Source organism: Phoenix dactylifera, chromosome 13 (assembly GCF_051530095.1).
Source record: "Phoenix dactylifera cultivar Ajwa chromosome 13, Ajwa_hap1_PhDact_Kaust_v1.1, whole genome shotgun sequence".
NCBI lineage: Eukaryota > Viridiplantae > Streptophyta > Magnoliopsida > Arecales > Arecaceae > Phoenix > Phoenix dactylifera.
Window position 1 is genome coordinate 23,044,714 of NC_143202.1, and position 70,705 is coordinate 23,115,418.

General features: G+C 39.0%; 5 protein-coding genes and 1 non-coding gene across 11 annotated transcripts; 4 read left to right on the forward strand and 2 right to left on the reverse strand.

Moving 5' to 3' along the window:
• Positions 1-7,502: 7,502 nt before the first annotated feature.
• Positions 7,503-14,339, forward strand: LOC103708539 (U-box domain-containing protein 45-like). 2 transcript variants are annotated; one of them, XM_008793502.5, is made up of 6 exons: positions 7,503-7,771; positions 8,503-8,579; positions 9,129-9,314; positions 9,594-9,701; positions 11,002-12,176; positions 13,308-14,339. In XM_008793502.5, the coding sequence occupies exons 2-6, from the start codon at positions 8,529-8,531 to the stop codon at positions 14,143-14,145; spliced, it is 2,358 nt and encodes a 785-aa protein (XP_008791724.2). In that variant the 5' UTR covers positions 7,503-7,771; positions 8,503-8,528; the 3' UTR covers positions 14,146-14,339. The 2 variants fall into 2 exon arrangements, with proteins under 2 accessions (XP_008791724.2, XP_017698671.2); XM_017843182.4 differs by lacking the exon at positions 9,594-9,701 and having other exon boundaries at positions 7,507-7,771.
• A 48-nt stretch (positions 14,340-14,387) lies between these two features.
• Positions 14,388-14,460, forward strand: TRNAK-CUU (transfer RNA lysine (anticodon CUU)). The gene has a single exon. It is a non-coding gene; the product is annotated as a tRNA-Lys (tRNA).
• Positions 14,461-18,452: 3,992 nt separating this feature from the next.
• Positions 18,453-21,153, forward strand: LOC103708540 (proteasome subunit beta type-5-like). The gene is made up of 8 exons (XM_008793504.6): positions 18,453-18,550; positions 18,638-18,764; positions 18,910-19,039; positions 19,951-20,057; positions 20,160-20,294; positions 20,385-20,488; positions 20,571-20,671; positions 20,899-21,153. Exons 2-8 carry the CDS (start codon positions 18,651-18,653, stop codon positions 21,024-21,026), a joined length of 819 nt encoding a protein of 272 aa, XP_008791726.2. The 5' UTR covers positions 18,453-18,550; positions 18,638-18,650; the 3' UTR covers positions 21,027-21,153.
• Positions 21,154-24,115: 2,962 nt separating this feature from the next.
• Positions 24,116-30,900, reverse strand: LOC103708541 (transcription factor bHLH128). Of its 2 annotated transcripts, none has more exons than XM_008793506.5 (6): positions 30,413-30,898; positions 26,380-26,720; positions 26,069-26,182; positions 25,885-25,950; positions 25,520-25,588; positions 24,116-24,855 (listed from the first exon to the last, which is right to left on the reverse strand). In XM_008793506.5, the coding sequence occupies exons 1-6, from the start codon at positions 30,828-30,830 to the stop codon at positions 24,799-24,801; spliced, it is 1,065 nt and encodes a 354-aa protein (XP_008791728.2). In that variant the 5' UTR covers positions 30,831-30,898; the 3' UTR covers positions 24,116-24,798. The 2 variants fall into 2 exon arrangements, with proteins under 2 accessions (XP_008791728.2, XP_088566022.1); XM_088709896.2 differs by having other exon boundaries at positions 24,783-24,919; positions 30,413-30,900.
• Positions 30,901-39,527: 8,627 nt separating this feature from the next.
• On the forward strand, positions 39,528-43,789 carry CLV2 (Leucine-rich repeat (LRR) family protein). 2 transcript variants are annotated; one of them, XM_088709743.2, is made up of 2 exons: positions 39,528-41,982; positions 43,179-43,789. In XM_088709743.2, the coding sequence occupies exon 1, from the start codon at positions 39,603-39,605 to the stop codon at positions 41,925-41,927; it is 2,325 nt and encodes a 774-aa protein (XP_088565869.1). In that variant the 5' UTR covers positions 39,528-39,602; the 3' UTR covers positions 41,928-41,982; positions 43,179-43,789. The 2 variants fall into 2 exon arrangements, with proteins under 2 accessions (XP_088565869.1, XP_038986804.2); XM_039130876.3 differs by lacking the exon at positions 43,179-43,789 and adding an exon at positions 43,077-43,164.
• Positions 43,790-44,771: 982 nt separating this feature from the next.
• On the reverse strand, positions 44,772-57,192 carry FHY1 (Haloacid dehalogenase-like hydrolase (HAD) superfamily protein). Of its 3 annotated transcripts, none has more exons than XM_008793509.4 (7): positions 56,897-57,192; positions 50,615-50,690; positions 48,297-48,348; positions 46,517-46,631; positions 46,374-46,444; positions 45,364-45,451; positions 44,772-45,045 (listed from the first exon to the last, which is right to left on the reverse strand). In XM_008793509.4, exons 1-7 carry the CDS (start codon positions 57,094-57,096, stop codon positions 44,922-44,924), a joined length of 726 nt encoding a protein of 241 aa, XP_008791731.2. In that variant the 5' UTR covers positions 57,097-57,192; the 3' UTR covers positions 44,772-44,921. The 3 variants fall into 3 exon arrangements, with proteins under 3 accessions (XP_008791731.2, XP_008791732.2, XP_088565870.1); XM_008793510.4 differs by having other exon boundaries at positions 45,364-45,537; XM_088709744.1 differs by lacking the exons at positions 44,772-45,045; positions 45,364-45,451; positions 46,374-46,444; positions 46,517-46,631 and adding an exon at positions 46,669-47,095.
• Between the last annotated feature and the right edge of the window lie 13,513 nt (positions 57,193-70,705).

Consider the following 70,705-nt stretch of genomic DNA (forward strand, 5'->3'; position numbering starts at 1 on the left):
TTGGATTCACTACTTGCCATGGCCAATTTCTTCAATCCCTCTCAATCATCAATCTCATATCATTCATAGTCCCCCATCAGGTGTACTCTAGTGTCCTCATAATCCTAGGCGATGCCTTTGTTATGTGATATTCATGAAAGATGCAACTTGATTACAGCTAAAAATCTAATAAAGGAATCCATATAAACTGATACTTCGGTGCCAGAGGCGGAGCTGAGAACGGGCTAGACGGAGTTGTGTTATGTCTGGCATGCCCTACAGGGGCGACACATTCTTCTGAAAGGTGATTATGCGACGGTTATTGGGTGGATTCTGCAGGCTACTGGGTGGGTCGGCGACAACCACCCATTAGTGAGAGATATTCGGGCCATGGGTGCCGACGGTCTGGTACATCAGACGAGACATGTGTTCAGAGAGGCCAACGGGGCAGCAAACTGGGTTGCTTCTTTTGTTATTAACCACTCATAGGATCACTTTTGGGAGGGAGACTCGGAGCATCGTACTGCTTTCCGTGATGTTTTATTTTTTGCTTTTATTAGCTGTATCCATACACATTATGTATGATACTTCCATTTTCAGCTTAAAAAAAAAAAGGAATATGTTATATATGATCCATCCAAACTAAATTTTTGGAGAAAACGGTGCAATTGCACCATCAATTCATTTATTAGTTTATGAGTCAAAGGGAAATAGGAAGAAAGAAAGAAAGAAAGGTAAATCTATGCTTGTGTTGCCTATATACTTTTCCTCCAAGATTTGAAAGATTACTTAGAAGAAACCTTGACCTGCCCTTGCATGACCTAATTTGGAGGTCACTATTGCAGGTCATAGGATTGTTTTAAAAAAGGATGCTAACAGGCAATGGGAAGCTCTTTTTTTGTCTTCTGAAAAACATAAGGTATGGTTCCAGGATCTCTTCTTGGTAATGGTTCGTCTACTTATACTGTGAAACTCCTTGGATTCCTTACATTCTTATTAGTCCCAACTCCCAAGCTAACTTTTCTTAATATCAAAACGAATAGCTTTTTTCTGAAATGATCCATGCAAACTAGTTCGATAAAATCTAACTATATCTTTTTTTAGTTTCTTTATATCAAACTTCCACCTTCACATAGATGGTGGTGACCTTGCGGTTGTCCTATCAAATTTCATTAGATTTTTTTTTTTTTCACTAGCTTTCGAGACATGGCACACCTTGACATTTTTGTTTCTATTACGTCAATAAGGTTTTGTTCTTACCTAGAAAGCAAGATGCTGGTTTTTGGGCTTCATTGGGCTGCCCTTGATGGCCTATCCTGACCAAGATCATCTAACATTTAAATTGAGAGAGGAAATAGTTAGAAAAAACTACTAGGTGGTTTCTCTCTCTCTCCCTTTCTTATCTGCACACTATTCACGTCCAAACTCCTCTCTTAGAAAAAATATTTCATTGTTTTAGAGAGAGAAACCTAAAGGAACAACTTTCTTTCATCCTTTCTTTCTTGCGCCATAAGCATCATTTTGAAATGAAGGATATGGGGAAAGCACGTTATGTAATTAGTGTTAAAATTTATAAGGATCGTTCAAAAAAGCTTTTTACATCCACGCAGGAGACTTATATTAAAAAATTTCTTGAACGGTTTAACATGCAAGACTGCACCCCATAGACACTCCTATAGCTCACCAGCCAATAATGAAGCATTGCACATCCTTGAATCAAAGGAGGATGGTTATAATCCCACATTTAAGGCACATTACGGGAACATTACAACTCATCCTGCATAATTCGGCAGTTACTGCATGTCTAATGGCTATTGTGTGCCTGATTTTATGAATAACTATTCTACACCCTCACTCATGTATATACTAGGCTCGAGAGATCTCCATGCATGCTTTTTCTCTTATTTGATTCCACTGATTGCCTTTCTCTTAAACCTCTCCTGTTTCACCAACACTTAACCTAACTTAAATATCAGAGGGTCTCCTACCAGATCAAATCCGACAACCTCCAGTATTTTTTCTTTTGCTCGTAGGTCGGATTCTCCATCCTGAGTAGAACTTCCAATTCGAGCAGAATAATCCAACCAATCTGCATCAAATCGGACTTCGATGATGCTATCTTTGTTAGGTCGAATTTTGGCGACAACAATATGTTTGTTTTGCTGGCAAAGGATGATATAATGTTGAAGGCATTAATGATGCAACGCACATCGTGTGGACCCATGGAGGATCATGAACTTATTTGGAGTCCCATACACAAAGCAGGCCAACGGCGTTCTATCCATTTCAAGACTAAATTATATAGAAAAGAAAAAAAGAAAGAAAAATATGATTGATGCTCCTTACCTCCACGGGAGCTAAGGTATCCACCTATTTCCAATCTCCTCATCCTAAGTACTTATAAAATCTCGTGCAAGCCTTTTCTCGGGTCATGTACATGTTCTACTTCTACACCTTTTAGGGTGCGTTTTGTCCATGGTTATATGAAAACTCCGTTAATTCACCCAGAATCATCCTCTGTAGAAAAGAATAGTATGATGATTTATATAGCATGCTATTTTGTATACGTAAACTGTAAGAACCCGTGCGGACGTATGTTTAATCACATTAGTTATTTGTTGGATAGCTCTTGGGTACTTATATAGGATCAAGGAACCGAAATAATATCTTCCAGCTAGCTATTTTGGATGAGGTCCTGAGTTGTGACATATGGTATCAGAGCGGATCCGGCCCATAACTTATATGGACTAGAGGACACTGCAGCACAGATCCATTGGGGCTGACTACGGGCCGATCGTGGTATTTATGAGTATATTTGAATGGATTTGAACCCTTAGCCTGACAAGAACGTCAGAGCTGATCTTGGGTACTTATACAAGATCAAAGAACTGAAATAATACCTTCCAACTAGCCATTTTGGATCGATGATGTCCTGAGTTGTGATATAAACAATGCTCAAAACCCCTCCCTCTCTTCTATGGAAACACACACGTCCACCCATGCAAACACGAAGAAAAAAAACTATTACTTAATTTGAGAAATAATTCCCTTATTTAACACTGGGTTTGATGATGACACACTGTGTACCCCAATCTCTCACTAGACCCCACAATGATTTTGCAAAATCAGACTGGACCCAATGAGGCATTATCGAAATCAGTCTAGGCCTGACCTAAGTCTCATTAAACCCAACCTTAAAAGGATCCCAGGGTTCTAAGTCCAAGTAATAATTTTGCATTTATATCAAATTTATTCTCTTGGAGCTGCTAGGAGTCATCATATTAGATCCCATCCTTACATGTCACTCTCCACCAGGTGACACTCACATCTCTAATATCTACATCACCATCTTCTATCCAATGCATAAGAAGCAGCCATTCTTTTACTATATTAGGATAGTACTTTATAAAGAGAGAATTGACACTATCACTCGCAAACATTTTGATAAATCTTATGATGTGTTATAAGGGATTATTTTTTTTTTTTTTGCAATCTTTGCCAATTTATGGCTCCAAAACTTCCATTGGTGAAAGAGAGGCGAGGGTGGAGATAAGCCGAATTTGAGCCAAAATAGGCTTAGCTCAAGCTCAGCCCATTTTATAATCAAGCTTGAACTACAGCTTGTTTAAAAGATCCAATAAAATTACGAGAGCTCAAAATTACTTGAAACTTCTATTTATATAGTTTAGAGTAATAATCTTGATTATATCTCAACCTGAGAGTTAGACTACATCTCATGTTATATAATTATATAAATAATCATAAATGTAACAATATATCATTTTATATTTATCTTTTAAATTAATTTTAGCGGAAATTAAGCAAGCTAAACCTGTCTCTAGTTCTGCTTAATTTTCTAATAAAGTGTGCTAAATCTGGCCAAAAATTCGAGTTTAACTTGGGACCAGCATGCCCATTTGTCACCGAGAGAGAGCATTGCTTTTTCAAAGCAGTGACACGAATTTCTTGCCTCTGGTGTTCTTCAATTCCTTGTCCCCATCAATTGAAGTCGGCAGGAGCTGGTCCACCTGAATTCCTTAATCCCTTGTCCCTTTCAATTGAAGTCGGCAGCCGCTGGCCCACCTGAATTCCTCCTGCTTTTCCCCAGGAGAAGCGAGAATCTCGCTTGGGGCACGTGATATTACTTTGTAGAAAAGTTCGCTTGTGATCATTATTTGCCCGGGGGTCCAAAAAAAAAGAAAAAAAGAGATGGCCATTGTCTCGAGGCTTCATTTGTCCATTACTATTTTATTTGAGGTTAGTGACTCTAATGGCTTTTATCTGTCATTATAAAGAGACAGTAAAAGTCATGGATGGAAAGAAAAGTTATTGTTAGCTAAACCACTATTAATCAGATGAAAATATTTTTAATTATGAACCAAACATAATTTTAAAATATGTTTTGGTAAATAGTGCAGATGATAAATGAGATTTGTTATTTTCATTTACAAGGCCATTATAGTAAAATATTTATTAGATAGCAATTGTTGATTGAATACTGCCTGTATTATTTCAATGATAGGAGTTTTCTATTATTTTTAATTCTCATTTATGTTTTATATTTTTTACTCATCTAAAAACAGGACTTTTCAACCAATCCCTTCTCTTTTTTTGTGGTATCATAAAAAAGGAGAAAAAAAACGATATATCTTGTGCGTTTGGGACTATGATCATTTATAGCAAGCAAATGGGGACTATGATATTTACTGCAACAAGAGTTCTCGATCATAATGACAAAAAGAGCATATATGGTGTATAGAAGATAATATTTATACCAATCTTAATATTAACATTTAGCTCGTGCTATGATTATATCTCTCAAAAAGTCTTTGCAGGTGTTTCTTTGAACATGCTTGCCATCAAAATCAAACAAGTTTCATGTTCTCATGCATGTTTAGAGGTTGCATTTTGCACATGATAACTTCTAGAAAATCCGATTTGTATGCCCAATTTCAAAAATCCTCTATATATATGTATGTGTATATATGTATGTATGTATATGTATATGTATATATTTCACATGCTATGTGCATTTGCTCTAGGAAAGGAGGGACATGGGAGGCGATAAAGGAACTAGTATATCTGAACAATATAGCTTTCACTTAACATTAATCATGATCATCTCAAAATTCTTCGAGTTTATTTTCATCACTAGCTCTAAATAAAATTGATATGGAAGAAGGTGAAAAATCCTAGCCCAATAGCTGAGATTTATGACCCATGATATCAATCGAAGCATCTTTTGTCATGCTCATATTATATGGAGCAGAGCCTCACTAGACAAACACAATAGCCAACCTTGATCTTGCTAGATTAAATTTGTAATTTGATTCTATTGGAACAATTCTCTCTCTAATACATTGCTCTACTTAACATTGCTTTCAAATAGATAACTGTCATTTAAATAAAGCTTCTTTAATATTTTTTTCTTTTTTGCATGTGAGTAGTATTAGCTAGATGTCAATTTTTTTTTTATACAAATAAAGCTAATCCAATACTATTTGAAAGGTAATATTGTCATTTTTTACATCAATACATTTCTGCCTCTAGTTACTAAGTAAGTATCAATTTCAAATCTTCTCAAACATGTCAGTCCAAGTCATTATTCCGTCATTGGTTACCCATAGATAGGATTCCCCTAGTATCCGTCTCTTTTCAATAAGAGAAAATTCATCTTACTAAGAGCTCATTTGAAAATTTCTTTGAGATTCAGCTGGATTTTTTATAGGATGAATTACACAATGTATTTAAGTAAAGCTTATATCAATCCAATCTCTCTCCAGTCCAAATTCTATGAAAACAAAAAAAAATAATAAATTTTTTCTTAATCTTCTCATAAATAAAATTTAGACTAAAATTAGGATGTGATTTTAGAAGAAAATGGGCTGAGCAAGCTAACCGATCCGATGTTTATAAAAAATTCTGCCTGATTCATCTGAATTTTCTAAACAAGCCCTAAAATATATTTAATGTGACCGCCGGCACAAACCGGCCCATGCCAAAGTCGGCGATGACTGCCTCAAATCCCGGGAGATAATGCCGGCGAATGCCACCAACTAACCGTCATCGAAACGATGAAACAACCCGTATCAACCTCGCTGGACCAATCACAACCGTCAGATCAATGAACTTCTCCAACCATTCAATCCCATCCGTCCAATTAACAACTATTTTCCGTTGAATCCTTATCCTTGACCCATCCGTAAAACAAGCCACGGGAACCGCATCGCTGGATCCGCGGGATTTATGAGATAACAGTCGGTCCAAGGATAAAATAACGGTTTTAGATCCTTCCGTCATTGTAAGAAATAACGGCCCTTATTTAGTCTTAGTGATGATGCAAACAATCTTTAATTTTCCTATTTTCAAAACCTTTTAGGGGTACCCTACTGATGACAACATTAAGAGAATAGGGTCCCATTGCAACTGGCTCTCAAAAAGCAGTTTGAGTATGTTTTTAGAAAGGTAAATGAAGCCGCGGACTGGTCAGAGCAGCATAGGAAGGTATCTCTTTTACGAGACGGGTATTTGGTGGCATATGCCACGAGAGGGGCTCTTCAGTGGTGATTGATTGGGTATGGGAAGCGGACAGATATAGTGATGGTCGCCCTTTTATCCGTGATACTCGCAAACTGATTCAGGAGCTGAGCTCTTTTCAGGCATTACATGTCTTCCGGAAGGCGAACAGTGCCATAGACTGGATCGCCTTTTTTATTGCCCGACACTTCGGGAAGATCATCTGGACATCCACGGAAGACATTTCCCCTCCTTCGTACTCTTTACTTTTCCTTAATTTGGCAGGATGTACTCACGTTGGAACTATATAAAATGTCATTTTTATCAAAAAAAAAAGCCGCGGACTAGGCGGCCTTGTATGTGGCCAACCATTTTGAAGATACCCTGTGGATTGGGAAAGAAGAGTTGTCTAGAACGCTCCGAAATTTATTATTTTCTGACTTTATTAAATATATCAGATTGTATGAATTATTCGCTTAAAAAATTAAAAAAAAGAATTAGCCTCTTTTAAACCAAAAAATAAAAATAAAAATAAAAATATTTTGAAATAAAATAATTTAGAAAATAATTATTTATTATTATTATTATTATCATAACTATCTTTAATTATACTAACATTATAAGTTTCTATACAATATTCTATATTTATATATTTATTTTTTATATTTGTATAATAATCCAAAATAAATATGAAAGATTACGGAAATCAAGTTTGCAACAAGTTTTCGAGCGTCCAGGTCGCGGGATTAGTTACATAAATACAGAGAAATGATCATTAAAATGCAAATATAGGAGATTATAGAAATTAATTTGCAGGGAAAAATCCTAAATAGGTTTCGGACAAAGTCTGTTATAACGGAATAATGCCGTTAAGGAGAAGCTTGCAAAATAGACGGTCGAGATTTCTGATTATGATGTTACTCGAGTTCGGATGGTTAATTATTTTTTATCCAATATGGTTAAGATATACTATTTCTATAAAAGGAATATTTTATTCGAATTATTTTAATCGCTGCTATAAATGACATCCGGAGAATCTCTTTTCGTACCCTTCGATCTCACTCCTCTCCCTCCCTCCCCCTCTCTCCCTCCCTCTCTTTGTTGGCTCTGAGAACATAGCGTGGCCTCGTCTCGCCTGGGCTTCGGATTCGAAGAAACCCTACTTTGGCGGAGTGGAGGGGATGAGATCTCGATGTTCGGGAGCGAGAGCTCTCTCTTGATCTCTTTACCGGCTTGAGGACGAAGCCTCCTTGGCAGAATTTCTGGATTTTTTTTGGTATTTTTCTGATTTGAATCGGATTAGGGGATAACGAAACTCGGATTCGCGAGTTTTTTTTTTTGAGGATTTGGGGAATTTGTTTCCCTGTGGCTATCTTGATGTTAATGTTTTTCGAGGTTTGAAATGCAATTTCAATTAATTTTTATGTTTTGATAATAATTAATGTTGCATTGGATGGAAAAAAGTTAGAATTTTTGATTTGATTTTCTCCCTATTTCTTCTTTTCTCGATATATTTCTAATATTCATTTTTACTTTTTTTTTTTTTGATGAAGTCTTACAAATGTTGAGCCCAAATACCTAATACATTTTCGTCCATCTGGGATCTAGTTTTAAATTTTAAATAATTATTTTTTTAAAATGTGTTGCTTTTATTGAAGAATGGATTATTGGAACCCATTTCTTTCTCTCTCTTTTTTTTTTTTTTTAATTTTTGATTTCGGACGTAAGTTTTTTTTTCAATGCTGGATGAATTTTCGTCTTGGTAACTAAAGCGAACATTTTGTTTTCCTCCGAGGTTTTTTTCCTTATATTGTCGGGATTTTAGTTGCGGTGAATGTGTATCGGGGAATGCATTTTATGTTGAATGCTTTCGGCTATTAGTTGATGTTTATTTCCTTCTTCGCAGTTCATTGAGTTTGGAAAAGAATTACTGCATAACCTTATGATTGTTGTTGTTGTTGTTCTTTAATGAGCCTCGCGGTTTTGAGCTTCTAATTTTCTTTGTAGGTAATTAGGTTTGATTGAAGGGAGTTATGGATTCTGTCGAGGTTGAAGAGAATCTGTTTGCACCTGGTGATGCAAAGGTATTCTCACCAAGCTGATTTGCATAACCAAATTAAATGGAAGGCTTCAATTTCTCTCAAAATTGATCGATAAAAGGAATTTTTTATCATTGCATCTTTTCGTTGTAACTGGTTAGGCTGTGAATATAATTGTAATGAACTCCAGATATGAATATTTCGTCATTGATCACATACTACCCATCAATAAGTTCCCCTTGTACCGTTTATTCTTTTCCTTGTAGGTAATATTCTTATATGAATTTAGTAAAAGTCTTGTTATGAGTAGTGTTGCTTATTAACAATTCCTTGCAAAATTTTATTTTTGAATAAGCTCGTACCATTGTACCAAAAAAAAAAAAAGCTTGTACTTTTTTCCAAGTCCTTTCTTGAAAACAAATGGTAAATGTACAGTGTTGCCTCAAGGGTTTTTCTGATACTACTTCTGATATTACTGGATGGTTACATGGGCCTTGGGAAAAAATATAAGACAAATCATTTGTTAATTCGACTTTTATTGCAGAGTGGGTATTAAGATTAAGTGGTTGAGAAAATTTTGCTGTTTGTATTCAGTTGCATGGAGGCATGTGTAAACAACTTTCTGCAATTGTTTATAAAGTTTTGGGGATCTTTCCACTCTTGGAGGATGCAAGACCGAGAAGCAAGCCTGGTTTACAGGCACTATGTTCATTGCATGTAGCTCTCAACAAGGCTAAGAGCCTTCTTCTGCATTGCTCAGACTGCAGCAAGATTTACTTGGTGAGTCTATTCTATTTTGCCAATTGACTATGTGGTCATCTAATGCTTTAGTTTTTCTTGACGAAATGGAGGCATTTAGGATTTTTTTTCCTTTATTTTCTAGCTTATAACAAATAGATGGTGGTTATGCTTCGAAAAAAATTGACAAATATGACAAAGCTGTCATGTTTGGTGCATAAATTAGCTTCATGTGCTGTAATGGCTAGAATGGTTTAGAGGCTAATTTATGCTCCATCTTGATGCTGCATCTTATGCCTATTTCTCGTTCTCAATTATTAGGCTATAACTGGGGATTCCATTCTTATGAAATTTGAGAAGACAAGATGTGCTCTCCAAGAAAGTCTTCGGCGTGTTGAAGACATAGTTCCGCAAGCCATTGGTTGTCAGGTAAGTTACAGAGATTGAACTAGCAAAGGACATGCTGTGATGTGGGACATTGCTTTCAAAGACTATAAAACCTTCCTGTATCTGTTTCATGTGTGCACCAATTTTTTGATAATCATATGTTTGCTCTTTCACGCCATGATCTCCTTTGTGCAAATTACTATGACATATATAACCTCAAACTTTTCTATGCAAACTTAACCTTAAACATCACCTGTCTGGGAAATAGCGTTCTTCCCAAAACAATGTTGCAAAAAAATGAAGGAAATTACTGTTTTCCTTGCATACATCTTAACTTCTTAAGGCCATTCTAATGATAACTTTTAGATTCGATTACATGATCAGCATGTAGATTGGTCAGTTCAGATTTGAGGCCTAGCTCCTGGATCTTAGGAAAAAAATCAAGTCATCCAGAGGCTAGGTAAAATCAGGAACCTGTCATAAGCGCTGATGCTGGAGACCTACATGTGAAATGTCCTTGGTTATTTGTATCATATTAAAGTTCTTCATGGTTAAACAGTTGTAAGACAGTAATGATGATGTGTGGAAGCCTGTATCGATAAATTGCTTTATATGCTAATGGCACAGCGCTAGCTACAAATTACACACACATTACATATGATCAAATTAATGATCAAACCTTTATAACTTAGCTATTTAATTGAACCTTGTTGAATGTGGCTTTTTATTGCCTTTTTTAACATCTGATGACATTTTTGATCTATATAGTTGCTACCAGGCTATAAGCTTCATGAAGTATCTTTTGGTAAATACTAGCTGAATACAGTTTGCCAGTTAAAAAAAATCAAAGTTCTACCTGACCTAATCTAGAAATTTTGATAGGTCATGAGCTCATTTTTCCTCTTTAACGTTGAGCTTTTATAGATTTTGCTTCCCATCTCCTTGCATACGATAAACGATCACATCCCGTATAATCTATAACCAATTCCAAACAAACCGGAGAGTTGTCTCCCATTCAGTCAAAGATAACTGAGTCCAGGTTCACATTTTGCCTACATCTATTGAAGGGGTATACTTTCCATCATCTCTTCGGTTTCTCTTATAACTGATTTTCCTGAACCAGTTTTTGCAAATCAGCCTACAGCTTTTTCTAGATGGATATGAACAGATGTAGGGCTACCTTTTATTATGATGTGGTGTTGTGCATCCTCTTGCCTTCTGTAGTTCTCATAATATATGCTCAGGTAGTTGATTGCTTTGAATATCCATCTATTGTATCTATCTTTGACTAAGTTTACGTTTCTTGTTTACTGAAGATTATATTTTCGCATATTCTTGTCAGATCATGGAGATTGTTGCTCAGCTGGAGGGCACTGTTTTTACTTTGGATCCATCAGAGAAGCAAGTAGGTGAGGAAGTAATTACATTGCTTCAGAAGGAAAAACAATTTAATGGCGATTCCAACGATGGCATTGAACTTGAAGTTTTCCACCAAGCTGCTTTAAAGCTGGGCATTACATCCTCTAGAGCAGCTCTTACTGAGAGAAGAGCTCTCAAGAAGCTGATTGAAAAAGCCTGTGCTGAGGAAGACAATAGGAAGGAATCCATTGTGGCTTACTTATTGCATCTTATGAGAAAATATTCCAAGCTTTTCAGAAGTGTGACGCCAGATGATACCGACTCTCAACAATCTGCTCCATGTTCACCTACTATCCTAGGCTCTCTTGATGGTGTCAATGGGAACAACCAAGCTTTTGAGAGGCAGCTAACAAAGCTCAGTTCTTTTGATTTTAAGCATAATTGGGTGAAATCAGGAAACATGCCAATACCGCCTGAGGAGTTCAGATGCCCGATCTCCTTACAGCTCATGTATGATCCGGTCATTATTTCATCTGGGCAGACATATGAGCGTATCTGCATCGAGAATTGGTTTAATGGTGGGCATGGTACTTGCCCCAAAACCCAGCAGCAGCTCTCCCATCTCTCTTTAACTCCAAACTATTGTGTCAAAGGCCTGATTGCTAGTTGGTGCGAACAGAATGGTGTTCCAATTCCAGATGGTCCGCCAGAATCTCTTGATCTCAACTATTGGAGGCTGGCTTTGTCAGACCAAGATGCTATGAATTCCAGATCTACAGGGACCATTGACTCCTGCCAGACGAAGTGTGTTAAGGTTGTTCCATTGGAGGAGAATGCTGCAATAGAGAAACTCAAAGTGGATGAGAGGGGCAGTTTGGAAAATGGCCCATTTGAGGACCATGAAATGGATGAGCTTGAAAGATATGAAAGTTTGCGAGCAGTGCTCAATGAGGGTAATGATATTGGAAAACAACACAAAGCTGTGGAGCAGATAAGGTTCCTATTGAAGGATGATGAGGAGGCAAGGATCTATATGGGTGTGAATGGCTTTGTCGAGGCACTTGTCCAGTTTTTGAAGTCAGCTATCTGTGAAGGAGATGCCAGAGCTCAGGAGGTCGGAGCATTGGCGCTTTTCAACCTTGCTGTCAACAATAACAGGTGTGAGAGCCATCATTTCTTAAGTTCTCTTTATTTTGTAGGTGAGATACCTCCATTTGATTTGCTAGATAATGAATGAGTAAAGCTCTAGGTAGCCTTACATGTATACCAGTAATTTCATCATTTGCTCCATGCCATCGATGCACCTTTCTCGTGCATTTATTGATACCATGATTGCTTCACTTTTTAGTGCATTGATGGTATAGGGCAAATGACAGAAATACCTTCTTGTATATAAGGTTCTTGTATGATGCATGGGGGGTATTTCTGTCATTTGCCAGTTGGAGCAACTACAAGTTGCTCCAGTAAGACCATTGTGTTGTTGCCTACATATGTATGCATGCATGCATGCATAACTCCCCTATATGGGTTAGGCTAGAATTCTTCTGAGAGCATTTGGCCTCAAATGCTTCCTAATGGAAATCAATTTTGGATCTCTCAGGGTGGATATCCACAGTATTGATGATCATTTAAGATGTATGGAATATTTATAAATCATAAATCATGTATTTTTTAGGACTTTAACAAATATATCGGATGGATGCAAAATGGATAATTTTAACATTATGACCCCATTTCTTGTTTTGTTCTACAGTCTAGATTCATACAAATTAGCTAAAATTTGATTCATGTAAATTTAAAAATATTTAGATCGGTCCAACAGTTTGGATTTACAAACTATGTAGCCTATAATGCACTTCTGTTTGCTCACTATATTGCTACCATCCACTTTACCCTCATTTGATGCAAAGGCAAGAGACTTCTAAAATAAATGTTATTTAGTTTCTAGTTATTTGGACATCATGGATCATGATTAATGGTGTGGATTTTTTTCTATTATTTAAAAAATATATCATTGATTTCCATTAGGAAGCATTTAGGGTCAAATACTTTTAGAAGCATTCTCTCTCTCTCTCTCTCTCTCTCTCTCTCTCTCTATATATATATATATATATATATATATATATATATATATATGCATACCAGAGGATTTGATATAATCAACCCTACCTGTTTTTGCTGGATTTTTGCAAGTTATTATATTTAAATAATTAGTCTCAGATCTCCTGCCATCCTTTTTTTTTCTTCCCTTGCATTCTTATTGCTGTGCCACATATGGGGGGATCTCAGGAACAAAACAATGTTGCTATCTGCTGGGGCGGCACCCCTGCTTGAGGAGATGATTCAGAACTCTGAGACTTGGGAGGCGTCTGCTGCTCTCTACCTCAATCTCTCCTGCCTCGATGAGGCCAAACCTGTCATTGGGTCAAGCCAAGCTGTCCCTTTTCTGATCCAGCTCCTAGAGGCCAACAATTCTCGAAGCCATTCCTGCAAGCATGATGCCCTCTACACCCTATTCAACTTGTCTGCTCACCCCCCAAACATCCCTCACCTCCTAACCTCAGGCATAATCGAACAGCTCCAATCTTTCCTTGCAGCTCCTGCAGGACCCTCAGGCTACACTTGGGCGGAGAAGGCCCTTGCCATCTTCATAAACCTAGCAGCATCAAACACTGCAGCAAGGAAACATATCATATCAACCCCAGGTTTGATCGGTTCGATCGCTGCGGTGTTGGACAATGGCGAGCCCGCCGAGCAGGAGCAGGCAGTGTCATGCCTCCTAATTCTGTGCAGCAACAGCGAGGAGTGGAGCTACCTGGTGCTGCAAGAGGGAGTGATACCAGCTTTAGTGCTAGTGACGGCAAATGGGACGCCGAGGGGGAAGGAGAAAGCACAGAAGCTTCTCAAGCTGTTTCGAGAGCAGCGGCAGCGCGAGGTGTCCCCTGCTCGGACTCAGCTGCATGAGGTGGTGACTGTTGTGGTTGGCGGTTGTGCGGATGGTGGAGGTTACAAGGATGTATCCAAAGCGACATCATATTGTAAATCAAGATCCAAGAGGTTTGGGAGGGCATGGACATCAATGACATCAATGTGGAAGTACAAGAACCGGTCTCGGCATCAATACTAGAATGTATCTCAATGCCTATGTAAATTGCTGATGTAATTTTAGTATGTTTCTTTCTCTTTTTTTATGAAAGTTTCCCTCCCTCCTGTGGAATTTTTCTTGCCTTCAGGGAGGAAGGCGACCCAAATGTACAGGCCTTCCAAAATGAAGTTTCTTCAAAGCGTTTTCGGTTTTGTATGGTGTTGGGGTCTTCTATATCTATCTATCTCTATATATATTTCGTATATTTGATCGACTTATAACTTGCCCGTCTAGCTCAGTCGGTAGAGCGCAAGGCTCTTAACCTTGTGGTCGTGGGTTCGAGCCCCACGGTGGGCGTGTTTGATTAGGATTATTTTTTTTTTCATTTTTCAAAATAATAAAAGGTTGTCGCCTCTGCTATTCTGAAATTATAAAAGAAAAATAAGGAAAAAAATCTACAATATCAATTTAAAACATCAGAATGGCCGTCTTCTGCATTATTGAAGTTTTGTGCTTTTCCTAAGCACCGGAAATAATACTGCTTACAATTGTTTAACAATGCCAATATTTTTTTTTAAATATATATTCTGATAGAGGACAAAATGGATCGTCCTGCTCAGGATAGTGGACCACTCCATTATGGCCAAGCATACCTCAACGCCGACCAAGTCGACTTCGAGTATATTTCTTCGCTGTTACGACCTGCAGCAACCTCTTTTAGAGTCTACAACGACGACGCGCCTCGGCTTGAGGTCATAGCATCATGTAGTGCCGACCAAGAGCCGAAGAGGCCCCGTCGACCGCAGGCAATGATGCCTCGACTTGAGCTCGAGGCACCCTACTGAGTAGACTTCAAAGTTAAGAAGGCTAGGCTGATCTCAGAACCCGCCAAGCCGATCTCACCGAACATATATTGTGGCTCCCAAGTCGGCCCGATCTCAGCGCCCTGCCAAGCGGGCAAGGCCGAGCTGACCTCGATCCCCACCAATGGCGGAGCTAACCTCGCCTAGTACGCGCCGCAGCCATGCCATGCAACAACCTCACCGTACCATACTTCACTTGATGACCATGCCGAGACACGTCGACAATGGACTACGCCTTGTTGCCCCAGCCATGCCTGCTGACAAGGAGCATATCCTGCGGCACACGCTAGTGCCATACCGTGCGCAGGGACAGCTCAAACCGTGTGCCTCAAGCAAGCCGTAGCCACGCTCCATTTCCTCTCATGATGAGGACATACCATATCTCCGCTACCTGGGCACTTCTGCAAAAATTATAAATAATCTCATCAGGTAAAGCCTAAGGACTTTTTAGCTAACAAATATTTAATGCTAATTTAAGCATCGGAGGGTCCTCATCGAAAATATCGGTGAAGCTTTGTGCAGTTACGCCGACGCATGGAAGGTGGCGTCCTTTCTCTATCTCGACCGGCAGCTCCCCCGACCCTCTAGCATGGTACCCTCAGGCCCAAATTTAAACAACAATATATTCTATTATCGTTATTGTCGTCATCGTCGTCTACATGCATACCATGCATGTATCACTTAAGTAGAGACCGTAAATCTCTCACAACATGCATTACTTCCATTGAAGATTCTTTGAGAAAAGTTCGGAGCTCCCATTGAAGGTTTTAAAGCAGCAGCACTATTTTATCACGGAAATCTAAACAATAATAATGATAATAAAAAAAATATGCAGCTAACGTCTATTTCTTGGGTGGTTCTATATACACCCCCCCCCCCCCCCCCCCCCCCCTATTGCTCAGGACACCCCCCAAAAATTAAAAAAAAATTAAATACTCTCTACACCCCCCCATTTGCTAAGGACACCCCTAAAAAATTAAAAATTTCTAAATTACCCCCCACCCTCCCCACCCCCTCACCTAAATTGCTCTCTACACCCCCCAAACCCCCCCCCCCCCCCCCCCCCGCTCTTCCCCTCCAAAACACCTCGCCAACGCCCAAAACCCCCCCGTTCCCCCTTCTCCCTCTCGTCGCCGGCATTCTCCCGATCTCCGACCACCTCGCCGGCTTCTCCCGGAACCACCTCGCCGGCTTCTCCCGAAATTTTTTTTTTTCACGGTTCGTACTCCGTTCGGCACTGGATCGCCGAACAAAAGGCTTCTGTTCGGCTGAACAGTGCCGGACAGAAGCCTTCTGTTCGGCACTGTGCAGCCGAACAGATCTGTTCGGTTGAGGGTTGCCGAACAGAAGGCTTCTGTTCGGCAGTGTTCAGCCGAACAGAAGCCTTTTGTTCGGCGATCCAGTGCCGAACGGAGCACGAACCGTGAAAAAAAAAAAATTTCGAAACAAGGTGGAACACATACCTTTGCGGCCGATTCTTCGTCCCAAATCACTAGTTGCTTGTCCATGCTTCGAATGGGGCTTAAATCTCCTTCAAAGATCGCCTAAACGATGTAAATGGATCGAGGGGTTTAAGGGGGGTTTGAGGGATGTTTTTTTTTTCTTTTCAAAACGAAACCGAGGAGGAGGAAGGAGGGGTGTATGAGAAAATTTCAAGGGCAATATGGTAATTACACTAAAGGTTAGTTTGGGTATTTTTTTTTTTGGTTTTTGGGGGGTGTCCTGAGCAATAGGGGGGGGGTGTATATAGAACTACTCCTATTTCTTCCCTTGCTCCCCTATTGGATTAATACTGTTTGAGCCTGCACGTACGAGAAGCAGGAAAGCTCCATATTACTCATGGTTTTTTCACACGAGACCAGCGTTGCTAACAATTCTTTGGATATCTCACCAACTTATCTTTGTGGGATAAAAAGTAAACAAAAATGAGGTGAGAGGACTAAAAACTTTGAGGAATCGGAGGAGATCATTAAATTCTGCAATCCAAAAGTTTTGGGACAATGATCTTTTAGCTAGATGTCTAAACTTCATCAAAAAATGAACTTAAGTCTAACCAGCTTATTTATGTCATTCAAAAAGCCAAAAGGAACGAGAGAGGGAGGAATAATAATTTTGAGGGATCAAAAGAGATCGCTGAATTGCTAATAAAATAGAGGATATTGTTAAATTCTGCAATACCAATAAATTTTTTTGATGGAGGAGGCAGTGGCCTTTATTAGAAAAGAGAGTTATAGAAACTATGTACAAAAGATTTACCCAAAAGAGGAAAACAAAAAAGCAATCAAAAGTTTTTTTTTTACAAAAGATAGTTGAAATATGTAAGTAGACTTATTAAACTATTCAACAACAAACTAAAAAATCTCAGAAGTGGTTTGAAATATCTCTGTAACTTTAATGTGTAAATGCTTACGTGAGTCCGCCGTCTTTTAAGAAAGAGAAATCAATGTCTCGCAAAGTGCACGCCAGTGATGGGAGGTTGTTCCCAAGTTTGAGATGAGGATCTAGCAGCTTCGATGAACATAGATGCCTCCAGCTAAAAATAGTTGATAAGATTTTTCGCAAAATACAATACCAACATTTTTGAGACATAGATTACATCATTGCATCTCAATCAACTCTGAAGCTAGGGAGCAACATGAGGTGTTGTTTGGACTTTGGATATGGGATAAGGGTGGATAACACATTTATCCTACGTTATTCATGGGGTAAAAGACAGACATGCCGAAAAATGGTCTGGCATTGCTGATCCCCAATTAATCAGTCAGACTACGGATAACCGGGGATAAACAATAACTCAACTGCAGCGTTACCAGGTTCATTTCTTTATTCTATCCCACCTTTATTATAGGAACGATCAAAATGATCTTTAATTACCAAAAAGGAACCACACAGAGAAATTGGCTAGTATCTTCTTATCCAACATAATTCACAGTTACATCAGTTTTACCATCATACAATGTAATCATGCATGGGGATACAGTTGACGTATCCAAAACAAAAAAACAAAAAACAAAAAGGATTTATTCAACTTATCCCACCTTATCCTTGAATTTATATATACCACGAATTGCCTATCCTGCTTCCAAACTTGGTTCTTAGAGATATAATATGAAAGTCCTAATAGAGCTACAGGCCTCCTTTGCTGCAAATGGAGTTGAACTTGGGCCGGGCCTCGGGTCTAAACTCTATTTATTGTTAATCGGGCTTCGGTTCGGGTCTATGTAAAATTTAATATTTTCTGTGTCTAAGTCCGACTCATGATCAGCTGTGGTTGCAAATCACTCAAGAGGAGTTCTTTGGACGGGCAAAGAGAAGGTATCTCAGGTTCTCTTTTGACTTGTTGCATTTTGTTTTTTTTTTTTTTTGGATGTGTCCCTATCAGATTGGTCTGAGTCAAAAAAAAAAAAAAGAAGTCTTTTTTTTTTCTTTTCTTTGTCTCCAAGCATGAAGACTTCCGTTGAGAGGTCCACACCGGCTCCTTTCTATTCTTTCTTCCCAAGCTTCATTCCATCCTTAAGTAGCAGCCTCTGGATCAGTTATTGGAAACAAAGCAATCTCGCGTCACTTCTCTTCCAAACTCCAAAGTATGTTGGAGTCCCATCCCATTCCTTAGAATGAAGGATTGCATGGCTTCATGGCTTCTTGGTGCTAATAATCTTCTCTTTTTCTAGGTGTACTCCAAGCATGAAGCTTGACACAACTGGTCTCGAATCCTTTGCTTCGCTTCATGGAGAAATGGATGATCTCCATGGAGAATTTTGGGCGCCCCCATCATTTGATCTTCCAGTTTGTGCTGATGTAAGTTGAAGCATTGCTAGTACTGATTTTCTTTTCTTTCCTTCTTATTTTTTCGAACAATGGATTGAATTCCATGAACTTTAGATTCTTTTCTTTCCTTCTTTTTGATGGTCTAATCGCTTTCTTTTTCTTTTTCCTTGTCCAGTTTGATGGGTTTCAGAAGAACGCGATTCAGATGGTGAAGCCGGCAAAGGGAACGACGACGCTGGCTTTCGTCTTCAAGGAAGGCATCATTGTGGCCACTGAGTCCCGGACTAGCATGGGAGGATATGTTGGTATATAATCACGAGGCCTTTGAACAATGTTTTCTTCTTGAGTTCTTCTGCACCACTGCACATTCTAGTGAATGTTAATTATGCTGCTCAAGTAGCTACTACTCCTTGCCTGGTTATGGTTTGCTTGTTCAGATTGATGGGATTCCATGATACTACTTGTTCTCTATCTTATAATTGGTGAATCATAGAGGTTGGCAATTGCACTTATCTCAGCCTGTTGGCACCTTCTAATTTCCTCCCTGCAGAGAGGTCCCTAGTTCAACCTGAAATGGTGGCACTCTCCTTGCATATTATTAAAAAGAATGTACACAGGCCTAGGCAGGACTAAGGGCAGACATATATTAGTAATTGGACATATATGTGAAACCACATAGGAGGATGATTAGAGTTAAGAATCATTTGTGATTGTATGGTGGTTTCACCCCCCTCAAGCTATTCCCTCGTTATTGGCCATCATTATTAATTATAGTATCAATTAGACTCGGTTTGCATGAAATTGATCCTGGACTAAAGCCTAAAAATTTTATGATGGACCTAACCCTCCGCGAAAACTACAAATCTTGCCACAATAAGTTTATATAAATACTCATTTTTTTTTAAAAAAAGAGACCACTTCATATATACTAAAGGAGTTTGCATGCAGTCTAGTAGAACCAACCAGCTAACTGGTATTGTATTGTAGCTTGGGTTGGCAGTTTGCTGTTTGCATGATAGCAGATGGTGAATTTTTGATGGGAGAATAGAATATAAGATGTAACAAGGGGACTGGCATTCTATGCAGTGGGATTTAAGAGTTTTCACCTATTCAATTTAATAAACAATAGTTGAATTTCATCACCCCATCCAAGTTATTCTCATAGAAGAACCTTTAGACAACCTTTGTACCACTAACCTCTCCTCATATATTGCAGCTTCTCAGAACGTCAAGAAAATTGTTGAGATCAATCCTTACATGATTGCGACGGTGGCTGGAGGGGCTGCAGATTGCATCTTCTGGCATAGAAATTTGGGCATGAAGGTCAGATATGTACATGCTACTTTACGTATCCTACAGTGAGCATGCAAGAAATAATCCATAAGTTATTATGCCAAACATTGTTTTGATTCTCCTCCTGCTCAGTGCCGGTTATATGAACTGGAAAACAAGCGAAGGATCTCAGTTGCAGGTGCTTCAAAGCTACTGACGAATATGCTCTACTCGTATCGCGGAATGGGCCTTTCGATAGGGACGATGGTTGCTGGATGCGATGAAATGGTATAGATCTCTGCATCTATTATTTCTAGTTGTTCCCATTTCCAATTCAGCTACGTGACTTGTTCTTTCCTGTTTGCATGCATATATTAGGGGCCATCTCTTTATTATGTCGACAGTGAAGGAGGAAGGCTCAAAGGCTCAAGGTTTTCAGTAGGATCTGGATCTCCATATGCTTATGCTGTCTTGGATAATGGGTGGGCATTGGACAATCCCTCAATTTGATGTGAAGATTACTTCAGCTGGATCAGCTCATATCTTCTTCTAACATTGTATCAGATATCGCTACGACATGCCTACTGGGGAAGCTGCAGAACTGGCTCGTCGAGCCATTTATCATGCAACATTCAGAGATGGAGCTAGTGGTGGAGTAGCTGTTGGTATATTATTCTCTCCTATCCACTAAGAATTAGCTCACTATCCATCGACATTCCATTTATCTTTTGCACTTCTTTCTTTCAATGGCTTGCCATAGTCATCTTCTGGCATTTTGATATGCAACTGATTATAAAATGTCATTTATTTGATGATCACAGAGTTGATATATTCTGGTAATCTTCATGTGCTCTCTGATGGTCGAACTTATCATGATGTTTTTGCTTTGCAGTTTATCATGTTGGACCTGATGGTTGGAAGAAGATCTCTGGTGATGATGTTCGCGAGCTGCATGATAAATACTACCCTGCTGTCCAAGTTCCACCTGAGCAGGAAATGATGCAAGTTCCACCGGTCTAATCACTTAGTTCTTTAGTCCTGATGAATGTCAACTGAGATTTCAGCTTACGTATGAATCTATCAATACGTATATTTGATGTTACCAAGCTGAAAAGTTGTTGAACAAGTTTAAAATTAAGATTTGTCATCCAAACTATGGTGGTTGTGATTTATATTCATTTTTTTGATAATAATAATAAACGCCTCAACCCTCCATCCCCTCTTTCTTTACGGTAACAATCTCTCCGGCGTCCTCCCGCGGGCCGTCTGTAACATTCCCCGCCTCCAGAACCTCGGCCTCTGCATGAACTCCCTCCCCGGTCCGCTCCCTCCGGAGTTCTGCAACTGCCGGTAGCTCCAGCGGCTGCTGCTCGCCTAGAACAGCTTCTCCGGCGAGATCCCCGCCGGGATCTGGCCTAAGATGGTCTCCCTCGTCCAGCTCGATCTCTCCTCCAACCAGTTCAAGGGACCCAGCCCTCCGGATCTCCGAGACCCTCTATTCCCTCGGCGGCACGCTGAATCTCTCTCACAACCAGTTCTCCGGCGAGATCCGGAGCTCTCTCGGGAAATTGACGTCGACGGTGAGCCTCAATCTCCGGTACAATAACCTCTCGTGCGAGATCCCGCAGGCGGGGTCGCCCGCGAACCAAGGCCCGACGGCGCTTCTGAACAACCAGGGGCGCTGCGGTTACCCTCTACCGATCCCGTGCTAGGATCGCCCGGCGGGGGCCGCCTGGGCGGCAGGTGGCGCCGCCGGGGGTGGTGGCTGCGTCGGCGCGGAGAGGCCTCCGGACGAGCTTTATTATCCTCGTTTCCGTGGGGGACGTCGCCAGGGTGGCGCTGGTCGGGCTGTGGCCTTAGATCGTGGGTCCCACAGTCCAGGTAATTTGGAACAGTGGCGTGGCTGGAGAAATTAACACGATTCTTGAAGTCCACATGCACTGCACTGGAATGCCGATGAGTTCTTTTCCGCTGATTTCCCTTACAAAAGTTTTTTTTTTTTTAGGGTCCCACTAATCAGTCGGGCCGTGTTCAATCAGTTGATTAGTGGATAGACTGTGGGGGCGGCGGGTCGCAAATCTTTGACCCTTCCGTCTAACGAGTATAACGAGCATAAAATCAAATACTCACTCGAGTTCTTGTTCTAACTGGGAACCCTGATAAGTTTTTAGATTAGATTAGGATGAAATGAGATTTGACAATGGCGAACCAGAGGGATTTGGTAAAACGGATTGGCTATAGCCCTTTTCTTGTCGTCCTTTCAGGCTTTATACAACCAACAACCATCTTAATCGAATAATCCAGAAAGAGACATGGGATGGTTTGTTGTCCCCTTGCTCTCATTTCAACCACCATCTTATGCATAAGTGAAGGTGAAAATGCAAGTGGCTCATTTCAAGCTGCTCATGTATATCAGAAAATGAACAGGGCTGCAGACTGAGCCGCCTTCTTCACTGTTCAACATTCGGAAGCGGTTCTTTGGACATATTTTGTAGCCGTCCCTCTACTGTTACGTCATCTCCTTTCTCTCGACTTTATTAGCTGCACTCACACTAAAGTTGTGTGGGTAGCTATTGTACCAAAAAAAAAAAAGGGGACGGACATGAGTAAAATCAGACAAGAAAATTCCTTCTTTGTGTCCGGATTTCGGACTGGTTACTTTGGATAGTATGATCTATTCTTATTTATCACTCGCAATAGAAGAAAAACAAGTTTAGATGATTACAAAGCATCCTAAAGCAATGATCATCAAATGGGGGCACATAGAAACCAAACGTAATGAAAAATTTGTACATCAACTCAATTGTTTTGTAAAATACCTAACAATGATATCCAAATAAAGCTTAAGGTATATTTTATTTATTAATTTTTTAATTTCATGATTGGGCAGGTCAATCAGGTCAACCGGCTCTCCCATGGCCCATCAAGCTGTGGATGGATAGCCAAGGGAGTGGCCCGTGGGCTGGCCTACCTCCATGAGTTGAGCCCATGGAAGTTCGTCCATGAAGTTCCGGGCCAACTTTCGTGTCCACAAGTTCAATAAACACATTGCTGGTTTTGGACAATTCTTGCTGGTATGGGTGGATAGTACTATTTTATTGAGTGGATCTTCACCTACTTGAAAGGAGTGGAGGTTTTTTTGTTAAAGATGATGTAGCATATGGTACATTATATGATCTTGGTTCTGAATGGAGAATCTCTTCCAGATTAGCAGCTAGGCCCAAAAATTTCATTGTTGCTTGCATGATTAAGTATTCTGTTAGATTATGTCTTACAAATGAGAGTGCAATACATCTTGCAATGCCTTTTTCTCAATTCATCTAGTAATAAGATATCATTTTTTTTCTTGTTTATTAAGAATATTAGCATTTTTTTTCAGGAAAGAAATATTATGTCTTTTACAACAGATTCTTTGATCAAAATGAGAACATCAAGCTATGATTTTCAGAAGCACATAAAGAGTCATAACCTGTATTAAGAACTCACACATTATCAGGCATCAAAGTTCAATTCTTTGGACACTATGCCCGCATGCCAAAGTCTGCACCAGAATGCCATTTCACCGAATTGAACACGAACAAAATCCTTTTTAATGTATGTGTTCTATATGATCGTGCAAAAAATATATGCCTCACTTCAAGATAAGAGTTTAATTCATGCCACTTAATTGTAAAGTTGTATTTAGATTGCCCAACCAAAACAGAAAACATCATCTTTTTAGGGTTTGTGTTTGACAGAAAACACCATCTTTCGAGTGTACCATTTATAAGACGAACTGCTGGCACGAGCATTATTAGAAGTTTGCCAACATCACATGAATGTGATTATCAGAAAATATCATCAGATTGTGGAAATAAAATAAAAATTTTCATGAATAATGAAGCACATTGACATTGACCATTCCCCAACCCAGAGCCCACAAGTTAAGACTGTCGTCTCTCCACATAACCCTTCTATCATTGTGAATTTACACCTCTAACAAAAGTTTGACACTTGCTACAAATCATATATACAGATACAGATACATAGGTTACAGTACCCGAGACGTGAAATTTTACTCTGCTTGGGTTTATCAAGATAGAAAGCAGAAAGAAAAACATATCCAGAAGTTCAAAAGGGTTAATTGTCATAGCATTGATTAAAAGAATAAAAAAAAACTTTAGCCTATTCAACTCCATATGACCAAGCACAAACCTGAGAAGTATAAAACCTTCAATAGAATATGAAATATTAGATCCTGGTGAAACCCCCGGGATCCTGAAATTCTCTGCGCAGTGAAGACTATTTTTTTTCCTTCCAAAATCTCTTTAACAATCCATATGAGTCACACAAATCTAGTATGAGTACATCCCCAAGAGTCAAAAGTAAAATATCCCAAAGAGGGGGTGGCACGACCATACCACCCGTCCACCGTATCTCATCGGAATAATTAGTAACAAAAGACGTAGCCTAATCTACTACTCTTGTTCGCCTCATGGTAAACATGACTCACCCTGAAGGCAAAGCACTCCCTCACACACCGCCAAATGTCCAGAATCAGGAGGGTCTATTTCCAGCTGCAGAATGCTTCCGGATCCAGCCGATCGCTATAGCCGAGTCACCCTCCAACACAATAGAGCAAGAGCTTTTTGGAAGTACAAAACTGCTCTTCATTATTGCCTATTGGACTGCCAAAGATCAAGGGAATGCTAATACACATATGAGAACTTCTCAAGCATGTCAAAACCTCCTTTTCATCTGACCAGAGACAACAACCAAAAAATACTTGATATACATGAACATGTTTGGTGTTTCAATTCTTCTCTTGCTTGCTTGCACAAATGCAGCTTTCACGTTCTTGGGTAAGAATCTGTAGAAAAGAGCCCATGTTTAACAGATCTGTGCATTATATTCAACTAGAAAAGCTTCAACATCTGCGAGAACAGAATATTTCATTTAGGTAGCTAAACTGACACAGATTTAAGCTGATCATTATTAGGGATGATGGCTAGATTACTGACCAGGGGTACTTAAGAAAATAAAAATCAGTGTTGCAACAGCATTTAAGTTTACGTATACATGTATGTATGTTAAGCATAAATGTAGTCTTGTATGTATGTGTATATGTATGCATGTGAGTATGGGAATGATGGCTAGACGACTAACCAGAGGTGTTTCAAAAAAAAAATCAAAGTGCTGCAACAACTAAGTTTGTCTGTGTATGCATGCATGCATGCAGTAAACATATCCATCCACATGTTTGAATCTACTTAAATATTACTGTTTTTCTCAAGGAAGCATAATGCATATTTGAAAAATTGATAAAACTAAAGGTTGTTTAAATTTGGTTACTGTGCAACATGGAAATGGCCATTCACGATAAAAGCAACTACTTGGCTTTTAGTTTATATATATATGTGTGTGTGTGTGTGTGTGTTTATAAAATTAATCTAATCTTGGATATTTCCAGGCATCAGTGTGTTGGTAGTAGTAGTTATAGTATTAGCAAAAAACCAGTACAATTTGATATGCACCTGAACTTGGCTCTGCAGTGACTTGATGTGCTGAACTGCCAAGTCTAACATGTCTGCTGTGTTTGTTTGCTGCAAAATATCAAAAAAAGAAGCTGTAAAATAACTATATCTACATCACTTCTGTCGCAACAGTTTTCTAGGAGAGGGGATAAAATGATAAGCAAATATCCTACAACCTACACGATCATTCAAGATTTATCAGTTGTGTAAAGGTTTGATGCTTCCTGCGGCTGCTGCTGCTAATTATTACTATTATTATTATTATTAGGCGGAGGTGCCGCTAGGAGGATTCCATGCATCTTGTACAACAGTGGCATGAAAATAAGACCCTTTCTGGGAATACTTGCGCTACAATTTATTTGTACCTTGTCCATGTTAGGCACAAAATCCTGCAGCTTTTTCAACTTCTCACTAATTCTTGTTCTCCTCTCCTGGCAAGTACATAAAGAATAAAACTTAGACTGATAATGAGGCCTCATTTTACATGGCATGAACTGATACAGGAATAAGGATATAAAGAGATGGTTTATTAGATCAGTTTAAACCAACCCTTTCGGCAACGCTCCGTGGGTGTGTGGCACATCCACGCTTAGCTCGGGTTTTGAATGGAGCCTGGTCTTGTTGGATCTGGAGGAACTCTGATGACGTTGTCGGCAGACTAAACTGAAAGATCAATTATGACAATATAATTAGAGACTGTAGATCTGATGTCTTACGTATTAGCATCACTCGGTTAAGCCAATAGTTGGAGCTCAATGTAACAATAGATAACCATGAAAAATGTCCCAATATATCCAAATAGTTACCAACTTTTCACATAGTTTACTGGCTCGCATCACAAAATTATAGAAACTACGTACCTGAGACTCCATGCTGCTAAGTCTGGTTATTACGTCCCCATTGTGATTTTTGGCCCGTTTGCTTGGAGGTGCAGAGAACATGATAGAATTGATATCATTCCATGAGCCAATAGAAAGATTGCTCGAAATGTATGACTGCCCAACATTCCTAGATGTCTCATTGGAGTTGTTGCTGCCACTAACACTCTCTCCAGTGTCTGGGATGCTGATCTCGGATATTTGAGACAAAGTTCCCTGTCTAGAGAAGCTCAATTGGGAGCTAAATCTTCTGCTTGGCATGGCATAAACACCACCTGTTCCTGGTTGAGAATAGCTCCCAGTGTCCCTTGTGACTGATAAACCTGTCACACAGCAGACCATAATGCCCATAATGTTGTGTAGAACATAAACGTCGAGTCTCTCTCTCTATTGCATATCCTTCGGCTAAATAAGCTCTTTTATGCACCTCCAGTTAGTCAAGTAGCTCTCTGAAAAGTATTTTTAAATGACTTGCTGAACAGCCCCTAATGTAGAACAAGTTATTATTCTTTCTAGGAAGTCTGAATGAGATATAAACTGTGATCTCCTTGTGAGCTTTCGGTGCTCCGATTTGCTATATAAAAGGATTCCATATCACGACAACCTATCTCCACATGATAAGAAAAAGAAAAAGAATGATACACGAAGGAGCAGAACATTCATTTGTAGAACTTGGAATTTCCCAATTCCACCCTTGTTAATAAGTATCTGATCTAAGATATACATGTCAATTAAGATGGGAAAACTAATCTATATATTCTTTTTTTTTATTATTTTCTGCCATTCCACTACTCTGTCCTAATCTATATATTTTCTACTTCAATCTTTTCACATTTTCCGTATATGCTGGCATTGATTTTTCTCTTCGAGATTAGTCGTTACAACCTATGGCTCTGTACATTTAATTGCAAAAAAAAAAAAACAATAGTCAGGGCATTAGCTAGTTAGATGTTCATTGAGAAAATTTTGTATGATTAGATGTCTAGGCTTTGGCCAATACCCAATATGAGCCGCTAGTGGATCATTGTTGTCTGACTGATACCACTGCAGATTAGACCTGCTGGGCAGCTATTGATCAAATTCCCCCAACATTTTGGTTTCAAAATTGAGCACTTTGTCCTGATCTACTTATGGTTCTAATTCTCTAATTTTTTTCCGCTGCTGATCATGTTGTATAATTATGATTTAATGACAACAATGTCCATTTTATGTGCAATACTGCAATTGGTAACAAAAAAAAGTTCGGTAGGATATTGTTCTATCATGATAAAATAAAATATCTATGCACATGCAGTGATAAAGTAATCATAATTTCCACAACAACAAACAAATGGCGAGTACAGGCACAGCAATCTGATTCGTTCAGGTAAATGGTGAAAAGCTCATACCCAACCTGAGGATATATGACATGCATCTTGGTGAGTTGAGATGGGATGGATCAAAAACTTTTAGCAATACAATCTGATATATGTAATTAAAAATTTCATGAACAACTAGAATAAGGACCTAAATTGGAGGGCTGCGAGCTTCCTTGCTCCAACCATATTCGACATAATTTATTGCATAACATCAATCGATGGGATAAAAATATTAGCAAATAATAATGATATAATACTGAAGAATACTTACAAATAACTCTTATGAAACCAACTTATCTCCTAATCATAGCTATAGATGAAGGGACCGTCTGCCTACATAAGAACCCTTTTCATGCAAATTTTCTCATAGTTGAGGAGAGGGTTTCACAAGGGTTGCCAATGGAAGTTTTTCATCGCCATAGTGATGTTATGGTAAATGGTAACTAGCATGTATGCATGCATTTCATTGATAGGAAGGAATACTATAGACACAGAGTTCCATGCAGTACCACTTGATGCCAAGGAGCTCTTCTGCACACAGTGGCGCAGTGCCATGATCTGGGTACCATAAAAAAAAAAATCTCTGAAGCAAATTTCTGAACTCTAGTCTCTAATGGACCCTGAAGAGCATATTCTTTCCAATCTTTTCAACTAGCTAATATACGTAGTAACTTGTGGTGGGGATGTCCAATGCACATGAGGGAACTTCAAGTGACTGTGATCGCGCGAGAGGCAGCATGCCATCCAACAAATACACTTTCACTTTTAGCTAGTAAATTTCTATTGTTTCTCTCTTTTTTTTAAGATGTAATTAAAATGTACTTTGTTATAGAAGGAGGCACCTGTAAAGCACTTAATAAATGTTTCGAAGGATAAAAGGTACTTAGATGAAGGCTTCGAGTAATTTGCTGATAATAGTATACTAGTACTCAGCACATGTGATGCGCCCTTTTCTATTTATAAAATAATTTATTTATATAATATAATATAAATTTAAGTCTTGATTTTACCATGAGAAGCGTGGGTAATTATGATCATGTCGAAGGAGGCATTGTTGGTTGTGAATACCAGATAAATGGCTGCAACTTTTACTTAATTTACTTGTGCAAAATTTGAACTAAATTAAGGTGTATTTTCATTAGAAAGGAGATATTTACTGCCACAACCCATGATCTCACCCAAAATGATTAGCCAAAAAGTTTTTTTTTGGGGTTCCTTAGTCCTTTATAAGTACCCAAGAACTTTCCAGCGAATAACCAATATGGGAGTAAACACACGCATGCACGGATTCTCACATACTCCTCCCGTTTAAGCCTTAACGTCCTCTCTAAGGGTCTAAATTCATTCAAATCTAATCGTAAGTATCATGATCGGCCCGTGGTTAGCCTTAATGAGGCTGCGTTGCACCACATGAGCTATGGGCCGGATCCACTCTGATATCATTTGTAACAATGCAGGATCTCACTCAAAATAGCCAGTCAGAAGGTATTTTTTTGGATTCCTTAATCCTATATAAATACTTAAGATCTTCCCAACGAATAACCGATGTAAGACTAAACACATGCCTGCACGAGTCCTCACATTTATATTATGTCTGGACAGATGGCATGGTTGAGGTGCCACAGATGAAGATTCCAAGCTTTTGTTTTATAATAGTAAAGGTGCAGGAAAAGTTTTTCATTTCTCTCTTCAACCAACTAGATAAATAGAATTATATGCACAAGAAGGATGCGACATCTAAAGTGATAAAGGCAATAAAAAGAGGTGGACCAAAGAAAACATCATCCTTCATTTAGCACAAGAAGAGGAGACATGAAAAAAATTCTCAAACATGGCAGTCCACTAAACCCACCCGACACTCCCAGTCCTATCAACCCAAACAGCTCATCTGGGCCACCCACCTAACAGACCACCATTATTTTGGTAAAAGCTATGCAACTGAACGGCATTAAAGCCATCCAGATTTATAAAAAATTCAGAGCCTGTTTGGATGATTATACTGAAAATTCTATTGAATTTGTGAATTTAGCCAGTACAACCAGTAAAATAATAGAATTACAGGCTAGACTAGACCCATATCCATGAGTACTTAGAAATAGCTTTAGAGCCGGCCAATCCGAATCCCATATAATCTACAAATCTGAAAGAATTTTCAATCCAATCATCCAAATAGGCTGTCAATGTTTTCTATGACATTAGGGACGGGTCTAGGTAGCAATGGGTGGACCTCATTGATGGTTAAATACATGAAATGAAAGGTATTTTGTTCATTTCAATTAAGGGGTCAACGTCTGGGTCCATCCATCAGACGTCCAGGATACCTTAAATTAGCTGAACTCTGATGATCGATTGCATGGAATGGAGAGTATGTTGATCGTTTTAATAATTTCAATAGTAGGTTTAAGTGAGGAGACTAGCTACAGTAGTCAACTGTACTTGCTCCAATTTGGCAGCTTCCGAAGGCGTGAAACCCCACTTTACGAAACGGAAAATCGCCACCAAACGGCGTTCTCCCCAAGACGGCGTTCTCCAATTTCTTCTCGCGATAAAGTAGTATCGACTGTCCTTTTTTTTTCCGTCAAACTGAAGCGTTTCACGTCCCGTTTCCACAAAAAAAGAATCAAGAAAAGAAAAGAGGGGACGAGAAAAGAACTGACCGTCATCGACCATCAGATGAGATAAGAATCCGGCGGGGGAGCTGCTGTGCCGAGTTAACGGATTCCCGCCGCCCCTCGAATTCTCCTCCGCCGCAGCCGCCGGCGGCGGCAGGTCGCCGACCGAGATCTCTCCCACGCCGTCGGACCGCTGCAGCCCGGACCCCACGCCGCGCCCGTCTTTGTTCCGGTAGGCGTCGGGATTCGCCGATGAGGTGGCGGCGCCGGGCTTGCAGGTCGACTCCGACGTCAGGCACGGCGACTCGCCGGAGAAGAACCTCCCCATGGGAAACTCCCCCCCGCCGTCGGCGGCGCCGGTGAGCCACCCCGGCGCGGACCCGTTCCTCGCCAGCCCCGGCGGCCGGTGCGCCGTCGCGAACATCGCCATCCCATTTCTCCCCTTCGGCGGCGATTTGTTCATGATGTCGGCCACTCTAGAGAGAGAGAGAGAGAGAGAGAGAGAGAGAGGGTAATATTGGCGGTGGAGGGGAGGAGAAGTTTGATACTTGATTAATTATTGTTGATGCTGATTGCTGAGTTATGGAAATGGACTTATGGTTGGTGGAAATTTACATTTGAGTTTGATGACTTCCCCATGCGAACATGTGACGCTTGTGGGATTTAATTAGTGCTAAGATTCTGTATTTCACTGTTCATCAACGTTCATCAACGTGGGATCCTTTCAGTGGATTGATAAATGATGAGATTCTAAAATTGGAAAGGTAGTTGCGGGCTCGAGGTCCACTGAGCATGGCCCTCTGCAGTGCACAATTTACTATGAGGATCCGTGCGGGCGTATGTTTAGTTCCACATCGGTTATTCGTTAGGTAGATTTAGGTACTTATACAGGATAAAGGAATCCAAATAATACCTTCCGGCTAGCCATTTTGGGTAAGATCATGGGTTGTTACAAATGATATCAAAGCGAACTCGGCCCATAACCTATATGAATTAGGGGACACTACAGCACGGATCCATTAGGACTGACCACGGGCCAATAGTGGTATTTGTGATTAGATTTGAACCCTTAGCCTGACGAGGACATGAGGGCTTGAACGGAAGGAGTATGTGAGGACCCGTGCGGGCGTGTGTTTAGTCCCACATCGGTTATTCGTTGGGTAGATCTTGGGTACTTGTACAGGATCAAGGAACCCAAATAATACCTTCCGGCACATACTCCTCCCGTTCAAGCCCCAACGTCCTCATTAGGCTAAAGGTTCAGATCCATTCAAATCTAATCACAAACACTACGATCGGCTCATGGTTAGCCCCAATAGATCCGTGCTGCAGTGTAACAACCCAACACCTCACCCAAAATGGCTAGCCGGAAGGTATTATTTGGATTTCTTGATCCTGTACAAGTACCTAAGATCTACCCAGCAAATAACCGATGTGGGACTAAACACACGCCTGCACGGGTCCTCACATTTACACTATAGAATGCTGTGCAGCGCTCGATAGCTCACTATCAAAAATTGGACCTAACTAATTTGACTTTTTTATCTTATTAGTTTGGGTTTAAATTGCGGTTTGACTAGATCGCCTAGGGTTCAATTTAACGATAGGTTAAATAATCTTAGATGAGCTTGTACTTTGAGATGTCTCTATTGTCCCCTATTTGGTAGACCCAATAAATATTATTGGTGATTGAACTCTACCTTATTGACTCTTATAGTTTGATAAATCCTTCTCTTGGCCTACTATTGCATCCTATCATGAATTTGCTGATAACTAGGTTGCAACAATAATGCTAACACTTTGAGAATCTTTTGCTTACTATTACTGCTCGCTTTGTTATTATTATATAAAGATAACCAAGTCAAATGTCTTTAGATGGAATAAGCTTTATTAAGAGTAGAATGTAACTTTTCCAAAGAAGTTATTCAAAACTACCAAGAAATGGCCAATAATTCATTAAGATTCCAAGCCTTTTCGGTCAAATAATTTATTACATTCAATTTGTTTTTTATTGGTTTGGACATCGGGATTTTTGAGTCGCAGTTAGCAAAATAAAAGTTGTACTGGTCTCATGTGCTCTCTATAGGTCTAATTTAGGATTTAGATAGGAGCTTTTTTTTTATGATGGGATATATTTATGCACTAGTTTTTTTTTGATAAAATATGTACTAGTTTACTTTGGAACCAAATTTAATTATTAGAGATTACATATAGGTTTGGATATTGGCATATGTGTCGAGGAGAGAGAGCAAGAGAGAACTCAGATTCTATACTGTCTATAAAATATAACCTAGATGAGAAAGTTTTTATTTTTAAAAGAACGTGTGGTGTGATACTATTTACGTATTTAATTATTTATCTACTGTTACCTTCTTATAAATGTATAAGGAGTGTGAATTTAAATTAACAATTAGAAGAATAAATAATTCTATAAAGTATTCAAGATTTTTCGATGACATTCTTTACCCACAATAAAATTAAGGTTCCTTTCAACCTTGCCTGTGTCAATTTTTAGAGTACTGTAAAAAAATATATTTTTGATATCAAAAGAGGATCGATCAAGCATAATTAAGCAAAAGTATTGGATATTAATATACAAATATTTCAACTAAGTTATCATCATTATAGAATAGCTAGCGGGAAAGTATAGCATGGATGTAATAAACTAGTGATTTATTATGTTATCACTTGGTACATGTTATTGCGAAATTTTAAAAGCCGCAGCTGATTTTTTGTTAATCTTTAAGCACTACTATACCGCATCTATGTTCGGAGGTAAACTATATGATCAAAGCTTCAATATCACCTTGAGCATTATAATATGCTGTAGTTATTTCATCATAGATTGCAACCTAACTCAAAGTTAGTGAACTACACATTGAATGAAATGCATAAAGATGAGTCCTTTGAAGTATCCTGTGAAGTTCTTTTGATGCACCACTTTTCATTTGCTCAAAAGAAGTCCTCTCAAGTAGTACTATGCATACATTTATGCAGGTGGATGGACATACTATTCAGTTCCATCAAACAAAGACCAGACAAGCTATCCAGGACGATGTTTGGTTTGCTAACCACAATGGACATTAATTGTTATCTACAAAGTAGCATGGCATTCATAGTATTTGCTATTTATATGGATTCCCTAGTCATCTTATATATTATTTAGCTGTCTTGTCTCATGTAGGTTACATCAATTCAGGCTAATTTGATGATTTTTGGCTATAAACAAGGTTTGAAATTTAGGCCACATTGGAAGATCCATATCATAGAGTTATAATATAGTGAGTGAACAGTAATTTAAAAAACAACACCATTATTATCTATAATTTTAATCATAATATTGTTTAGTAGTTGTTATAATAGTAATTATTTCATTACTTGGAAGCTTGAAATAGTGTATTCTGAGACGGATTAACAAAGGCCACTATTACGGTTTCGAAGGGATCCCAGCACCGTTATTGGAACCGGCTTGGATTCGTATCATTTTTTTCACCTTCTTGGGATGGACTTGTAAATAACGAGACTCCGGCGACCATTTTCCAGATCTCCTCATCCCATGTGGATGGGGGGTTCTATATACACGGGTGGTTCTATATACACCCCCCCTATTGCTCAGGACACCCCCCAAAAATTAAAAAAAAATTAAATACTCTCTACACCCCCCATTTGCTAAGGACACCCCTAAAAAATTAAAAATTCCTAAATTACCCCCCACCCTCCCCACCCTCTCACCTAAATTGCTCTCTACACCCCCCAACCCCCCCCCCCCACCCCGCTCTTCCCCTCCAAAACACTCGCCGGCTTCTCCCTTCCGCCCAAAAAACCTCGCCTCAAGCACCTCGCCGGCGGCCAAACCCCCTCCGTCTCCCCCTTCTCCCTCTCGTCGCCGGTCGGTGCATTGCACCTCGCCAACGCCCAAAACCCCCCCGTTCCCCCTTCTCCCTCTCGTCGCCGGCATTCTCCCGATCTCCGACCACCTCGCCGGCTTCTCCCGGAACCACCTCTCCGGCCATCTCCCGAGCAACGAGCACCTCGCCGGCGCCTCCACGACCACCTCGAGGTAGCTCCCCCCCGCCTCCAGTGCTCCGTTCGGCACTGGATCGCCGAACAGAACCCTTCTGTTCGGCTGAACAGTGCCGAACAGAAGCCTTCTGTTCGGCAACCCTCAACCGAACAGAAGCCTTCTGTTCGGCTGCACAGTGCCGAACAGAAGCCTTCTGTTCGGCTGCACAGTGCCGAACAGAAGGGGGGTGTATGAGAAAATTTCAAGGGCAATATGGTAATTACACTAAAGGTTAGTTTGGGTATTTTCTTTTTGGTTTTTGGGGGGTGTCCTGAGCAATAGGGGGGGTGTATATAGAACTACCCTATATACACCCCCCTATTGCTAAGGACACCCCCCAAAAACCAAAAAAAAAAATACCCAAACTAACCTTTAGTGTAATTACCATATTGCCCTTGAAATTTTCTCAGTACACCCCCCCTTCCTCCTCCTCCGTTTCGTTTTGAAAAGAAAAAAAAAAAAACACCCCTCAAACCCCCCTTAAACCCCTCGATCCATTTACATCGTTTAGGCGATCTTTGAAGGAGATTTAAGCTCCATTCGAAGCATGGACAAGCAACTAGTGATTTGGGACGAAGAATCGGCCGCAAAGGTACGTGTTCCACCTTGTTTCGAAATTTTTTTTTTATCACGGTTCGCGCTCCGTTCGGCACTAGATCGCCGAACAAAAGGCTTCTGTTCGGCTGAACAGTGCCGAACAGAAGCCTTCTGTTCGGCAACCCTCAACCGAACTCTTCTGTTCGGCTGCACAGTGCCGAACAGAAGGCTTCTGTCCGGCACTGTGCAGCCGAACAGAAGGGTTCTGTCCGGCTCTGTGCAGCCGAACAGAATGCCGGCGACGAGAGGGAGAAGGGGGAACGGGGGGGTTTTGGGCGTTGGCGAGGTGCTTTGGGCGGAACAGTTCAAAGGGAGACGGAGGGGGTTTGGCCGCCGGCGAGGTGCTTGAGGCGAGGTTTTTTGGGCGGAAGGGAGAAGCCGGCGGGTGTCTTGGAGGGGAAGAGCGGGGTGGGGGGGGGTTTGGGGGGTGTAGAGAGCAATTTAGGTGAGGGGGTGGGGAGGGTGGGGGGTAATTTAGGAATTTTTAATTTTTTAGTGGTGTCCTTAGCAAATGGGGGGGTGTAGAGAGTATTTAATTTTTTTTTAATTTTTGGGGGGTGTCCTGAGCAATAGGGGGTGTATATAGAACCACCCCATGTGGATGCATCTGCTCTGGGTCGCGTTCTTTCGACGCGCGAGTCATCCACTGGATGCTTTAGAATCTGTACAGTAGGATGAATGATGGAGATCGGATCGCTTTGAAATTTATCTGGTGGGTGATCAAGTGGTGATTTTAACATGGCATCAAAGCAGAGATCCTGAATTCAAACTCTGTCTTGATACTCTTTAATCTTATTATTAAAAATTTCATATATTAGGCTTACCCACTAAAAAAAAGTCTGGCCTACACATGAGGAAGAGTATAAAAAAATATAAAATATATAAATAAATCGATCTCATCCTATCAGCTTAAACTTTCGGACAAGTAGTGATTTTAACAGTTCCAATGATGAATTCGTATGAAGAAAAAGAAGTTCTTCTTTTGCACGAAAGATACAATCCTCTTCCGATGTTTTGCACCACAAAGGGTTGACCCATCATTGAGACATATGACTATCAAATATAATAGGCCATCATACATGCTCCATAAGATGTGTTGCGAATGAATACTAAACAACCATCTATTTTCATAATTAGATGATATGGTGACTATCGAGGGCAGTATAGCCCTCTACTCTACAAAAACTTGCACAAGAGAGATGCATACTTGTCTGAGTATTGAGACACCGCAATGTACATTTTTATCCATTGTTTAACTAGCAAATGCAGTTTCAGTATCACCCTTACTTCAATTTATGTTGAAATAATCTGTAGATTGTAATATTGATTTATGAAAGTGAATTAGTGTGATCATGAACGAATATACAATGGTCCAATGAATCAATTGGGAACTATTGCTGGAAACTGGACCCGAGGGCAACCACTGGCTGAGAAGAAGAAGCTCCGACAGGTGGTGCATCGACAGGCTGCGTCCTCCGGAGGACCTGCAAGAAGCCGGTGCTCAGGGTTTCCGGCACCGGCCCTCCGATACTTAAATCAGAGGAGGCTTTTGTGGAGAAAGAGAGAGATTGTATGTAGAAGTCAAAAGTCAGAAGTCCTCTCCTCTGAGAAGAGGGAGTCTCTCTTTTATAGGAGGAGTGCCAGGGTTACCTGTGATTTGACTGTGTGAATTAATGAGTTACCGTCATGATTGGGCGTGATCATGTGAATTAATGAGTTGCCGTGGATGACTGGATGTGATTGAGTGAGTCAATGAGTTGCCGTGGATGGCTTGAGATTTCGGGCTGGCTGGAGGTCCGTGAGATCGTGCGCATTTAATTGTTGACAGTCGCTCAGGCGAAGATCGCGGGATTGGATCCCGGATGAGGAAGAGAGGGGTTTGATTTCCGGTGGAGTGGAGAAGTCTGCTTCGTCCTTTGACCGGATCTTCTTCGGACTTGAGGTCGATCGGGTTCAGCTTGGCCGAGATCAAGGTCGCAAGGCCGCGAGCTCTGAGGTCGGGCGTGTTGAGGTCGGGCGCCTTCAGGTCGGGCCTCTTGAGGTCGGGCGCCTTCAGGTCGGACCCTCTGAGGTCAGGCGTTTTGAGGGTTGCTGCCGTTGCGCTCATCGTCACGTGCCGGCGATGTATCCGCGTGTTTTGGGCAATCCATTTTTCCCCCAACAAGAACCAATGTAACTATTGGAAATCAATGTGACTCTTGGGAACTAATGTGACTGTTGGTATATGATAATTAAATAACCATTAGCTCAATATGAACAGTCACATTGTTCCATGAATAAATATTTCCAAATAGTCATGTTGCTTCATGAATAGGTATATCAACATCTATAAATAGAGGCTCTTGATCACAAATTTCAGATCACTCACTTATTCTCCTTCTCTCGTTCAGATCACAAATTTCAGATCACAAATTTCAGATCACTCACTTATTCTCCTTCTCTCTCTCGTTCCTTTTATAGTCAAGTACACAATTTTGTAAAGAAGTTTTGAAGAGAGGTCTTCAGAATTACTATCTGCAGATTTCTAGTGACTTTGTTATATTCTAAAGGTGATTTGCTACAAACTCGGTAGTGAAGTCATTCCAGTGGAAGCAAACATTAACTTAAAGATAGTGTCTATACATAACTCAAAGCCATATAAAATTCTTTGATTCGCTTTCGTAATACCCCACTGCCTCAATAATTTATACATACAAATTTATTCAGATAAACAACTAGTAGTAAAAGGTCATGAAAAGTCCTATTGGCAAAAATAAAGTGGTCATGAAAAGGATGCTAGGATGTTGTCACCATTGATTCAGTAGTCTCAAAACATCCAATTAATCTGATATCGATATTTTCATATCCATAGATTCTGGCAAATATAAGCAAACTGAGATGATATAGAAGGATTGAGCTAACACCTTAATGCCCATTCCCTAGAGTATTTGACCCCAAGTAGATAACATTTGAAATATTGGCTGTGGTGGCTTAGGCTTGATCTAGTTTAGGACTTCTTAATATAGGCTTTAACTTTGAACCTAGAGTTTATTTTTTTGGTCAAAAGCATGATCATAGAACAACACTTTGTCTATATAAATGATCAAGTTCATGAAGAATATTTTGTCCTTAACATGACATTCAAACCGAACAATTGATGCTAAGAAATATCAATTGCACACAGATGACCCAAGTCAAAAGGAAAGTTGCCAGTTTATCAAGCTAGAAAAGTCTCTTGATGGTTCTATTAGAGGCCTAGGTTCATCCAAAATTAACTAGGATTTGGATAATTAAGGATAGTCAGGGAAAGCTTTAATCACAACTCGGCCAAGGAAAGGGTAGCCACAGTCATGCAACTATAATTATTATTATTACTTTTTTTCTGTTTGATTTTATGCAACACTATGTAGCTTGAGACTAGGGCATTTAACTCTAAACATCTAAAATCACAATAGAAGTCTAGGTTGAAAAGCTTTCTTTAAAACATGATGATAAAATCGAGAGCTTAGATGGTCTGCTTGGCCCAAAAGGCAAGACATTGTTCTACAATTTCCTTAGCAGAGTTACTTTCTTGAACCATCATTTAGTAATTCTCTCTCATGAGGTGCATTCTTAGATGGGTCCATTAGATATATGAATTCGAAAACCTAATTCAATTGATTTAGATGCATGAGCATTTTTCTAACCTATGATTTGCATGGTGTTAGGCAAGAGAGGAGCAGTAGGAAAATGCCAAATCACCTAAGTTTTGATTTCCATGCGAAACTCACATACATCAACCATGTGACACTCGCGCTGCTTACTCTAATTTTCGAGTTTTTAATGTCGAGGAGCAGTCCCATGGATAAATAATATCCAATATAAGCAAATATTGAGAATAAGGTCGTTAAATTTTCAAAAGCTAATAAATTTGGAGACGCATGCTGAAGATTTAGATAAAGTGCTTTCTTCCTTTGTGAATCTTTTGCTTCTTTTATTCACTTTGTGATTATATTCCTCAGAAAAGATTTAGCACTTAGGCTGACCTACCTTTACAAAATGCCATGTGATGACATAGTTCTTTACATCACCAAAGAAAAGAAATAAAGTCACATGGTGTTAATAATAAAATTTTGTGATCATGGGCTAAATGGATCTCGCCATTTTTCATATCTATATATGATTCATGGATCTAAAAATCAAAATGGATTAGGTGTAAGTAGATTAAAATTCGAGTAATGTCATGGAGTGATGGTTCCAAACACGTTAGAATTTTTTCAATGACATGGAACATAAAAATTAGACTCTCCCATGCAACTCGAGTTAAAATGCATAAAAATAGTGATGAGTATCAAGTTCTCAAGTGAGGTATTAATATGCACCAAATTGTGTCCCAAATTTCTTCAAATTTTTATAACGATTGCTTAAACTTTCAAACTTGCATCTCCAAGCTCGACTATTTTTCAAAAAAAAAGGGGAAAAATATTAAACTACAAGGAACCAGTTTGACTCATGAAATGAAAGAAGCCCGAGCTTAGTTTTAGAGAAAGAAAAACCCGCGTCTTTAATTTTGAAAGCCAAACGAAATAAAATAGAAATATCCTCCAAAGCTCTTTAATGGCGAATAAACGATACCAAATCCCACCCCATCGTCGTCATCGTCGTCATCTGATATTCCCTGATACCATCTCACCCCCTAACCCCCTCCAAAACCCTAACCCTAATGCCATGGTTTCAAACCAAAGAACTATGGAAAAACCTCCGATCTTTCCAAACCCTAACCCTAACTTCCTCCTCCTCGTCCTCGTCCTCATCTTGATACCGGCGGCTGCTTTGTCCGACCTTGATCTCCACTCGGGCGACCGGGAAGCTCTCCTTGAGCTCAAATCCCGCTTGATCGATCCCAGAGCGAGCTTGGCGAGCTGGAACGGATCCATTTGCAGCGACTGGAACGGAATCTCGTGCGATAATTTCACCGGCCGCGTCGTCGGGATCAATCTCAGCGATTTCGATCTCTCCGGCCCCATCGATCCCGGCTTCTGCAAGCTTCCCCTTCTTGAAACCCTAATTCTCGCCGGCAATGGCTTCTCTGGTCCCATCCCGTCTTGCTTCGGCCGCTTCCGAGCCCTCAAAACCCTGGATCTTAGCCGGAACAAGCTCGACGGCCCGCTGCCTCTCGAGCTCGCCAAGCTCCGGCGCCTCGAGGAGCTATTGCTCGCCGAGAATCCCAACGTTGGAGGTCTGATTCCGGAGTGGATTGGAAACTTCTCCGCTAAGCTGAAGAAGCTCGATCTTGGATCGAATTCCTTCCAAGGAGAGATTCCGGCGAGCTTGTTTAAGCTCCGCTCTTTGAGATATCTCGATCTTTCGAGCAATCGATTGGTTGGGTTTTTGAGGGAGTTCGATCAGCCGCTGGAATTCCTCAGTCTCGCCGCCAACCAGCTCTCCGGCACCCTCCCCTGCCTCTCTGCGTCGGCGCGATCTCTTTCCGTTCTCAATCTCGCCGGCAACGCCATCGTCGGAGGGTTTCCGACGTGCATATCTTCGCTCAGGGTGTTAACGGAGCTGAATCTCTCCTCTAACGGCTTGGAATTTAGGATTTCGCCGAGACTTATCTTCTCCGATAAGCTCCTTGTCCTTGATCTCAGCTCGAATGCGCTCTCCGGCCCGATTCCGAGCAGAATCGTGGAGGACCCGGACCGGTCGGGGCTGCTGCTGCTGAATTTGTCGAGAAACCGGCTCTCCGGCGAGATTCCCGCGGAGATCACCGAGCTGAGGAGCTTGCAAGGCTTATTTCTGGCCCAAAACCAGCTCGCCGGAGAGATCCCAGCGGCGATCGGGAATTTGACCTACCTCCAAGCTCTTGATCTCTCCTACAACTATCTCTCCGGTCCGATTCCCGTCAGTCTCGCCGGATGCTTCCAGCTCTGGCACCTCAAGCTGGACCACAACAACCTCTCCGGCGCCCTCCGGCCGGAGCTTGACGCGCTGGATAGCCTCAGGATTCTGGACGTTTCCGGGAACCGGATCTCCGGTGAGATCCCGCTCCCCTTGGCTGGATGCAAGTCCCTCGAGGTTGTCGATCTCAGTTCCAATGAGCTCGCAGGCGAGCTCAACGGCGCCATCCTCAAGTGGCAGAGCCTCCGCTTCCTCTCCCTCGCCCGCAATCGCTTCTCCGGCGACCTCCCGGATTGGATCTTCTCGTTCCAGTCCCTCCGGTTGCTCGACCTCTCCGGCAACCGCTTCTCCGGCTTTATACCGGACGGCGACTTCAACGTCAGCGCCGAATTCAACAACATCGATTCCCACGAGTCATGTAACGACAGTGGTCTCGCCGGAGAGGTTCGTGTTTCTTTGTCGATGGAGCTCTCCGGGAGCCAGCAGCTGGAGTTCGAATACGAGCTCCGGTCAGCGGTGGGGATTGATTTGTCCGATAACGCTCTTCGGGGGGAGATCCCAGAGGGTTTGATCGGGCTGAGGGGATTGGAGTACTTGAATCTCTCCTACAACTATCTCGGCGGCCGGATTCCGGGGAGCTTGGAGAGGATGGGGAGGCTAAGGCGGCTGGACCTCTCGCACAACTCACTGTCGGGGGAGGTGCCGGCGAGCATCTCCCTGCTGAGGGGCCTGGAGGTGCTGAATTTGTCCTACAATTCTCTCTCCGGGCCGGTGCCGACGAGAGGCGGGCTCTGGAGGTTTCCGGGGGCATTCGCCGGGAACCCGGGTTTGTGCCTGGAGTCCTCCGGGGCCGGGTGCGGCGCGGAGGCGAGCCTGCCGGCGGAGGAGGCAGTGGACGGCGGCGGAGGTGGGGAGGAGGGATTGATATCTGTGGAGGCGTTCTTGATCAGCGCCGTCGTCGGCTTCTACGCGTCCACGGTGGCTCTGCTTTGCTCCGGGAAGACCAGGGGCTATCTTTTCCAGCCGTTGAAGCCGGAATTCTAAGTACTACGCGGGGGAAGGGGTTTTTCTTGTAACGGACAAGAGAGGCCATCGTACAGTTGAGTTTCTCTTTTTATTGCTTTTCACTTATGCAATTAATTTTGCAGTTCGAAGTGGTTTTTAATTGGGCAATTGGTAGTTACAGTTCAATTGGTAGTTGCAGTTGGAAGTGGTTTTTAATTTCGTAATAGGTAGTTGATGAATTGATTAGAGATTAAGCTAACATTGTACTTGCTGTAGGAGAGATTAATGCTTTGAATTGGTATAGCAGTTTATATTAGTTTAGTTAGTGTCAGGGATTAGTGTTTGACAGTGGATATACTCCTAATTTTTGATGGTTTACTGGAAATTGTTCCAATCATAACCCTCTATCTAATGTTTTGATTTAAGACTTGGATGATGGATGTTTCAACCAACCAAAAAACAAACCAACGGAGCTATGGATTGGGTGGTTGCGTATGTAGCTAGTCATTCTGACAGTACCATGTAGGCTGGAGATGGAGAATTACTCTGATCACTCCGAAGCTTTTTTTTTTCTGGTTTTATTGAGTGCATCTGTACTCGTCAGGCATGATTTACCTGCTTTAGCACGTGCAAAAAAAAAAAGAACAAAAAAATCTAACCACATTTTTTTCCTCATCCAAATAACAAAGCTGCTTGCTCTCACTTTTGTGAAGTGAAAATAGGTTATAAGGGATACCAGAGGAGGAGACGCAGGAAGTGAATATTCTACCAAAAATGAGTGAATATAAAAAAATATAATGAATTTCTTACTACCTCCATCTCACTTCAAAAAAAAATATATATAATGAATTTATTCACTTGAGTAGTCCCAAGGTAAAAGATGAAATGAAATGACTTCGTTATATATATTACATGAAAGCTAGGTAGTATTTCTTTTTTTTTTGTGTGTGGTTTTAATACTCCTTAGAATAGTTCGTAAACTAAGGGAAGGTATATTTATCGATCTACTTTTAGACGGTCATGACTGATGTGTTGAGAGCAATCCATAAAATTTTCTCTCCTTTTGATTGTCCTCTCCATGATACTCTTCTTTAACCACAGAATTAAATAATTAATCATACATTATTGCATGGTAAGTGTAGATTTATTACATTCAATGACTCAGCCATGCGAATCTCCCATACCTAGGTGCTTGGGAAGCATGGATCGGGACATTCTTGCAAACATCTGTTTCAGAAAATGGTCAACTTCTCAAACTTATTCTTTTATTATGCCACTGTCATGGATCAGCAATGGAGTTCCAATTTCTGCGCGATTAACACATTCAGTTGTTAACGCTGCAACCGATATTAATACAGTCCTTTGTCGTTCTTTTCCGCGGGGTAAGCCGAGGCCAGCTGGGCTAAATACCAAACATGATCCAACCTTGCCGTGTTCTTCTTTTACCTCTTCCACGTGGAAAAGCCTCTTGCCAATAGATTCAAGCGGTAGGTTCAGATGGTGAGACTTCATTGGGGCATAGCTGAGAGCTACATGTAAGGAAATCACTTATGCGAGGTGTGTTCTGGATACGGATAGTATCTACCTTGAAGGAATTTTGCCATGATGATCGAGTAAATTCGAGACGAGCACAGAAATGGAGATGGACAACTATTGCTTCGTAACATACGTAGGTTGGTGAGAGATTGTGGCTCCTTCTAGGCCACTAATATCTACCGGAAGACAAATATGGCTGCTGACTGGGTCATCTTCTTCGCCGCTCAGCATTTGAGAGGGATCTTTTGGGGGAGTTATGTGTTTGTTCCTCTTTCTCTTCGCCATTTTGTTTTTTTAATAATTTTGTTTGTTGTACGCATACAAGATTTGTGCGAGCAGCCGTTGTACTAAAAAAAAAAAAACTTTGGGTACTTCTAATAGAAAGAATTAGACATTATCGAATGATTTGACAGACCAAATCCCAAAACCAACTCAACTCATAGAATATAGAAGAAGGAAATTGATACATTTAGGACCAATTCATTATCTCTGCATTATCTCTGAATCAATGTTGGGGTAGCTTTGGACACGCAACAGCATGTTGGTGGCCCACAAGGTTGGAATATGGTGAGAGGCATTCCTACAGAATGAGCTACATTTCCTCTATATGGTTTACATGGAAGCAAAGAAAAGTATCAAAATCTACAAATCTAGTGTTTGAAATTTTAAATTCATTATGCCTTTGTCATCGACCATAGAATTAATTCAACCAGATTGATTGGAGATTAGAACTCAGTTGGATAATTTGAATTTCTTAATGATGTAATTTAAGACATGAACACTTCCATAATCCATTTTCCTTATGGATGATTTTATATTTATTTTGAACTTTCTAAAGCCAAAACCAATTAACAGGAAGATGTATGTATTTTTGGATTTGCAAATCTCAAAAATCAAAGTGTGTCTGCTATTGGTCTATCACTGGACCTATACTTGCATATTTAGAATAATGGAAATGACCATATACAACTTCGTAAATGCTGGCCCTCATCCTTTTCAATTTCATAGGTTAATGCTGCTCTACTTCATTACATTTAGTTCTGCTCAAACATGGATATGAAAACAAGCTTGTCTGGCTAACTTCTACGACATTCATTAACACCAAAAGTTCCCATGTATAATGATACTGGCCTCAACTTTTACCTGGCCAAATATCTGATAGAAAGGCACCATTGCCAATTTCCAAGGCCACCAAAGATAGCTTTTGTCCGGTACAAGTCACTTATTGTTATGACTGTTATTTTCTGAAAATGGTACAAGTCCCTTGACTGACATTGTCATAGTATTTTCAGGCAAGCATTCCAAATGATCAAGGAATGAAATGACATAGAAATATGCTATAGCAAATAAAGTCCATGCAAAAGAACCTCTTTTTATTGTTTTCCTCCAAGAAACTATACAGACGTATGCATCTTAATAGGAACAACAATTTGAAACAAATTGGTGAAATACAGTGAGATTATCCTCTAAGAATGGAAAATGTTGATAGATTCTGGCTTATGATTTGTCCAAATTAACTACCTCAACCCCCAATGAAGATAATTCTTGTTTGAGGGTATCTGCATTCCTGAATTGCAACCCGAACATGCCAGCGTTCACAGCTGCCTCAACATTTGCCATCCTGAAATCGGTTAGCATCAATTACATCAGTAAGAGAAAAGGAAAACAATAACCGGAATCACAGGCTAGCTGATCACTGGAAAGGAATTGTAACTAATCCCTCTCCTCACATTATAACTCCACAACCTTTCTTGCTGTGGTAATACTTCTTTTATTTTCAATGTTTCTGGAAAGTCAGTGTCATCTGACAAGAATGATATCCTTACTGAATTCGATATTTTCAACTTTTTAATGGTCGACCAAGATTTACTGTTAAAAAGTATATCATTACAAATGAAAATAATCTTTTTGGGCCTATAGCAATTTTAGCAGAAAAAACCTGTCATCAATGAAGATGCAGCTTGCTGGCTCAACTCCAAGATGATGCAACACTTCCATATAAAATTCTGGGGCAGGCTTCCTTTTCCCTGTGTATGAGAATGAAATCGATGGATACACTCAAAAGAAGTAACAGATGCCAGTAGAAACTGATGTATTGGAGTATTTTTTGTGCCTGCTCAAAAATCAACCATTTGCTCAATTAAAATTTGCTGTTTCAGATCAGACTGAAAATATGCACCACCAGTCCAATCAGCACCTCGCACAAGCCCTAGCATACAGGTGGAGTGTGGTTTGACACTTGACACACATTACAGACAAAGAACACTCATCCGCTTGTAATTCTTTGCGTAATACTCGTAAATAAAAAAACGATTGGTGTAAGAATTTTTCACTGATCAGGTGTGATCAGTCTTATCCATGTAAGAATTTTGAGTTGCTTATCCCCTTTTCTGTTTCCATGCCTTCATTTCTCTTTTATCCTCTTAACTAATAGGTAGTCTATTTCAGCAACAAAACAAAAGAAAAAGCAAAAAAACCTCGACATTGAACCAATCTCAATGAAGACATGTCTCAGGTGGTGGTCAGCAAAGGTGAGATTTTGGATGGATGTCTGCAGTTTCTATGGTGGAAACTTTGGTGTTCTGTCTACAATGTGCAAGAACGTGACAGAAGTTGAAAACTAATCAGATAACGCAAAGGAATTTCCAAAAACATAAAGAAGCAATATTCAAGGGTTTCATTTAAATATATAAACTGAAGAATAGTATGACTCATAAATAAACCAATTTACTATTTTCTAATGCTATGGTAAATTGTCAGTTCTCTGAAGCCCATGCTTCTTCAAATATCTATATTTCTCCACATAAATTACTAAATATTATTGACAATGTTAAACTTTTAAGTGCATAAGTGAGATATTTACATCAGAAATATCATGAAAGGTCTGACAACTATCAAAGTTTCAACGTTCAAAACAAATGAAGGTTCTATGATGAGCAGAATAATTACCAATTATACAAGAACAAAATGTCCATGACAAATACTTGGAGAGTTGTAACTTCTCTTCGATCATCTTGTACCTAATACAACATATCTCAGTTATAGTGAAGGAATATCTTGATGAAATTGTTTAGGAAAAGTATGAAACTGACCATATTGGATAGTTTGTAAAAGCATGCAATTCATAGTTGTTTCTTTTCAAACTGTGGAGCAATTCCTCAATGCCATCAACATAGGAATATCCTCTTAGCATGCACTGTTTGAGACCTATAAGAAATTAATAAATTGGCCAATTTCAATTGTGGATAAATGATCTGAATACATTATTTGAGTAATTTACGATAAGGCGAGAAGGTAAGGTAACGAGTTAAGCAGGTAGTAGCTACTTTTTCAGAAGGGCACTAGCTAAAGATAAGTATACCCAAATATAGTAATTAATTTCAAGAGAACTGCTCGTATGCGAGCTATTCTCCGCTCAGCATAATCATGACAAGGTGTGTTGCTAATATCTGAATAGACTTGTGGAGAAACATATGTATAGGCATTCCTGCAGATCTTATCAATAATAGGATATACAGGATTAAAAAGAGAACTAAATTCATTTAAGCCGTACCACAGACAATATCCTTTGAAAAGGACACGTTTTGATAGGGATTCATGTGCTTGGTCCTTTTTTGATAAATGAAGCAGCAATATTTCTTGATTTCTTTCTTTCTTGGTTTTCTTTTTCCCTGGTCGTAGAAATTCATTAAAATATAGGCTGGCTGAAGTCTCCATTCTCTTTAACATAAATAAAGTACAGAGGAGTTTTCATTACCTAGAAGAAAGCAGCAAACAAGAAAAGCAGCTGACATAAAGAAGAAAAGGTTCTGGCAGATAATTGACAGAAGCAGGTTCAACGGGAGGCAAACTGGCATATGACACTGATGCTGCTCATACAGCAGCATAAGAAAGTTGTTCTCTATAGATGGAATTCTTAATGCACCATCTCTATTAGCTGCGATGCCTGACTGCTGACATAACCCTAATCGCCCCCCCCCACCACAGGAAAATAAATAAATAAATCTATAAGCTGTGATAGCTGACTGCTGACATACCCCTCCCCCATCTTTCCCGAAGGAGAAAAAAGAGGGATAGCCATAACCTATTAGAAAATCCACACATCGTTCTGCTAAAACCTCAGGTTTTCAAACTTCAGCATCCTTGTTTGCTAATAAAAGGAATCCTTCAATACACTTAGAACTGCTTCATATTATTTTTTACATGAAAAGCCTCTTGACCATGGTTCTGATTTACATATCTTTCACTTAAGCTTCAATGTTACAATAACCATGTCTTCCTATTTATCTGAAGACAGATTCTCTATCCCTGGAACGGCTTCAGCATTTGTTTGAAGACAGACTTTGTATGTTTTCTCCTATGTTTAAGGTTCCATGTTCGTAGGCTTTACACCAACTTGCATTCTTTTTACAAGTTTAATTAAGGACAATGCCATATTATATACTTCCTCAGACTGCTAATGTCTAAAAACAATTGTCACTTATTTACGCCACATAAATTATGCAACAATGTAATCCGTTATCCAGGATTTAAATTTGAGGCACAGACCCAATCTGTTCTATGTTTACAATAATTCACCCTTGATACTTCAACAACTGTCATAGTGATTTAGGTTGCCGCCCTGCAACTGTGCTTATTTCCAGCTATATATGCATAAGGATCCCTCAGTCGAATATGTTCAGGAGAATAAGATAGTGTCTTACATATCAAGTTTACAGGTCATATTATCTCTAAATTGCAAGAAGAATCACTATACCCAATGTTTATAAGGGACCATATACTACAAATCTAATTAAAATTGCATCGTTGATGAGTAAAAATAGATAGCATTTGAAGTTGAAACTTACAAACACATTAAGCATTTCTTCTCACCTTCCAAATCAAATGGTCTTCCATCTTTAAAGAACTTTTTAGCAAGCTCATTCTGAAATAGGTGGAAGAGAGTTTGTTAGACATTCTACAACCACATTACGTGATCTCCAAAATTCAGAATAAATAACATCTAATGGTGTAAATTTTCTCGTGTCCTATCATAAATGGAAGAAAGATGAATTAGGTGGCCCAAAAAAGCATTTGATGTATCATTAAAGAAAGTTTGGAACTGTCAAATATTGGGCAGCAAATGGAAGGGAAGAACATAGTGAAAACAGAAAGCATGCTTCATTTTTCCAAGTACTTGTAAAAAAGACATATAGAACAAACTCTTACAGGACTCCGTTCTTAATAAAAAGGAAATGCTCGATATTGAAAACTAGATGGCTTCATTAAGAAGGAGGAAATGCTAGATATTGACATGTCCCCATGTCTCCCGGAATCACGAGTGCCTGCACTGACGTGTCTGCCTGCCTGCTGTCTTTGTTTCAAACAGAATCGACGTGCTTCCTTATTTATTTATTTTTATTTTTCTTTTTTTATTTATTTATGGTCACACCGAGGATGGAATCTTTGCAATACCAAACTGAGGAGACTATTGTGTTTGGAAAAGCTTGATTGCCTAGTCCTCGTGTAGCCCTCCGGATTGCTCCTCGTAAAAAAAGTTCGCCGGGGTGGCTGATGGCCTCTGACTGGATAGCAGAGCAGTTTTCTTCTCATTCTTATGCTGTGGGGTAAGCTGCTCCTGCAGGGCCGGTTGGTTTGCTTCTCTCCAAGTATGGGAGATTTTCAAATCTTCGAAACTAGCGAGTACCTTCTTGATCTTACGAAGAAGAGGCTTTCCTTAGCTGCGGACTTTTGGATTTTGAGAGTAGACCATGTCTTACGTTAGGGAATCCGAATCAATTCAAATCCTCATAACTTTTAAAAAGTTGTCGTGCTAGATACTTTTGGACATTCAAACACATGACACTGGTCATGTCCAAGTAACACTAGATTTGACATATAATTGCTAAACTGGTATAGTTCCCACCTTGAGCTCATAGCACAGTAGCTGCCATAGCGGGCTCTTGTCCAGTATATCAGGTGCCTTACATCCAGGTGCCATATGGCACTACAATGAAGCTTAACATAGCATTTTTGGAATGAAACTGCTATAACAGCCATTATAGAGGCCATAGTAGCCACCTTTTCATCTTTTATTTTAATCTTTTAATAAACCATTATTTTAATCTTTTAATAAACGGATGGACTTCCCTTTTACGCAGAAGAAAGGATGAAGTTAGTTATGTTTTCTTCTTTACTTTTCATGTTTTCAGAAAAAAAACACAGAAATAGTTCAATCTGCTATGTTTTTGAAATATAAACTCCCCCTAACCCCATTAGCAACCATGAAATGACACAAAATAAAAAATGAAAAAATGGTGCGGGTGCCATTTCTGACACCATAAACTCAATTTACAACCATTTTTGAATCCTAACCCTAATAGAAAACATAAAACAATACAAAACAAAAACAAAACAAAACAAAAAAAAAAGAAGTGGGCAATGACACTAGTATCAACACCACAAACTGTACCAACTGTCAGTATAGTTGTTTACAATGGCAATCTAATCTCCACCAATATCAGTATCGACACGTTTAATTTTTGGTTTATGATGAAGTTTCCTTGTATCAAATCATTTCTGAGATCAAGTGTTACAATCTTAGATATAACAGTTGTGCCTAATAGTATATTTACTATCCCATGAAGTCAAATTTACCTTCAGCACTTCTATAACAAAAGTAAAACCCACTTCTTCACTAGTACTAGATATTTTCCTGTTGAATTATTTAGGTTTCATGGTCATTCTTTAGGTATACGTTTAATATTACTCTTATCTACTTCCTTTATTGTTAGGACAAGGATATAAGTATCATGTGCTTGTGGCATAGACTGGCACTAACACAATATCATGCCATGTTTAGCCTTGACAACACATGGTATGGTAGCACGCAAAGTAAAATCATGCGTCCAATAATGCACATACTATGTGCAAGTATGGCATTGGAGCGGTATGCATGCATTGCATATCATGCCAACAAGCACTTAAATATATGATTAGGAATTATTGCTGAAAATTTGAATGTTGGTCAACTCATCCCTAACTGAAGTCTAACCAATCCAAAATATGATATGAAAGATAAAAGAGATTAAAGTAGCAGCAAAAGTATATACTCCAAAAGTGCTAAAGAAGTATGAAAACACATTAATAACTACTTATCAACTAATGTGACATAGCAGAAGAATTTTTTGCCCTAGTATTGCCAAACATACCTCATCAATCAACCCCTTCTCAAATTCAGCCCATGCGGTAGGGTGCTTGTTTTCTAAGAGTTCTTTCATGGACATCCTATAAAATGAGATTCAAGTCAAAGGGAAATAATAAATTACTAAATGGGTACAAGAAACAAATTAAATAATCACACAAAAAATCAAGATTCTTAGATTTGCTCCATATGCTTAAGCAAACCAACCATCTTCATTGAGAAAAAAAATCTAACTATTACTTTATAGTAGTCAAGAGATAAATTCACATTTAAGCGAAAGTGAACAAACTAAAATCTTAGCAAGGCACTTGTAAATGCATATTATTTATAGACTTGTGTATCTTTCCATGCCAATGACTACCACTTGTCAACAAAATGTGTATATCATGTGGCACTTGACCAATATGAGCACAATTTATGATATTTTAATCCTTGATGACTAAGCCTCTTTTCTAAGTCTAGTCTCCACATATTATGTCAACATCATCGTTAATAAGGTCAAATGTTCTTTTAACTTCTTTATTGTCCTTCTTTCATCTTCCTTATTATCTTACTCTTCATCAAGGACCAAATGTTGTCTAAATGAGTTACGACCTCCCTATATGAGTTGTCAAAGCCCATGTTGGCATGTATTTAGTCACGAATTAGTTGTGCATTGGAGGGATCTTGAGTACTTATACATGGCCAAAGAACCAAAATAATACCTTTTACTTAGCATTTTTCGGTGAGGTCCTGACTTGTAACAAATGGTATAAAAATGGACCCAGTCCAAGCTCACATGGACTTGGGGATACTATAGCACAGACCCATTTGGGCTGACCACGAGCTGATCGTAATGTTTGTAATTGAATTTGGTACTTGTGATTTAATTTGAATAGATTTGGACCCTTGGCTTAGTGAGGATGCTAGGGCTTAAAAGGAAGGGAGTATCCAAAGACTCATGCAGGTGTGTTTAGTCCTACATCAACTATGCAAGGGATAGATCTTAGGTACTTATACCTTCTAGCCAATCTTTTTAAATGGGGTCCTAGATTGTTACAAATAATATCAAAGCGAACATAGCCTATGACTAATGTGGATTAGGGAATATTGCAACATGAGTCCTTTTGGGATTGACTACGGGTTGATTGTGGTGTTTGTGACTAGATTTGATTGGATTTGGATCCTTATCCTAATGAGGATGCTAGAGCCTAAATGGAGGGAGTATGTGAGAGCCCAGGTTGACGTGTATCTAGTCCCACATCGGTTGTGCATAAAAAAGATCTTGGATACTTACATAGGCTAAGAAATTCAAAAAATACCTTATGGCTAGCTTTTTTGGTTAAGGTCTTGGGTGGTTACATGAGTACAAAGATATGTTAGATCTAAACATTCAACCACATAAGTTGATTCGCGAGTCAATTGGAACATCTGGTGACATGTTATGGTTACTATTTGCATGCTTTAATGCTATGCTTTTGCTCTTGGCATACTTTCGCTATCAAGATACATAGAGATTATTAACATCAATGAGGATAAGTATACATAATGAGTAAGTTTAACCCCAAATTAGTATGAATTACTAACATTCCATGCCTAGGCATCTTCATCTTATCAAAAATAGCCAAAGAAATTCACTAATATATTACCTCTCGATTTTTTTATCAAAATGCAACTAAGCATATAAAATCCTAGATGTAGTTAGTCATATTTTTCACCTCCTGGTGAGGTTAAAAAAATTGTCCATTAACCTTGGTTTCCACTTTTCTCGGGACATAATCTTAATGTTTCCTTGCCAAAGACGCAAGTTTATGAATTTTATTCCACTAAAGGCGGAGGCATAGCCACCTAGAGGATACTTCAAATTGCATGCTATATATGCATCTGATACATATCAGATATTAATCGAATATAGCTAAAGTGGTGTAAGATCCTTATTCCCACTGCCCTATTTTTTTTGAAAAAAAAAAACTGCTGAATACCCCATTCATGTGCTTGAGAATTGAGATACTCTATGGAGGTTTTTTCTTTTCTTGAAGAATGTTGACATCTCACTTGTGAATGGTTAATTTTTAAGTTAATGTTTATGTTATTGTAAGGAGTATGAATTGTAGTATATTGATTTTGATGATGAATTAATGATGGAGTTTATGAATGTTCAAGTTAATGCGTGAAGTATGATGTATGATCTTATGATAGCCTAGTATGTTTATTGATGTTTTTTTTTTTCCAGATAGATATAATACACATGTATATATATATATATATATATATATATATATATATATATATATATATATATATATATATATATATATATATATATATATATATATATATATATATCATAGGCATATCATATCCGGTGTTACTTGCACCAACAAGTTCGAGACCAAAAAGTTAAGTTGACATGTATTGATCAGTCGACACATGTCAAACTTGTTGTATACACACTCAACAGCAGCGTTACCGAGAGTCGCAAGTTTGAACCAAAAAAATTGGGCCAACACACATCAAGAAGTTGACAAGTATCAGACTTTATTACATACACACTCAACATGCAAATCTAGCCCTTAGGTCATCATGAAGAGTCTTACTCTTTCTGCCATACCCAATATGATAATCCAATGCATCAGGCAAGGATAAAGGAAAATGCAGTGAGGCTGGTGAGGAGGAAGAGAGGGAGAGAGATTGGGTGGACCTAGGTTGTGGGCTGGTGGTGGTCCTTTGTCGAGGTCGGGGGTGGTGATCAATCGGCGACTAGGCTAGCCTGCAGGGCTTAAGACGAGCTTGCATGCTAAAAGGAAAGGATAGTGAAGGACAGAAGGAGAACAGGGGAAGTGGGAGAGATAGGAGAAAGGGAAGGACAGAGAAGGGAGTTTAGATTTTGGGGGAGCGGAGGGAGAGAGAACAAGAGGCATATCAAGAAGTGCTGTGTTGGTGGTGGTCAAGATTTTTTTAAATTTTAAATTGCTATGAACTTAGAAATCTAAGCATCAAGCAAAACAGGCTGATGTGAAACTTCTAAAAATATTTTATTTTGAGTAATAAAAATTATATATCAACGATGAAAATATCTAAAAATATTACTTTATTTGTTATCAATAATCTTTTTGGCGTACAACCATCAAATCCTTTATTGGGAAGAGATCGTATTGCTTGTAAAGCATTCCAACTGGCCACTAAATATAAAATTATTTTTATTGATAAAAGCTTACATGATAACTACTCTTACCCTTCTTTTTAGAACATTTAATATCGTGTTTGATCTTGTAAAGCTTATTTTATTTCCATAAACAAATAAAATAATCAATGCATGTTATGAGTTACCTATGCCATGATAAATAATACCTATATTTTTTAATATTCAGTGATAAGATATAAACAATTTAATATAAAGTTTAAAATTGAAACCAAGACTATCACCATCGTGATAATATGATTCATTTTCCTACTAATAGATTTGGAGTTTAGGCTTAAGAACAAAAGATATATTATGCCTACCATAGAAAACACTTTGATAATTCTTCTATTATAAAATTTTATTAAATTTTGTACTAATAATTATTTTTCTATCTATCCGTGAATCTCTTTTTTTTTCTCCTACCGAGTCAGACACATGGATATGTCTCGTGTCTATGTCAGCAATGTATTCGTATCATGTTGTATACAAATCTCTTATCCGTGTCAACAAAAAAGTTGCTCCCACAGGGTTCATATCTTGGTCTTTGGTGTCTCTTCTCAGTCAGAAAACTTATCAAAGCAGTAAGTACAGGGTGAAGATGAACATGAAACACTAGTTATCATTCTTTTTGTTGGGTTAAAATAATAACATGGAGCTGGATGAGGAGCAAAAAAATCTAAAACAAACATAATTTATTTGTAGACTTAAAGAAATAGCTACATATTTACAATTAGGCATGTGAGTATGTAGCTAACATCTTCAGAAAGACGTCTTGTTTAGCATGAAAGTGATTTAAAACAAATATATTAGTTGTAAAGGTTCGCCGTACCGGTACCGAACCCCGTACTGGTGCCGCATTAGTATAGGCGTACCGAGTGTCGGTACGGTACCGTACGCTCGGTACCGACCGTACCGACATTGATGTACCGATACCGGTACCCATCAGTACAGGTACGGTACGCTCGGTACCGACCGGTACCGACCGGTACAGCGAACCTTGACTACTCACTTGTAAGACTATGAATGACATAAAATTAAAAACAAATAGAAGACTGTCCCTCAAAATTATTAAAAAAAAAGAAGATCTAAAACCCAGATACCCAGCTTCAACATTTATCACATATGACCATAACCTTAAGATAATAATTATGTTCTCAAAAGGATTTTGCCTAATCCTAATCTTTGGAGGTTGCCTTTATGAATACCTATTCGCCAATCCCTTTTCCTAGGGGCAAATATCAAAAGTTGCTGGGAGATTTTTCAAATATTGTCTTACATATTCCAGCCAACTAATCTTAGGTCTTTGCCTTATTTTTTTGATCTAAAAGTCATTCAAACGAAGGCTCCTCCAAATCTTTGTTTTCCCCTCCCAATACCATGTCAATTAGTTCTCTTCAATTAATACTCAATTAGTCAACTTCCACAGCTCTAGATTATTGGTTCTCAACCTATCCTTCCTCGTAGTACCACACACCCACATCAATATCTTCAATCGCATTATTGTGAGCCTTTGTTGGTGTCTGAAAGTCATTCATAAATATTATGCATACATCGTATTCCATGCCCATGTCAGTGATGGGCTGGCACATTATGTATCATATTATGCCAAGTCAGGTTAGTCATGTCCCAATGACATGGCAAGACTTGTGACAGCCAACAAGGGTTTTTGTCCCTGTACCTGCCACGAAGTTAATACCTTTTTGGCATGGATCAACATGCAGCAAGATATGAGAATAGGCACCCCTATACAAAGTTGATACCTTTTTGGCATCGTATTTGAACATGATTATGAGCTGAATGCCATTTTATCAGGTTTTAAGTAGCCAATGCTTGAGCCATTAACTAACATGTTAGAAGCATCTTCTTTTTTTGTCCACCTAACTCTAGTTCTATCAGATATGTATCTACTGATTTCTCCATTTTTTGACATACAATCCCAAGATAGAGAAACAGATTGCAGTGTTGTATTTCATGCATCTCCATTGAAATTGCGTTAGGCATACTCAACTATTATGACCTTTTTCCTTCAGCTTTGATCACATCAAAATGAAGAATTGGTTTTGGCAAATTCATATTTTGAACTACTTAGAGTTGAAAATGGTGATTAACATAGTCAGACTAAGATCTACATTATCATGTTGTATCTCGAACGAAATAGGTATAGGATCAGTTGAGGCCAATTCCTAGTGCCAAGGCCTGAGAGGATTTCTTCCCTCAAAGACAAAAGGGGGTTTCATGGGGAAACAGTAGAATGTTTTTGAAATGCATACAAATCTCCTAATTTCCAAATATAATTCAATTATAGCATATATGATCAATATATCTCAATCTTTATATGTGGCAATGAGCACTTAAGGACAGAGAGGAAATTCTTAAAAAAAAAATCAAAATAGGCAATGACCATGCAAGTGACTCTAACAAGATTTTATCCTTCTGAAATGACCAATATATCGTTTTCTACTTATTCTATTGCATATTTTTTTACCGAACTTTGTTTAAAATGGCAGAGTCATATCATGCAACATGAGTTTCGGCCATGAACAATTGCCTCAACTATATTATAAACTAGAAAGTGCCAGGGAAACTCTTATGTCAGTTAAAAATCCTTTTTCTATTCTAGCTTATTTACTTTTTCCCCCTTTTCTTTCTCTGTTGCGACCTAAGCTAATATTTCAACCACTGTGATAGAAATCCAATATAGAATTGAAGTTATATTTGTGATGTTCGACTCGACGAAGTAGTAAATCCATCAGCAAGGATGAAGCTCCTTCAGCAAATTTAAACACCAAGCCACAAGAAAAAAAAACAATTCACGATATCTCACTACGGCTATTTTGCTTGAGAACTACATGAATCACAAAACAATTCAAATTTTCTCGCAATCTAAACTCTTTTATTCAATCATTTCTCCACTAACGAGGATCAAATTGCTACTCTTGGATCCACAATATAAAATATCATCAGCTCCAAACAGCAATTAATTGATGCACAAGATCCAGCAAAAAAAAGCGAACGATCTTGGACACATCATCAGATGAATCCCAAAAGCCAAAACCACAAAACACAACGAAAGATCCAGCAGAGAGAAAACCCAACACGAAAGGGGGAAGGAGAGGGGACACGAACTGGAAGAAGTCGGGGATGTCGTGGTAGAAGGGATCCCGGACGATGGTGTCCATGACGTCGAAGAGCAGCACAGGGAGTTTCTGTTGCTCTGTGAGGCCGGAGGTCGAGCACTTGGCAGCCATCGCCCGGCGACGCCTTGAGGCTGGGGGCCTTGGAAGTGTGGAGAAGACGGCGGGGGACCGGGACAGGCAAGCCACCATAATATTAAGATTAGATGACGACGACGATAAAACGGCTTCACCTGGCGAACTGAAAGCGAGGCCTTTGAATCCCTTGATCGGCGTCGACCTCCGTCTGGTTAAAAAAATCCGAAATTTTAAAAAATTTCTACCGTTATAATATATTATTTATTAGGATTTTTTTCCCCATGTTTTTAAATATCGAATTTTGAATGAATACCCATGCAGAATTGATATTTGCATGTATACCCTCGTAAAACTCTGTTATTGTACAAATGTCCGTAATATAACAGTTGTTCTAACGGTGTTAAAAAAAATCATATTTATATTAATTAAAAATAAAATAAAATTTTAAAATTACACTATTGTTTCTATTTTTTTTCGGAATCGCGATCTATTTGCATGTCTATCCATTAAGGATATTTTAGTCATTTTAATTTGAAACTGCTAATTTTTTAACAGTCGTTAGATAACATGGATACATATGCAAAAACAAAAAATTAAAAAAAAGAGTAGAATGGCAAAACAAGTATTTTACGAGGGTATACATGCAAATATTAATTTTGGAAGTATATTCATGCAAAATTCGATATTTATGAAGGTATTCATGCAAAAAAAATCCTACTTATTATTATAGCAACCTCTTACAATATAAATAAATTTTAATAATAATTATTTTTATATAAAAATTTCGGAATATTACGGTCATTATAACGATTATTTTGATTGATAAACAGTACAATGTATTATTTGAAACATGTAGCCTATAACACCCCTATTGCTAAATAAGAAACCAGCTTTTGAATATTTATTTATTTATTTAATAGAAATAATGGCCATTATTTATTTTTGTAGATTTGTAAATTTAGGGTTAGGGTTCAAGAAAAAACAATTACTTTGCATTTTAAACTGATTGTTGTGGATAAAGTGGTTTTAATTATATTAGCATGTGGCATGTACATTATATAATTTAGATGGTCATATATTCAAGAAAGCAATGTGTGTGTCTGTATTTTTTTTTCTTAAAAGCTTGATAATATTACTATATGGTTAATAATCTTAGATTTTAATGAACTACCTGACGGGTTACTCGTGGATATTCAAAAATATTTAGTCATTGAAACATACCATACTAATACGATAATCTTGGATCATTAGAGATCTAGGATCATTTTAGTGATCATGTTTGGATCACCAAACACTGTCTATATTTTTTTTCTCTGAAAGCTTGGTAAGAAGTATATAAAGATTGCAAATAATTAACTTTTTTTTATTTTCTTTATGATCAGATTCCTTGAACATTTATGCATGCACACAAACAAAAGAAAAGCAAAATTATATTATTTTTTTTTTGTAAAAAAGCATGAAGGTTTCACACTCCCATAGAATTTTTCCATTATAAAGAGTCGATGTCAGGAATTTGCTATTTAATTATTCTTAGAAACAACCCTACTTATTATATTTTGATATTTTCTCCCCCATGTTTGATGCAAGACTAAACCTGTTGCATAAACAGTCATTGATTGATTTAAGATTCTTTTACAAAAGATAAAAGCAGAGAGTAAAGATTAAAAAGTTTCGATCCTCTCAAAACACCAGAAAATCACATGCCATGCACACACCGACCAATAGTATCTGTTGAATAGAACTTGCCCTACTCAATATATACCCAACAATAAGTGATGCACAAACAAGTGATGTGCGATCGAACTCAACTATTTGGTTCCAAAATGAATGTAAGTACTCAGACTTTTTTACATGGACTACTATACACACCTCCTAGCATCATTTGATCATGATAGAGTCATCATCCAATCATGTCTAATTCTTCATAGGAGGATATAATGGTACATGAAGAAGAAAAGAGGATGCCCACAAATTCTGTTTTACTATCTTCATAGAACAAGAGTTATTAATTTTTAGGAAGATCACTAGATAGTTTGCTTCTCAAAAGACATACAATTTCTCTTTTTTTTGGGGGGAGGGAGGGAGGGAGAGAGAGAGAGAGAGAAATAAGGACACAATACCTAATGGAATTTATTCAGATTAAGAAGATAAATAATTAGAATAGAGAAAGCCATAAAAGAAGAAAGGAAAGAAAAAGAGAGCAGAGGATTGCTAAATAGTAGTGCCTCAAGTGTTTGACCCTAATTCTTTGGCAAAAATTCTTCATAGTACCAATATTCTTAACAGCAACCAAGGCTAACCAGGCTTTTCACCTCCCTTGTCAACACCATGATTCAAGATGAGATGCTCCTGAAACCCCTACATTCTCTTCTTCCCAACCAGATATGCCGACGTGTTGTGGCAATCAGGGCCAGCTCGAGCCTTAGGCAACTGAGGCGGTCGCCTAAGGCCCTCGGCCCAAGGAAAGCCCCGCTCTGCCACCACTGCACAGTTTTTTTTTTTTTGCTTAACACTACACAACTTTCACATCTGAAAGCTAGCAGGACGGTGAGCTACCACCTGGCTACGCCGCTACAGTGCATCCCCGACGACCGACAGGCTACAGGCTATAGGTCATAGGTGATTGAGGTGAGGTAATAGGGTTACAGGTGGGCGACCGGCGACGGCCTAGATGCATAAATATAATTGATAAATCAATAATTAAATGTTTCTAATATTCATAAACAGTAAATAAGAAGAATAAACTAGCAAATTAACTACTTGAAAATAAAATAATAAAATAATAAAATAAAAGAAGATGGCATGTGGATCAAAGCATACTGACATGCTGTCCCAGAAAAGTTTATACCCCCACGTACGAATCCGCTGGCATAGATTCCTAGAGATACGACGACCCAATACAAAACTACGTCTTTCCCGTCAGTGCGCCTTCAGAAAAGAAAGAAGAGCACGTTCGTGCTTGCAGATAGCTCAAAAGAAACTTAGAAAAACAATTGAAATTATGAGGAGAAGTGAATAAGAACAAGAGGGAGAAGAGAAATTTTTTATTGTCTTGAAATGATCCCTAGAGCTCTTTATATAGGCTCAGGTGCGTCATAAGAAGCAAACTCTCCTACCGCGATTGATGACATGTCTTCTTGTGCTCCTTTGATCCTGTGGCCTGTTGCATCTTAGTCGCCTATGCTTTCTTCCTTTTTTGGGGGCCATTCCATGCTTGCTCTTGCATGTGGATGCATGACACTTGTCTTGGCCTGCTTTCTTTGGAGATCTTTTCATGTTTGTTCCCTTGCTTGCGCGCGGATGCTTGATGCTTGGCCGTTGACCAAGTCAAAGTAGACGCATGCCAAAAGAAGCAGAAAGTCCGTTGACGCGGAATTTGAATTCAAATTTTGAATTTAAATTCAAATTTGAATTTGAATTCAATTTTGAATTTGGAGAAAAGATTTAAAATATTTAATTTAATTCAACAATCCTCCACATAAATTAAATATTTGAATAATTTAAAAAACAAAATAAATTGCTAAGTATCTTATATTATGTAATAGGTATAGGTACCTTTCGGTTTGAACCTTCATTTAGTGACAATTAATTACCTCTATGGAGCCAAGGTGGACTATGCTTTGAACCTTGCTCCATGGCTCAGATTTCATCAACAACACACATAATATAGCGTGAACAATGCTCAAAGCAGGTTTGCACCTTACGACCATGCGTAGGTATCTCTTCATATGTGTTATTAGGTAATAGCCCACTTTTCACAATCGCAGCCTTACGACTACACACATATAGATAAATCCTCAAAAGGGCACGAGTAAGTAGGTATCCTGCCTCATGGGTCTCGGATTCATTAAGAGTAAAAACTCAATCTAACCCTTGCTTTTTATGAGCACTGTTGCCCTAGAAATGGAAAAAATAAATAGTGATCCTCATTAGTCACCTATCTGGCTTGTTTCTACCCATTGAACCTTTTCAAGTTAGGTTATCATCGTGATGACTTTACTTATGGGCTTAGCCCCATCTCCCTCGACAACTCTAGAACTATTGTTCTAGATAATTTTTTGGTAAGCTGATCAGCCAGATTTTTTTTGGATCTTACAAAATTTAGTGTAATTAAATTATTCTTTAATTTGTATATCAATGATTTATGGCGCACTTTCAAATACCTATTCATTTTCACGTTTGCATTTTCTTGATTGCATTTATCTATAGCAGATATGCAGTCACAATGAACAGATATAGAAGGTAATGGTGAAGTCACAAGAGGTAAATCTACCAGTAGATCTCTAAGCCAGTCGGCCTTAATGCTAGTGGTATCTAAGGCAATCATTTTAGATTCTATGGTGCTCTTAGCCACTATAATTTGTTTGGTAGACTTCCATAATACAGCTACACCTCCTAAAAGGAAGACAAAACCAGTGGTAGATTTGGTGTCAACTGTATCTATACGATCGAGCGCTTACCATTACACCAAAAGCAATTGCTATTAGTGAAGGCGCTACTCTAATACCTCAACCGTCCAGGGGCCCTTGTAGCGCGAAGCGCCTCGAGTCGACTCGACCGACACCCAGCCGGCCTTCGCCACATGTGACCCACACGCTAGAGACACCAGGCATCCACGCTGGAAATAGAGGACTTAACGCTGCGCCATCGAAATCGAGGCCAACAATCCCCCCCAGCACGATGCCTAGATCTCGAACTCGAGACCTATGGCTCTGATACCAATTATAGGACTGAGCGCTTACAATTACACCAAAAGCAATTGCTATTAGTGAAGGCGCTACTCTAACCTCAACCGTCTAGGGACCCTTGTAGCGCGAAGCATCTCGAGTCAACTCGACCGACCCCTAGCCGGCCTCCGCCACGTGTGACCCACACGCCATAGAAACCAGGCATCCATGCTGGAAATAGAGGACTTAACGCTGCGCCATCGAAACCGAGGCCAACAGTATCACTGATCTAGTTGGCATCACTATAGTCTTTCAGAACAGCAGGATAACCACAATAGTGTAATTTTAGAGATATGGTACCCTTAAGGTACCGGAGAATTCTTTCTAGAGCAATCTAATGATCATTATTAGGGTTGTGAGTATATCTACTCAGTCGGTTCACAGAGTATGCAATATCAGGTCTGGTATAATTTGCAAAAAAATTCTAGAGAACCAATGATCTGGTTATACAAGCTTTGATTGACTGGATCACTTAAGTTCTTCTTTAGATAAAGAGATGGATTATAGGGAGTAGATACAATATGACAATCAGAGTAGTGAAACTTTTTAAGAATCTTCTCAACATAGTGGCTTTGGAACAAGGTTATTCCATCTTCATTCCTTATAATTTTAGTATTTAGGATTATGTCTCATTCTTCTAAATCTTTCATGTTAAATTTTAGAGATAAAAATTATTTTACTTCATTAATAATTTCTAAGTCTGTTCCAAAAATTAGGATATCATCTATATATAGACATAAAATTATAATTTTGTTATTCTTCCTTTTATAATATACACATTCATCTATGTTATTAGTTTTAAATCCATAAGTTAAGATTATTTCATCAAATTTAAGGTGCCATTGTGTGGGAGCTTGTTTTAGACTATAAAGAGACCTAATCAACCTACATACATTTTTCTCTTGATCTGGGATAGTGAAACCTTCAAGTTGGTCCATGTAGATCTCTTCATCTAGGTCCCCATTCAAGAAAGCGATTTTAACATTCATTTGATGTATAACCAACTTATGAATAGAAGCCAAGGCAACAAGGATCAGAATAGTAGTGATTCTAGCTACAGAGGCATAAACATTAAAGAAGTCAATCCTAGATTTTTGAGTAAAACCTTTGGCTACTAACCTAGCCTTGTATTTACCTACAGTTCCATCTGACCTAAGTTTCTTCTTAAAGATTCATTTACACCCTATGGGTTTACTTCCTGGGGGTAGGTTTGCCAATTTCCAAGTGTGGTTTTGAACTATGGATTGCATTTCATTATCTATTGCTTCTTTTCAGAAGGGGGCATCTAAAGATTTTATAGCATTCTCTAAAGAAGTAGGAGAGTCTTCTATTAGAAATGTACGGTAGTCTTCTCCAAAGTTCTTTTCAACTCTAGTTCTTTTACTTCTCCTAGGCTCAGTTTCTTCTTCCTTCTTCTTCCTCTCTAAATTTGGTTCTGCTTGAACTAGTCCCTAGATTATTATTGCTATTTATTTGATCATTTATCATTGTTTTAAAGGAAAATATACTTTCAAAGTAGATTGCATCTCTTGCTTCTATTATGGCGTTATTATTTATTTTATTTATTTGAGAGTTAAATACTAAAAATCTATTAGCATTACTCTTAATTGCATATCCTATAAATATTAGATCTACTGTTTTGGGTCTAATTTTTTTTCTTTTATTTTCTAGAATTTTTACTTTAGCTAAACACCTCCACACTTTTAAGTATTTTAAGTTAGGTTTTCTAAGTTTCCAGATTTCATATGTAATTTTATCATTATGTTTGAATGAAATTCTGTTCAAGATATAAGATGTAGTTACTAATGCCTCCCCCAAAAATTTTCTGGTGTACCTGAACTAATTAGCATAGAGTTAACCATATCCATTAAGGTTCTATTCTTTTTTTCAGCTATTTTATTAGTTTGGGGTGAATAGGAAGCTGTCACTCCATGAATTATCCTATGTTCTTCACAGAACTGGATCAGCTCAAATAAGATATATTCACCTCCTCTATCTGACCTTAAAGTTTTAATCTTTTTATCTAGTTGGTTTTCAACCTCTACTTTATAGACTTTGAATTTATTTAAAACCTCTTTTTTGGCTTTGATAAGATAAATGTGAAAGTATCTAGAAAGGTCATCTAAACTTCATATACGAAGAAAACAGACCTAATAGCAGTCCAAGAGGAGTCAGCCCCATAGGTCACCATGTTGGCCTGGGCTCTAGAAGTGGCAAGACCCTTACTTCTAAGTTGACGATGAGTAAAATTTATTTTTCTAAGGTGATGTTGTTCTTCAATCCTAATAGAATTTAGGACTTGAGTTAGAGATAGATCACCTTGGGTGTTGCTTAAAGTCTTGGCAAAGTCTGACCAGATAGAGGGTTTCATATTCATGGATTTGATCATTCATAGGTTTGGATTGCGGCGAGTAGCAGGTCATGAAGCAGATAGGTTAGACCTATTACTGACTTCAGTAGTGCTCTCACCAATGGCTAAAATCAAGCCTAGGATGGTGAACTAGAACCGCATTTGATTCTGCCACCTCCTAAAGTTTTGTCCATCAAACTTTTCAGGTTTAGCACTAAAGTTTTTAGATATGTGGGAAGCCATTGATTAGAAGAGAAGAAAGAGATTGATTTGTAGCTTAACACAATTTTGACACCTGTAAAAATGAAAAGATTTATAATAAATTACTGCACTGATATCTAATTTGAACTTTAGATGTTTAATTGAAAAATCTAAAGAATAACAGCCAGATTAGCTCCAGATCGGTGGTGGAGCACTTGGCTCACTTATGTACTAGCCTTTCTTAGGCACGTAGGCCTTTTTGAAAAGCTTTTCTTAGACACCGTTATTCAATGGATAATTTCACTAGATATCGTTTAATTTATCCTAAGTGCAATATTAAGCTAGCTCCAATGAATTAACCAATTTTCGAATTTTCGTTTGAATGGAATCTGAAAATTACTCCGTGAGGAGTCCAAATGGGAGGTATTAATAAATCTCTTGGAGGTTAGGCAATGTAGTATTTTTCTTAAAAAATTAAGCACTAAGTGAAACTAGCAAAAATGTGCAACAGCTAAAATATACTAAATCCTATGACTTGATACAAATATTAATTTTGAATATGATAATCAGATTCAATGATTTTTGGAGATTGATCTGTGATATCGTACCAAGATTGTGCATGCAGTATGTAGCAGTTGGGATATCATACCAAGATTGAGCATGCAATATGTAGTAATTATGATATGACACCAGGATTGTGCATGCAATATATGGTAGTTGTGATATCATACCAAGATTGTGCATGCAATATATGGCAATTGTGATATCATACCAAGATTGTGCATGCGATATGTGGCAGTTGTGACATCATACCAAGATTGTGCACACAATATATGACAGTTGTGATATCATACTAAGATTGTAGTGTATGCAATATGTAACCGTTATGATATCATACCAAGATTGTGCACGCAATATGTGGCAGTTGTGATATTATACTAAGATTGTGCACGCAATATGTAGCAGTTGTGATATCATACCAAGATTGTGCATACAATATGTGGCAATTGTGATATCATACCAAGATTGTGCATGCAATATGTGGCATAATGTATAATAAATGTTGCAATTTAAAATCTAGTGCTAACATTACATAAATTTTTCTGGATTGCTAGCCTAGATGCACAAATATAATTGATAAATCAATAATTGAATGTTTCTAATATTCATAAACAGTAAATAAAAAAATAAACTAGCAAATTAGTTACTTGAAAATGGAATAATAAAATGAAGAAATAAAAGAAGATGGCTTGTGGATCGAAGTACGCTGACACACTATCCCAGAAAAGTTTATGCCCCCTACGTACGCGCTTGCAAATAGCTCAAAAAAGACTTAGAAAAATAATTGAAATTATCAGGAGAAGTGAATAAGAACAAGAGGAGAAGAGAAATTTTTTATTGTCTTAAAATGATCCCTAGAGCCCTTTATATAGGCTCAGGTGCATCAAAAGAAGCAGACTCTCCTTCTGTAGATTGATGACATGTCTTCTTATGCTCCTTTGATCATGTGGCCTGTTGCATCTTGGTCGCCTATGCTTCCTTCTTTGGGGGCCATTCCATGCTTGCTCTTGCGCGTGGATGCATGACACTTGTCTTGGCCTGCTTCCTTTGGGGATCTTTTCATGTTTGCTCCCTTGCTTGCGCGTGGATGCTTGACATTTGGCCGTTGACCAAGTCAAAGCAGACGCAGGCCAAAAGAAGCAGAAAGTCCGTTGACGCAGAATTTGAATTCCAATTTTGAATTTGGAGAAAATGTTTAAAATATTTAATTTAATTCAACACTTTAGAGTCCGAATCTTCTCTCCAGCTCTCCTCGGCTCCTCCGGCATCCTCGGGTCCGCTCTAAAGTCCATTGTCCTTCGGCTCCAAGAAGGCAAAAACCTGGCGAGTGGCAACCCGCTGGCCGGATCTCCTTTCCAGCTCTCCTCGCCGTCCTCGACTCCTCCGGCCTCCTCGGCTTCGCTCTAAAGTCTACCGTTCTCGGCTCCAAGAAGGCAAAAACCCGGTGAGTGGCGACCTGCCGGCCACCACCGTCCTTCTAGTTCTATCGAGTGCCGACTGCTGTTCTGTACCTTGACGGCAGTGGGCGGCCACCTAGCCCACCTCCCGGTCGACCGGACCATCTGGACCACAAGTAGTTACCTCCAACATTAATCCTTGGAGGCTTGAAGTTGGAGCTGGTCTTGCTTCGAGCCAACAACAGTGTTGGTCTCTTCTCTTTTATGATCTCTAATCTTGTTCTAGTTTATTTTTTTGTTTGTGATTGATTAGCTTTTTCTTTTCATATTGTGTGGTTTAATCTTGGTGTGGTAATGAGAATAAAATGGTACAGCAATAGATACCTGTTGGAATTTATTCCAAAATACATACAATAGCTCTTTTTTGATTGAAAGAATACATTGCAGACGCAAAAAAATACTGCTATTTCGAATGACAACACCCTTGTGAATTAGGAAGTAGATTAAGAACAGAATCTTAGTGTATCGGTACTCCGGGATGTTAGTTTGGCATCTGTTGCATCAGCAAAATCCAGGTTTATTTATTATGATATTAGCCTTGCTCGGCATCTTGTCTAAGCAATAGTGACCCATTTTGAGAACATGCTTACCTAAGTGAGAATGAGGATTCGAATTCAAGTTTTAGATATATCATGACTACAGATTGAAGAAAAAAAATTAGAAATTCATATTGTTCATCACAATTTTACCTTACGAATCATAGGCTGCAACTCAGACAGGCTTCATAATTCTGAGAACATTTCTCATGTGCTGAAATCCCATCAAAAATACCCCAATGAAGTAAAGGAAGCCAAGTTGTACCTTCCTATTGCTGTACCATTTTATTTTTTTTACCACACAGGTATCTATTGCTGTATTTGTGACTGATTAACTTTTCCTTCTCTATTGCTTAAATCTCAGCCCCAACCATCTTTATCTAAAGCCCCAAAACCATCTCTATGCCAAAAAATAATCTTTATCTAAAGCCCCAAAACCATCTCAGCCCCAACCATCTTTTTTTAAAAAAATTTAAAGTATTTTACACTTGTTAAAATTTTTTCATCATTTAAATAAAAAAAAAAATCTTCCCTAGTGAGTTCTCCTTAGCCCCCAAATGTATTGGGCTGCCCCTGGTGGCGATGAACGTCCCACCCCGTAGTAAAATTTAACAAGCATTGGTGAAAGTTTAGAAACCATAATGGATCATGAATCTAGTTTTAGATAGGGGTGGGTGCAAACATGCAGATGCAAGCTGAGTAATAGGCTTCTTAGGCTCGGCATGCGCAAGAAAGAAGTTATCCATCTCAAGCCAAATATTAGAGAGTATCATCGAGCATAGATTCATTTATTATCTGAACTGAGCTTGAATGAGCTTCTTATTGAACCAAGCTCTAGAAAAATATTCAAGGTTATCTTGTTCCTAGCTAAAATGAGCTTGAATGAGGCATTAGCGATCGCTTTTCTCCTTCCTTTCTATCCATAAAAAATCATGCATGAACAATCCGAGCCTGAGCTGCTCATGAACAGATCTGTTCACTTGCAGACAGTTTTGGGAGGCTTGGGCTGAAATCAAACAACTGATTCGAAGGCTTACTTTGTTCACATTAACCCTAAGCTTTGGTTGGGCCTTTTCGGCCCTTTCTAACAGTAATATCTATTGAGAAGAATAATGGTGCAGTACATGGATTCCTGCTTTAGCTGCTTTAAGGTGATTGCCTATTCTGAATTACTGGATTTGTTCCTGATGTGTTCTTGATGAGTTCAATTTGTAGGTGAGTAGCTTAGAATGGAGAAAAACAGAAGAGAAAAGAAAATATGATACATGTAATAGCATTTCTTTCTAATTTTATCAACATAGATTGCTAGAATTTTTCTCTATTGCACACAATATGCCCAACTGCTTATCTATGCTTGGTTCTATTTGGAATGGTTGAGGCAGTATTAAGGAGGCTCATCTATGCTTTAGATATGTGGGTTATGATCACATTCTTGGGATGTTCATATCCAGGCAATGTACCATCCTTCCTACCCTTGTTCAGGCCCTCCTTTTGCCCATCAAGAGATAGCAAACACTCAAGGCATCTCAGATTCAGATATGGTCACTGAAATAAGTCTCTAGATTTACAAAGAGCCAGGTGCTAATATCTCTCCTAAATTATCGGAGATGTGTCGAAATAAAGACAAGAATATCTATTTAAAATTCACAGAAGGATAGCAGCATGATGTCGGTATGTTGGTTGCTTTTATGCACTCCCAATTGCGATCCACGAGGGTTTTCTTGTGTATAGACCAAAATTATCCTATCAGAAGTTGCAAGGAGAATGATATAAAGTACACAAGGATGGTCAAACATTAAATTGTCAAGCTAGCATTCGTTGGAGTGGGGAACTTTCAACATGCATTCTCCTGTAGAAATGGTGGCCAAACATGAAGTAGAATTAAGACAGTCAAATGGAAGGTATGGTTTTTTAATGTCAAGTGTGCCAAAGAAGCCTCTTTATATGACATTTTTTATTCCCCCCACAGCCAACAACAGAGTAGCAACAAAGAAAATCAAATCAACTAAGTAGGTCCTTTTGTGATACTATTTGCTTTTTGGTGAGATTTTTATAATAATACAGGTCAATCTAACTATATTTAAATGCTAAAGGAGTTTCCTTATGCAAGTTTTTTATTCTCCTCTCATGCCTGGGACAGGTTTGACCAAATATGCTGGGACATGAAAGATTTTTTTTTTTTTTCCGGGAGAAAAGGTGCTTAATAGATGTTGATGTACACTTTAGAATATCTCGCCACAGAAAAAGAAAAGTAAAAATAATGCTTTGTTCAGCTTACATGGCTTTTCTACCCATATCCATAGAAAGTCCATTCCTAAGCATAGACCATGTATGAAAACATAGATTTTGTGGGAAAAAGGTTTATATCACGGATTCGATTACTCGGTCAGACCTTTTTTTTTTTTTTTTTTGAGCCCGTGATTCTTTTGCTCCCTAACCCCCTTGCAAGAATTAAAGTTGGTATCACTTTTGCTCAACAAAAGGGAAGCACAAGGCACATTAGTTGCTTAAAGCCATCAAGAATCATATTTACCAATTCCAAGTTACCATCTGTAAAACCACAGCCAACCCCATCGACTACACTCTTGGTCAGACCTTCCATTTTCCAATCTGCACACAATTTTTGTATCTTCAAACAACTTGCTGGAATGTATGCAAAATTTTCGCATGCAGAGGTGCAGCGTTACAAAATTTGCTATTTCTTAAGCCATCACTGCCTCAAGCACAAAAAAATATGATTGTGATCAGAGTACAGAATCAGCATATATACAGGATCTATAATGGTGGGCCATGGAGGCATATATACCCTGCAACATGGATTATAGATGGTTGCTTTAGACCATCAATGATGATCAGAATTTTGTAATTAAGTATAGGTCGAAGAGAGTATTTGTCAGGATCCGTGCGGGTGTGTGTTTAGCCCTATATCGGTTATTCGCCGGATAGATCTTAGGTACTTATATAGAATCAAGGAACCCAAATAATACTTTCCGGCTAGCCATTTTGGGTGACGTCCTGGGTTGTTACAAATGGTATCATAATGAACTTTGGCCCATAACCTATGTGGACTAGGGAACACTACAACAGAGATTCATTGGGGTCGACCACGGGCCGACATGGTGCTTGTGATTAGATTTAAATAGATTTGAACCCTTAACTTAATGAGGACATCAGGTCTTAAATGGAGAGAGTATGTGAGGATACGTGTAGTCCAATGTTTAGTCCCATATTAGTTACTCGCCGGATAAATCTAGGCACATATTTCACTACCATGGTAGAGAATGGAAGTAGGAAGGACAACAACACTTGTGCAAGAGAGTGGTAGTATGTGCATGCATTCCCTTCTTCTTCTTTTTTTTTTTGGGGGGGGGGGGGGGGGGGGGGGGGGGGGGGGGGGGGGGATTAATGGCCGGTCCATCCTTGGACCAAACTCTAATTTTTAGTCCTTGTCGACAGGTTTTATAACAAGGTCTAGCATTATTCCGATATTTAACTATTTTCCATCATGAGATGAAAATACCCCTTCATCTTCCACTCTTCCGCTCTTTCTCTCTTCCCTTATTTCCAATCCTAAGTTCGACTCTCTAACCCAGCAACAATATGTTCTCTATTTTGCCACCATTAATTTGTTCCCCTCATTGGAAGAGAAAACCCTTCTGCTCTCCCGCTCATTTGTTATTCCGTTCTTCCCATTCTTCCCTAGTTTTCCATCCCTATCAGTCAAAGTATCTTTCCGACAGTGGCTTCGACTTTCTTCTCCACGCTTACATGGCATGTGGAAGATTCGCCACTCGCCGCAAGAACAGGTGCAATTCTAGAGGTCAACTTTGCTTGAGTAGTTTGTATCCTTTACATCATATATCATTATGTTTGATGCAAATACGGATAATG

What these genes read in the sequence shown, in the direction of transcription:
- LOC103708541 (XM_008793506.5), bottom strand. Translation starts at nt 30,830, where the DNA reads ATGAACAAATCGCCGCCGAAGGGGAGAAATGGGATGGCGATGTTCGCG. An exon ending in TTAGCAGCATGGAGTCTCAG is followed by an intron (nt 26,183 to 26,379) that starts GTACGTAGTTTC and finishes TTGATCTTTCAG; the next exon opens with TTTAGTCTGCCGACAACGTC. An exon ending in TTGTGCCTAACATGGACAAG is followed by an intron (nt 25,589 to 25,884) that starts GTACAAATAAAT and finishes GATATTTTGCAG; the next exon opens with CAAACAAACACAGCAGACAT.
- FHY1 (XM_008793509.4), bottom strand. Translation starts at nt 57,096, where the DNA reads ATGGTGGCTTGCCTGTCCCGGTCCCCCGCCGTCTTCTCCACACTTCCA. An exon ending in TTTACAAACTATCCAATATG is followed by an intron (nt 46,445 to 46,516) that starts GTCAGTTTCATA and finishes ATGTTGTATTAG; the next exon opens with GTACAAGATGATCGAAGAGA. An exon ending in ATTTTGTTCTTGTATAATTG is followed by an intron (nt 45,452 to 46,373) that starts GTAATTATTCTG and finishes TCTCATACACAG; the next exon opens with GGAAAAGGAAGCCTGCCCCA.
- LOC103708540 (XM_008793504.6), top strand. Translation starts at nt 18,651, where the DNA reads ATGAAGCTTGACACAACTGGTCTCGAATCCTTTGCTTCGCTTCATGGA. An exon ending in ATCTTCCAGTTTGTGCTGAT is followed by an intron (nt 18,765 to 18,909) that starts GTAAGTTGAAGC and finishes TTCCTTGTCCAG; the next exon opens with TTTGATGGGTTTCAGAAGAA. An exon ending in TTGCTGGATGCGATGAAATG is followed by an intron (nt 20,295 to 20,384) that starts GTATAGATCTCT and finishes TGCATATATTAG; the next exon opens with GGGCCATCTCTTTATTATGT.
- CLV2 (XM_088709743.2), top strand. Translation starts at nt 39,603, where the DNA reads ATGGCGAATAAACGATACCAAATCCCACCCCATCGTCGTCATCGTCGT.
- LOC103708539 (XM_008793502.5), top strand. Translation starts at nt 8,529, where the DNA reads ATGGATTCTGTCGAGGTTGAAGAGAATCTGTTTGCACCTGGTGATGCA. An exon ending in TTGCACCTGGTGATGCAAAG is followed by an intron (nt 8,580 to 9,128) that starts GTATTCTCACCA and finishes GTTTGTATTCAG; the next exon opens with TTGCATGGAGGCATGTGTAA. An exon ending in ACTGCAGCAAGATTTACTTG is followed by an intron (nt 9,315 to 9,593) that starts GTGAGTCTATTC and finishes CTCAATTATTAG; the next exon opens with GCTATAACTGGGGATTCCAT.